Genomic DNA, 72,089 nt, shown 5'->3' on the forward strand with positions numbered 1-72,089 from the left:
AAAAAAAAAAAAAATTTATTGGAGGGGATGAAAGATTGAACTAAAAAGACAATGTTTGAAGAAGATGAACACAGTAAGAATTGTTAAAAAAAAAAAAAAAAAAAAAAAGAAGAAGAAGATGCTAAAAAGATGTAGTGCATGAAGAGCTTTATAAAATTTATTACAAAATTTCTATAATTATATATAGTATAGATATGTATAGACATTGTTTATGGTTGTTGATTATTCATTTATTTCATTATTTAGTTATAAACATCTAAATTAAAGTAGTTGAATATGTAAAGACAAAATTATAAGCAATGCTAAATCTGCCCAAGATGAGTGTATAAAACCAATAATCTATTTATATTTTTAAAAATATGAATAAAAAATAAATAAGATAAATAATAATTATGTGGTCAGTGACGTGGCGATGAGGTGCTGCAACAGGAGCTAGGGATGTCCACGGGTCGGGTCCAATCGGGTTTGAAACTGACCTACACCTGACCCGATTGAATCGGGTGAACAGAAAATGAACTTGCGGCCGACTGAATGTTTGGGTCAAACTCGGTGAAATGGGTCATTAGTTGAACAGGTCGAAATCGTTTAGTGATTTCGGGCCTAAATCACAACAAGATAAAAATCAAAACCCAATGAACAAAGAAATCAAAATCCATATAATACAAACCAAGTCTAAAAACACCAAATCCATTAGACTGAAACGAAAAGAGGGAGATAAGACAAAACCCACACCACCACCACCATTCCTTCCCCACCATCACCATATCCACAAGATCAGTACATTCATAATAAAAAATAAACAAAACAAAACAATTTTTTTTTTTCACTAAACCACAAACTGCATAAGATCAGAGGAGATTTCAAGATCAAAGAGGGATTCATCGAGATGAGTTTCAACTTAGCATCGGTGGCAATATGGAGGCTAGGGTTAGGGGCGACAATAGAGCCCAACTCGTCGACGGGAGACGGTGACAGTAAAGAGGCTAGTGCTTCTAAAATGTCCATGATTTAGTAACTACTTTTTCTAAATAATTAAATTTTCTTTTATTTCAACAAGGCGCATTCACTGTGTCACATTGTTTTTGTTTTTGTCTTCTTCTTTTTTTTTTTTTTGTTTGAAGAAGTCACATTGTTTTTGTTGAATCAAGAAATTAAAGAAAAATCTTATAAATATAAACTTAAAAGAATGAATGTCTTAAAATTTTTCTTTAAATGTAGGCCTAATCCTAAATGCAAAAACACCCCCTTTGATTTGAGTTAATTAGTTGCAAAACCGTCTCTGAGATTTCAATTCTCCCTTATAACTCTCTGAAGTTTCCATATCTGCCAAATTAACCCTTGTAACTAACTTCCAATAGTTGTTTTGGAAGGAAAAATCACATGACTAGTGACACAAATTAATTGGTAAATTTTCTTACGTGATTTGAAAACCTCTAGGTCAATTTGGCAGATTTGAAAACATCTGGAAGTTATAAAGAGAATTGGAATCCCAAAGATGTTTTTGTAACTAACCCAGACTTCATAAGGTGTTTTTGCATTTTGGCCGTAAATGTATAAAGAACATAATTAGTTTCTTATTCCTGTTTTGTTGCTGGGAGGTGCAAGTTGAATTGAGGGGCAAATTTTCTTGAAGGGAATATAAAAAGGAAAGCAATGTTTGAATTGAATGTTGTTTGGGCAAGACAAGTTGGTGTGGAGTCACGCATGCACGCTAAAGGAATCCGTAGCTTTCACGGCCATCTGTTGTATTCGTATGGCAATAATGGCATATACTTTGTTTCTATTGTCTTGCTTTCACAATATAATAACCCATCCCCAAAGTCTCAAACTCTTTTTTTTTTTTTTTTTTTTAATACAGATTATTGATAAGTTATAATTATATAATGTCTTGATTCTTCCTATGCACATTACCCACGTAAAGGATATGACTAGTTCCAAATTTCCAATATAAGAGGGAGAAAGAACTCAAAGAACACAAATTATTATGATTATAATGAAAGGACTTCGATCACCAAAAGACATTATTCCTTTCTGTAGACCAAAAAGTGCACCATTAGTCATTGATATTCTTTAGGTCGATGTTGAATTCCAAACTTAATTCTTGGAAGGAATCGAGTCTAATAAAACTACCCCTCCAAAAAATATTCAATTAAATAGAAACTCAAATATTAGTAAAAATTAAAGAGCAATAGTCATCATACATACCACACACACCTGATCGTGACTTTGAAATGTTTTGAATTGAAATTATGATTTCACGTCATGATTGAGTTAAGAACAACCTTGTGTAAAAGTTATTTCCTGAAATTGAATGACTGCACAATTTCTCGTCACATATCTTCTTGTAATCATCAATTAGCACACATGTTCCTTGAGTTGCATCAATTTTATAGATACAATTTTACAGAAAGAGAAACTTGTTTGCGTAAATAAACTTGAACTTGATTTGAGTTGGTACTCAGTTTGATAGCTCGACTAATGAAGCAAGTCAAAGCTCAAACTACTATTTATTTGTGGGATTAAACTTTACATTGAGTTGAGCTAGTACTCAATTTGACATCTCGACTAATGAAGCAAGTCAAGTCGAGCTCAGACTACTTCAATTTGTAAGAAGCTTAAACCCGAACATTATATAGCTGAACTCGATTCAATCTTAATCTAGCTTAAACACCTAGTCTTGTCGAATAGAGATTGAATAATATTACATGCACAACAATAGTCAATAATAACCAATTTTTATTTGAGATAGAATGGGAGTAACCCTTCACTTACTATAAACTCCTCCAACTCTTGGTTGAAATAGTTTGATCTTATAAATTCTTCCTATCCATCGTTAAAATTGCGTTGGACTTGGATCCTAGATCGTTTGTCAAATCCATTTGATTTTAAATAAGAGCATGTACCTTATTTAAGTTGGATTGGCCACGGATTAGGTGTAGCAATATACTAATCCGGATAGAACAATATTAGCATTTACCAATAAGACAAGCATTTAGTAGAGGCGTATTAGACAATCAGTGTGTACCAAAGCTCATATCACACGACACAACCAAGATAACATTCTACATAGAAAAATTCCGTAGGTTTATCAAAAGTAATGTGGCAAGGACATGACGCACAAATACAGCCCAAAACATAATGGCGGTTCTCACTGATTTCCATGTTTTCTTTTGTTGAAATATCTTGATGAAAGTTCTAAGGGATCATGTTACTCCTTGGAAATCGATTCCATTGTCTGGGCTGGCGGAGCTGTGACTACAGCCAACTTCAGATCAGGAGATCCAGAATTACCAGATCGTTCACGGATCTCTCGGTATTCTTGACAAATGGCACACAAATGGCAGAAAAAATGAGTAACAAAGTCCCCGCATGGTGCTTCCTTCATAAGACATCAAACAGAAATGGTAAGCCATAACAAGGTCTTAGCAACAACAATTTTATCAGACCATTCAATGGAATAGAACAATTGTCCATTAAGAGCAACCTAATCTACTCAGTTAAGGAATAAATTGCTACAGGTTCTTATAGTAATTTGATTTATATAGTACTGTAAAGGTTTAATTTTGTCACAAATGTTCATTTTCCTATCTAAAGAAGAATATCAGCTATAATTTTCAGGTAGCCAAGTAACTACTATGCAAGTAATTATGTTTACGATGGCCAAGTAGCTTGAAAGCATGAAAATGGGGCAAAAATCAAAATTTTTAACAAATAAAAAGACTATATCTGCTACACAGATGTAAATGTCATACCTGCAAATTGTACTTTGACCGTAGGGCCTGACGATAGCCACATGCATAACATGCAACAAAGCATCCAGGAAAACCGAAAAAAATGCCTTCAGTTAACAGGCAACAGAGAGAATTGAAAAGCGCCCACAAAACAAAATGGGTTGCGCATGATCCCATCAGAGTTCCAGAACCAAGAAATTCTGCATTCTTTCCAAACAGAAAGCAAGGACAAAATAGACCTATACAACCTGTACCATGATAACAAATTGCAGTTAGCTGATATTCTCAATTTTTAACAAACATAGAGGCTTAAAAGTTAAAATATAAAACTGCAATATCCTCCTTTAAATAATATTGAAATGATTGTTCACTTGCAGACTGTTGATTAATTATGGGCAAATACACTTTTCCAACCCAGAGTATGGAGTTATAGTCTGGTTTCCCCAACTGAAGTCTCTTGTACTTTGTCATTAAAATTTAACATGCTATCAACAATCATAATTACAGCATCATAATTACCAAATGCAGATAAAGTGTCATTTTTCTAAATCATTGATGAGTAAAGTGCTAGCTGTAGGTAAATACATTTTCTCAAAGCACATGATTTGCATGTGCATAAATTAATGGCATTTGATAGAATGTTAACAGGATGAACCTTAGGTTGGTAAAGTGTAACTTTCTAAACAACAGGAACTTGTCCCATATCACAAGTGGGCAATGTGTAGTTTCCCCTTAAAAATTCTACATTCTAGAACTTACCCCAGTATGCCTACATCCATTGGGAGAAATCATATCACAGACCCTCCACCCCAATCCCCAAAGACCATTTTTGTCATTTCAAAAGTGAGAAGAACAAAAAAACGTCATATACCAATGAACAAGCTTTTCCCTCCCTCCATTTATCTTCCTAAAATTACATTTCTTGTTTAGAAAAAGCCAAATGCTTTATTACTGCATTTTACATTTCTTCTATCCCCCTTCCCCCACCACTGCCCCGGCCCACCATCTTTCTCTCTAATTTTTCTGAAAAAAAATGTATATAAAAGTGCACTATAAAGATATGTACATGATAAGATTTGATTTAATTGACCAAAGATGAGAAGGATGTGGGTCTGTTGGAGAATAGACCAACAAAAGCTATATTTGACATTTGACAGAGATGAACAGCATTTACAATAGGAAACCTCACTAGTGGTCAGATCATAAAGACTGGGCTATTACATCAAAAAATCTCAACCCTTCATCCATCCTTAAAGATGACTGGCATGGTTCCAATGCAGTTTGTATAAGACCTGGGTTGCATAGGAGAATCAAGAAGAATGGAAGAATCAACATACTCCTTTTTTTGTAAGAAAATTTTCTCCAAGGAATATCAGTAGAAACAGACTACCAGCATACTCCTTTTTCTAGAAACATACCATCTACAATATGCATAAGACAATGATTGCATAGGAATTTTTGTGTAGAAGATCAAGTCCTTTTTCTGTAAGACTAAGATTGCCAAGGAATGTCAGTGGAAACAGAGTCTGCCAGAACACTCCTTTTCCTCTCTCTCTCTCTCTCAAACACTCACACACACACACACCCTTTCCTTCTACTTCTTTCAGCAGACAAGGGGTTTCTACGCTCTGTTTCAAAGGTCAATATCCCAGTCTCCAGTGCACATGATGTCAAATAGCAACCACTGCCATGATCTGAATGCCACTATTTTCTCTTTAATCCATTGGCTATAATTGAACATAAGACCTGAACCTCATCCCAATGTGGAAGATCTTCAGATTCACAACACAGGATCTCAAGTTTCTACCAAGTGCCAACTATGAAAAGTAATGCTCAAAATTTAAGAAAAAATATTACTAAAACCCAAATTAGTGTTTTCAGGATCCAAAATAATCACACAAAAAAGGGGATGTGGCACATTTACATGCTTATATCCTACGAAAATATAAAAATTAAAAAAAAAATGACTGCATAGGTATAGCAAGTGTCCTCAACAAACACCTCCCCCCGCGCCCCTGTACAGGGTCTCTTCCAAATCAGAACTAAAAAATGTTGACGTTGGGTGAGAAATTTCAAGTATTACTGGGTGAGCCTCATAATTCCAGGATTAAGCACCCAGTATACCTGGCCAATCAACATCCTTTGACAATACACGGTAGCAAGACAGTTGACTTAAGGAGCCAACTGTCCTGCTACAGAAACAGATAAGTAAACCTCAAGCGAAAGTTTCATTTAGACAAAGATAAATTTTAAAATATGTATGCCACTTTGCAAACAACAAACAAGAACACCACATGACGTAATAACTAGAGTGCCACTAGGACCATCTTCTGTCAAGACAAAGCAAATGCCAATTTCTGATCAACACAATGTGCTGATAATAACTAGAGTGCAGCTAGGATATATTGACCATGGTCTGCTATGAATGATGTTCTAACAAATGTTGATACCACAACTCTTGCAGGGCAAGAGAAAATATTTCCTCTTTAAAAGCTTAAGATAAAAAAGTAGGTGTCCCTGGTAGTTAATCTGGTTATTACTTATTTTAAGTTTTAACTGGATTTTTCTAGATTCAAGGATATTTCTGTAATTTTGTAACAGTTGATTGTGGGTCATAGTTGTGGGCCTTGGGTTTTTTTATTTATTTATTAATAGATAAGTCCTTCTTTATTTATAAGCTTTTATGTGTGTTTTGGAATTTAATTAGGATCTGGTTTACCAGTCAAAAGAGTTCTGGTTTTATATTGTTACCGTTAAGATTTTTAGTCTATATATGTATGTTTATAGTTTTCAAATAAGATGAAGTGGATTAATAAAAATAAAAAGCGATTTGAGTGTTGAGGCATGTTGCCTTATTGTGTTCTTCCCTCCTTTTCTTTTCTCCCTTTCTCCTCTCTTTGATATTCTATCATCGTTCATGCTACTGTCACATGCACTGTGCAGACTATTATTCACATGAATCGTTCACATATTTGTGGAATATTCAATTTCAATTTCTTTTCACATCTTTTGCGAATCCAAACCAAATCTTTTCCCTTCTCTATTGTAACCCTAGTCATTAACCCTTCTTTCTAAATGTTCTAAACCCTAAATCCTCAAACAGTCCTTACCTTAAACCCACCATAAGAACACATAGATAGATTTCCCTCCACACAAGCTTAGTATATATCTTACAAAATCCTACTAGAGTTTGGCGCTTGTTTTTTTTATCATGGATTTTAGTGAAGCAAGAATTGCACAGTTCAAGGTCATCACACATTATCAACTTGGTAAGAAATTGTTGTATTATAATCCATTTAGGTTTTTTCATAATTCCTAATGCATAAATAGCATTAATCTCATCAGGTTTGCCTATTTCCTAGCAGATCTTACATGATATCAAACTAAGGACACTCCTAGTCCTAGCCAACTTGAACAATTAAAGTATGACATTGAAAGGGTAGTGTTCACCATTGAACACACCTGAAATCTATGACACCATTATCAAATTAGTATTTTTTTTTCAACAAAAGCTATAAATGATATTTTATCCACCTTCAAAGGAAATAAATTTAACTTCATAAAGATGAGTAACAAATCCAAGTGGGTGCTATATATTCTTAATACATTATATCTCAATCACCCACAAAAGATATGAACATTTCTAAGCAACTTAAATCTACAATTTGATGAAGTATGTCATATACAGGCTTTGGCTCTCAGATATACATTTATTGAGCTTTTATGTACCCAAGTCTAGATAGCATGTTGGTCTCTCTTTCAGACACCCCCCCCCCCCCCCCATCCTCTTCTTGATCAATAAGTTACACAAACACCTAATAAGTCTTGAACTCATGACCACACTCTTCACTCTATTCTTATAAGAGGAGGAGATATAGCATTTCATTTTAGAGGTAAAACCATGATAAAATAAATAGATAAATGGTAGTAATAGAACATAAACCTGAAACCAAGCAATAAATAAAACAATTTTTTATTTTTTTTTATCAATTGCCATATTCAAGAGGCACCTTCATAATTTTTTATCTTCTGATAAATCAAGGTCACAAGGCAAAAAGTAGCGTACAGCTCTGCATGTCATCAAAACAAGCACAGATTCCAGAAGACCATTGTGTTGGCCCATTGCTAACGTGACCATGCGTGGCAGCACCTTCATCGCGTGGAACGATCTCTGCTTCAGCATCTGATTGTTCCAATGGAACATAAGAGGGAGGTACATAACTGCTCTGGTTTTTCATCTATCTAATGCACACACTGCCTGCATTCAATGAAGAGTGTAACAAGGCAATGATTAAGAAAACACAAACATGGGACCCTGAAATCCATAAGTACAGTTTTCAGAAAATAGATGTATCACATTTATAAATAAACAAAAAAGGTGGTTTCAAATTAAACCCTAGTTACTGGTTGTTGCAACTAAAAAGCCATAATTTCAAAAAAGTCAGCATTTCCCACTTTCCTTTAATCTTAGTTAATTTAGACTCATAAAAAGTGTGTGATGCTCTAACCATTAAAAAAGTACTAGGACCCTCTCCATTTGAAATGAATCAATCTCATGGTTCAAATTAAATATTTTACAAATCTAAAGGTGTATTCAGTGTCACTGTCACGTCATTTAAAATTTGAAATGACATGGCACTTTGTACACCGTTAAACCCAAGAAATAAAATCTAAACCCTGAAATAAAATATTTCCATTTCATCTTGTTCCCCAAAAAGGGCTTTAGGCCTCCCTATACCTATCACATAAGGCATTAGGATCCTCTCCATTTGAAATAGATCTATTTCACAATTCAAATTAAATATCAAAAACCTAAATGTGTATTTAGTGCCAAATCATCCACAAAAAATCAACTTGTACTTCATTAATATGGTGTATGTCAGGTAGGCTAGGCTAGGGTTCCTGAACCCATACTGGCTGTCAGCCTTGACAATTCTTTTCTATTCTTTTCTTTTTTCTGTTGTTGATTTATTAGTTTTATGTAATTTTTGTAACTGATTGTTTACCCTAGTATATTTCCTGTTTACTTGGGTGACTCCTTTTTCTTATTTTTATATATATTTTTATTACTTATTTATAAATTTAAAAAAAAAAAAATAGAGTTCCTGAATCCATACTCTAAAAGTCCAACATAATCCATAAAAGCTCAAAGAACCCAACTTTAAAAGTTAACAATTCAACTTGAAAATTATATAATAAAACCATCAAATACATAAAGATCAACCAAACCCCAAACTTGAAGCCATATTCAAACAGCCAGAAAAGTGGCATATAAACCCCAAAACAATCACACCCTCTTAAGAAAAACGAAACCCAGTATGGGAAAAACGAAATTTTAGCAAAAACTTCACATGGGTGTCATCAATTTCCATCCTATTAGATTAGTACTTTACACACTTATGTATTAAACATAAATCAAACATTTAGACTGAGTAAAGTTAGAAATTACCTTTGATTTTATATAATACTAATGGGTGCCGAGCTTAGAGGGCCTAGCGTGTACAGTCGCAGCTGGTGGTGAGTGATCCAAGAGTATGTCAATTATTAAGGCGTTAGATAGAAACAGGACACAGAATATAAAAAAGAACAGTATTATATAGGGGCTTTCAGTTTTCTTTTTCTTTTCTTTTTTTTAACCTCCTTCTTGGCTTAGTATTCACACTATCATTATAAAATTATAACTGATCGTCAGATGAGGAGATAAAGTTTGGGATTCAAGTTTTTACTAGGGAGTTTTACATATGTATACATTTAGATTAAGATAGAGTAGAATTTTTATCTTATATCAATAAAAAAAAGAAAACCGTATTAAATAAAAAAGTTTATACATATAGGTTTTTTTTCTAAAGAATTTTAATGTGGGTATAATTAATCACTACTTTCTAAAAGATGAGGGAAAAATGGGTTTCAGTTAGTTCAGCTGGTAAAATTTTTTATGGTTATATAATAAAGAGTAATTATCAAGAGTGAATGCCATAGGTTGAAACTTTCTCAAAAAAAAATGGGGTAAAAAAATATTTTCATCTCTATGTTTTCTTTAAGAGAAATGATATGTTCACAATATTTTCACAACGTTTTTACAATAAATCATAAGTGACAGGTTATTACTAGTTGTTATTGTTGGAGTAAAAAAATAATCTTAGTATTAAGTTCAAATTTGAACCAATAACAACTAACCACCTGTGATTTGTTGTAAAAATATTGTGAACGTAGCATTCTTTTTTTTTTAAAAGGTAGTTCACAACTTTCTCTCTTTAAAACCAACAAATTTCTCTCTATATATTTAAAAAATGAGCAATTACTTTCAAAACAATAATGCAATTCTCAACATTTTCTTTTCCTTGTGATGTACGCGACTAATAACTTCTTCAAAATATTTACTAAGAAAGTAACTGATTAAGAATATTTGCTCATTTCTCAAACCAAACTTAAATGGTGGAAAGTGCATTTATCCCTTCTAAAAAACTTTTGTAAGGACACAATTTGAGCCCAAACCCACAGTCAGAAGGGGCGGTGGCAACAGCTTTATCTTAGATATTCCACCTCCCTTCTTCTTATCCTCTACATTTACCTATGTGTTACCCTTTCCATAGGATTTTCTAGCATATTGTCCGTGGATGTTTAACTAGCCCTTCTCCTACCTCCGCTTTACATAGCCGAGGACATAATCCTCCTCGGACTATATTCTTAGACATACTTGTTCGGGTATCACTTTTTTACTTATTTGTATTGCTTTATAAGTCGACATTTTTACATCCTCAGACCATTCAGTGTCTTCAAATTGGGTCTTTAGCCCAAAAAAGAAAAAGAAATACTCTTGGGCCAATCCCACACACATTCCTGGACCCAATGACCCTACAACTTTGAAATGGTAAAGATGAGATTCATATATTAAAATTACTAAAATATATATTTAATTATAATTTTATATATTATTAAGCATTTATTTTTGGCGTATTGTTAAGTATATATCAATGTAAGAGTAATAATATATAATAAAATGAATCCATAATCATTTAATAATGTTTAGAATACAACCCAAGATCTTAAAGATTAAGGATATGTTTGAAACAAGGGAAGAGGAGAGGAAAGATGGTTGAAATATTCCCTCCATCCAAACATAAAATTAATCAAATATAACTAGATTGACATGTCATTTTAGTGCATGAATGCATACTAGTCATATTAAAACTTGATTAAGTTATGGACACTTGACATATAATTAGAAAAAAATTGAAAACTAATTTGGATTCTAATTGTGTTTTGGAGTCATTAGACATAAGATACAATTTGAGTATTTTTACTTAAGCAAAATCTCCAAATATCGAATCATCACGGGTAGTTAAATTTATATTAAGTATTTATACTAGCAATTGAACTTCAAATTTTTTTGATTTTAAATCCTCAAATCCAAACACATCCTACTATTCATAAAATTATGACAGTACAAGATATCTGTGGAGTGTAACGGTTCATCCCTAGTATATACATCTATATATAACCAAATATATGAAGACGAGGCATTGATCACATATAAACCTGTTGAAATCTCCATGTGACCCTGCTGAAATGTGATTCTCCGTAGTCCCAAAACAACTCCATACTTTGTGCTAAAGAAGCCATTAGATACCATTACAAGGCATATGTTGTTGTTAATCTTAAATGAAACAGCATTTGAACACATCTAAACATTTGCAAGGAAAAAAGAAATGCATAGCAAGAATGGCCTTAAGTCGCAAGAGAACAGAAAATTACAGACTAGGCAACCAAATATTGATGACAGACGATGTCAATTTAGAATTTAAGAAAATATACGGTACTGCATAAATTCCAAATTGAAACTATAAAATGTACATACAATGAAAAGACTAATGAACTACAGCACTAGCAAGAAGACAGTGTTTGAAGGGAACAACAAGCATAGTCTTCTAATTGTTGAGGAGACGAGAGAACTAAGGTCAGCTGATGAAAATTAGAACTACATAAACCAGAAGGTATCAACGTAATGGTTATATATGACATGTAGATGTCAAATGGGGGCCGAACTTGTCCTGCGGAGCTGATACTTGGGCTCAGGAGGTGGTGCAGTGGGCAAGACCTTCTCCTCCTCCTACAAGGAAAATTCAGAGAGAGATATTCACTTCCCAAAAAAAAACCTATAAGAATTAAGTACAATGTTGCTTCTTTAAGCAACAAGAAAGAAGGAAAAGAACAGTATTCTTCCACAGTCCCATTATCAGAGTCAATTTCATTCAATGACAGCAAAACTAAATTCAAACACAAATATATACAGGGCAGTCAATCCTGCAGCAGAAAAGTAAACAGCAACACACTTGACTAAGCCAACAAGTCACAGTCCCATTATCAGAGTCAATTTCATTCAATGACAGAAAAACTAAATTCAAACACAAATATATACAGGGCAGTCATCCTGCAGCAGAAAAGTAAACCGCAACACAAACATAACACTTGACTAAGCCAACAAGTCATAATCGATTGTACACTGTAAGTAATCGAGATACAAAACATAACACATTCCAACTATTCCAACTCAGAAGATAGCTGACAACACAAAACTAAGATTACAGGTATAATCTTTACTGGGAATGCAGAAATGTCCAGTTTCTCATGTGAATTATAATAGCATGTTGAGATCAGGTAATTTGAACACAATGGTAACCAAATAGGCCATCCAATCACAAAAACACTATTCATAATTCTAGGAGACTTGAGAAGAATTCAAAGAAGATAGCTAAAATGAATGGCTGGGTTGGATGTCTATAATGGAATCCTAATGAACAAAGCACACGAGGAAAAGTGGCAGTGGGAGGCTTTTCCAGTGGAATGTTGCCCTGTCAATATGTCAATATCAAATTCATCAAAATTTTGGCTCATGATCACATTGCGTTTTTTGCCCTGTGATGTTACACAGTTCCAAAATTCAAAACTTCCAAGTAGCCTTCAGCATATGACATTAAAAAACAAGAACTAAGGCCTCAACAAGTCCACATCATTATTCTCTTGCTAAGAAAAAATGGTCTAATGCAAAATGCCCAAAAGGAAAAGTCTCCATTCTTCTCTATCTTATTTACTAAGATGGTTATAAACAGGAAAGAAGGTGGAATAACTCATATGATTCATATGACTTATAAAATTAATGTTAACATTCCCAGCATCATTGATCTGTTTTTATGTTATTTGACACAGCATGAAGTAATAATCTAACATATTTCCACAGTAAATGTTTGAAATAACTAGCCCGTACAGTGCTATAATGCAATGCAATAGAACACCTAGTGCTTGTTTTAGCCAAAAGCATAGCCTAACCTAGAGTCTGGAGAGGCTTAGGTTATCAAAGAGGATGCAAACCTAAACAGGGATGACACTCTGTTCTAGATATCCCTATATAATTGTCACATGACTCCCTAGAACTAGATAAAAGGCTACCAGTCTGACGTAGGACGGGTTGCAAGAATAAGGAAAGAGGGCAAAAACATAACACTAGCTTCACCACCTAAATTTGATTGAACATAGAGAGAGAGAGAGAGAGAGAGAGAGAGAGAGAGAGAGAGAGAGAGAGAGAGAGAATATCTTTATTCATCAAATTCAACATAACAATTATGTTTATTACTGGGGCCTATAAAAAGGATACCATATTACATCAAATCAGGGAAATCCAAACATAAATAGTAATCAAATCCCATAATTTCAAATCTCATAATTACCAATTAGCTCTAGCTCAACTGGCAACTCCCTCCGCCAATTCCCTCCCCTTGTAAGTCGTGAGTTCACGACCCATTGGGTGCATGTAACTTACCAATCAAATAACATTTTGAAATCTCATGATCTGTATCAATGGCATCAATCAACATTAATCTATGAAGCATGGACATGGATATGGGCACACTATGGGTACGACACATTGACACAGCAATCTTTGAAAAATTAGGACATGGAGAGGATACATATATTAATTCATTATTAAATATGTTTTTATATTTATTTTTAAATATTGTTAAGCATTTATTTTTTCATATAAAGTTAAACATATATCATTTTAAGAGCAATTAAGGATAATGAAGTGAATTCATAACTAATATATGATATTTAGAAATTTGAATAAAAATCAAATAATAAGATCTAAAAGAGTAAATAAAAGATAACTAGATAACTATTCAAGATTAAAACTAAAAAGAAATAAAAGATAAGTGTCCCAGTCGAAACCTGCAATTTTTCAAAAACACAAAAAGGACACAGCTGGGACATGGGTGCAAAAGTGTCCTAGGTGTGTCCTGTGTCCAACACAAGTATGGCACCTCCAATGAAGTGTCTGTGCTTTCTAGACATTAGTCTAGCGTATACATCAACTGTCTTGGGGTGAGAGAAACTCGACCCCATCGTGTACAGCTCATGACGACACTAGATGGGTCATAGACCTTGGAAAGGGTGGGGCTTAAAGATAGTTTAAGTTTTGGTTCTTAATTGGGACGAAATGGGTACTTTTTTTTTTTTTTTTGGGGTTATTGGGTTTGTTTGTTTTGGGTTGGATTGCGATGTTTGAACTTTAATTAATGGGATAACCTGCGCTTGCAGTCATGTTCATGTTTTGATTTTCTGTTTTTTTTTTTTTTTCTTGGTCTACACAATCAAAGTTAACCAACAAAGGGGTTGTGAATCTTGCAGAAAACTTGGTCGAGCAACTCAATTTGGTGGTGGCAATGAGTGAGGTGGATTTCCAAAAGACTCCCAGGCTACACAATCGATTTGCTGGGTGCTGATAGCAACTTAGGTGCTGATTCCTAAGTTTTTCTTTAAAGAGGATGTGAATCATAGGATAAGAGCAGGGTGGAGGGTGGACGAAGTGGAGAAGTGCATCAAAAGTGTTGTGTAATCATAGAATACCTATTAAGTTAAAGAGAAAATTTTATAAGACTGTCATGGAATCAGCTATGCTCTATGGTACCAAATGTTGGACTGTTAAGAAGTAATATATTCATAGAGTGAGTGTAGCTGAAAGGAGAACTTTAAGATAGATAAGTGGAAATACATGGAAAGATAGGAAAAAATTCGAAATGAGAAAATTTGCTTAAAGATACGAGCACGGGTACGGTCGTGTTCAAAGGAGAGCAACTAAGGCACAAGTAAGAGAGAGTGAGTTGATCCAATTTGAGGAAACGTAAAAAGGTAGAGAAAGACCAAAAATCAAATTAGTAGAAGTAACAAAAAAAGACATTTCAATTAACAGAGTAACAAAGAGTATAAATTTAGATAGAGTAGAATGAAGGAAAAGATTACGTATGCCCAATTCTAGACAAAGCCCTAGGTGCTGATTCCTAGGGGTTATCATTTTCCTTTTAATCAATTTTACCCTTTATCCCCGTTTGATATTGTCCAGCATCAATACCTTTTCAGTAACATGGCAGCAGATAACTACTAAACTTGAGAAAAAATACTGCCTGAAATTTTCAAAGTTATATTTGTTTGGAAGAAGTCCTCTATAATAGAGCTGCTCTCCAAAACAGGAAAATGTTTTCCGTAACAAAAGCATAAAGCCTTCTCCCTGAGCTCCTATCCCAGCTATTCCTCCATGGATTTATGTATCTTAAATGACCATGTGTAGTATGCAAGACAAGCACCAAGAAGCTATGTATCTTAAATTCAACCAAACTTAGTTTCTCAAACTCTATCAAACAAAGGTGCTACCAGAAGTTCCTTTATATTTTGTATCTGGCTTGGTTAACTTGTAATATACTTTTCAATAGGATATACATGTGTCTGGTTATTTGACTTTTATCTTATCTATCATGCAATGACATTACAAAGTATAAACCCATGAAATTATCTATGCTTCCTGACAGCATTGTTATTTGTTCCACTAAAAAATCGCAAAGAAGGAAAGAGAAATTTGGAAAGTTCAGGATTGAAAAAATTAGTGTTTGCAACAAAGCTGTTCCACATGTCACATCAGAAATACATGATGGCGAATCGCTAAGGCAGTAACCTACTTTGCTAACTCTGCTTTGCTATACATAAAGTTCATACAGAGAAATCACCATGACAAGTTAAATAAGGTATCCATACTATCAAAGTGGGGGGATTGAAAAGGGAGGTTGTTGAAGCAAATGAAAGCAGATGTAAAAGATGAAGGATACCAAAGTACAAATCATCTCAGAACTTTTTTCCCAAAGTGTCATCTCATTTTACCAAATCTTATTGGAGAAAAATATACTGATCAAAAACATTCATTGGAGTAAATTATATTGCTATACTAATTTGGGACCAAGGTTATAATTGAAGTATATAGATACAAAATGCAATCTAGAGCAGAAGAAAAATTTCCCAGCCTCATACTATACAGATCAATCCCCCAAATCATCTCAAGACCAAAATTCATATAAAAGCTAATATAATTGATAAATAATAATAATAATAATAAAATCCTAGACAAACCATTTTTATCACTTAAATTTGATAAGGTTTCCCATTGGTTCAATTTGCCCCTTCATGATTAGCTACACATTGAACTACTAATCTGACAGAATACTTCCTCTTATTCAACCTCAGAACTTAAAAATCTAGTGCAAAAATCAATCTATGTTACTAGAATCATTTGAATTGGATGTTATCACACATAAAAGACATCATTAATCCAAAATGTAACACAACCGATAGAGACTCCAGCTAATGTGATGAACAAGAGATGGAGTGGATGACGAACTGTTAGCTTTACAACAACCAAGATGCAGGAAAATCAACTAAACAAGAATGAACAGCCAAATTGTTCCTACCTTCTGTCTTCTAAGCCTTTCATTCTCCTCTTCCAGACGTGAGACTTTGTTCTCCAGCTCATGTGTATAAGCCTGTCCATCAACATAATTATCTTCTAAGATCACAGGGAAAACATATAAAACAAACAGAAGGGATTTTTTTTTTTTGGGTGGGGGATTTAGTATTTAAAACTTGACCTGCTTTCTTGCTCTAGACCGAGCTGCAGATTCCCTATTCTTAATCATTCTCTTCTGCCTCCTTTCAACAGTCCTCTCAACCACTTCCCCAGTAGCCCCCCTTTTCCGCCCCGGCGTCTGAGTATCCGATAATGTGCCAATCAAAGAAGTGGGAGACATTGTCATGTGGGTATCCGAGTATGGTGCATCCATAACAGGAAGAGGCTGCTGCTGAACCTGAACCGGAACTGGATGATGCATAAGAACCATCATATTCTGCTGCTGTTGCTGCACTGAAGGGAGCTGAAATTGCATTTGCATCCAATGACTATGTTGGGGTGCAGCAATTGAATCAACCCCTAAAACACCAGCAGCAGCATTGCCTTTCTCACAATTATTATTGTTATTATTATTATAAGATTCAGTGACTACCCCAGCTTTCACCAAAAAATCCTCAAGGGTTATTTCACCAAGAGTAGGATTTTTCTCCTGAACCTTATTCCTCTCTTGATCACTGTACTTGATGTTCTTATGCTGAATATCTTTCCACACCTCATCAACAGTCTTCTTGCTCAGATCCCTTGAAAATGTTAAGCTTCCCTGCTTATGCAGACCCGAAGCTGAACCAGAAATGACATTATTACTATTATCAGGGACCTGAGTAGCTTCTGCAGTCCACACAGTCTTGAGAAGCTCATCCAGATTCATGCTGCCTAATGGCTTCCCCAAATCACCAAGCTGGGTATGAACCTCATCAAGGGTGAGGCTGTACAAGGAGCCTTGGCGAGCCAGTGACTGTGACTTGTGCATTTGGACAGTACTAACACCACCACCTTGAGATCCCACTGACTGAGCCCCCATTCACCTATATAGTTTCTATCATTCCAGAAATCAATCTCACATACCCTTTTATCAAGAAGAAGAAAAAAATTTATGATCCTAATGTAAAGATGGTAACTTGAATTTCAATAAAACCATAAACCCATATCATAAATCAACAAATAATTTAAAAACAAAGCAGTTTTGGGGTATGAATTAAAAGACCCAGATAAAAAAAAAAAAAAAAAATTTTAAAAAAAGGTGAAGAAAATGTAGCTATTGACACTTCCAAAGCAAGAAAAAAGGCCCAGAAATGAAACAGAAGTACCTACATTCTATACAAGAGAAGGAGGAGTTTTTAGTTTATTTGTTTGATTTGAGTAAAGAAAAACGAATTAAAAAGAAAGCGAACTCAGGAACCAAACACAAAAGAAGAAGAAAAGAGAATCTGCACTTGTTCTGACTTAATTAATAAAAAAAGAAAAGAAAAGTGTGTGTGTGTGTGTGTGTGTGTGTTCAGGTGGCAGGACTTTCTCTTTTCTTTCACTTACACTCGCCGCAGGATCCGATCTGATGAATCTATAAAAGTGACATTTTTTCTGGGTAGTGGGGACAATGGCACACTTGTATCAATTCTTCTTCATACTAAAAACCAATTTTCACTTCAAAAACAAATAAAGACACTACTACTTAGATAAAAACACTACTACTTAGATAAAAACATACATTCCCAATTATTTCCCATTCCCCAACTGCATTCCATAACCATTCCCACCTTCTCACACTTTTCTTTTCTTTTTTATAATTGAGACATCCTAGGTTCCTCTTTTTCTTTTTTCCTATTCAACTGCCACTTGTTTTTTTTTTTTTTCCATTTTTTTTTGGTCTCAACTGCCTGTTAATTGCAGTTTAAGTAAACATTTTAAATTTTATAATTTAACTTTTTAAAGACTGCCTGCTTTTTAGTTTCTACTTTGTACTAATATATTTCTCAGTGGATGACCGCGTGTACTATGTTTCGCACACGTGAGACCGGTTGATAAGAAGAATAAGAAATCGATTATAGGACTATCAAATAGGTCAGGTAAAGCTGAGTAGATACTGTACATTTGCTAGCCCAATCACACCGAAAAATATATCTTGTACCCGGCATATATGCCGGGTGTCTCACACAGGGTCGGGCCCCACAGTGTGTGGGACCCGCCCCTGTATGAGTGACCCGGCATATATGCCGGGTACACCATATAGCGCCTCCAATCACACATTAAAGTTATGCATGAGACACCCATGACCCGTTCGAACCTGAATGTTTTGATCCCAAAGTAAAAATGAGTTGATTCATAGACCAATTTTTTTTTGTGGGATCTAACCCATTTTTAAAAATAAAATTCAAACATATGATCTATAGTGCACAACTAAAGCTTACGTTTCGTTTAGTCTATCTTAAAGTAAAATGTTTTCAAATGTAAAATAATTTTAAATATTTTGTTTGACATGTAAAATTCTTCAAACAAACCACAAAAACTGGTGGCTGATTAGTGTCAAAATTTCAATAACCAAATTGTCAAAATTAGCAACCAAAATGGTGGCTCGAATGACCGGACCACACCACTAGTGACTATTGTTGAAACGGTGTCTCCAATAACCAAAATGCCAAAACCGGTCACTAGAACATCAGCTCCAACAACCAGCAAATGCTATCGGAGTGGCATCTCCGTTGACCAGTAGCACCAATCATCCGAATAGCTACTCTGGTCACTAGACCACTGGTTACTGCCACTGGAACAAGGGCTCCAATGATCAAACATGTAGTATCGATTGCCAGAATGCCGACTTCAGCTACCAAAAGAAAAACGCCAACATCGATCATCCAGCCACCAAATCAATGGACCTAGCCAACAAATGGGGGGGGGGGGGGGGAGGGGGAGACACTATATGTTTTTTGAAAATGTTTTACCAAATTTTTTTAAGTAAAACATTTTATAACATTTTATAAAGAATTTTATAGTTAATGGAAAAAAATTTATAAGTTTGATTACATTTATATGCAAAAAAAAAACAAACATCTTAAATAAGAAACCATTTTTTGAAAAATATTTTACTTTATAAAACAAATAAATTATTAATTTTCAAATTGACAATTACATGCGCTAGTGCATGCCAACTGCCCAGCCACAATTTGAAAAAAAAAATTAAAAACCTAATGGCTACACGTTTCATGTAATCCTCACAAGGTTCTTTTTATGGTCCACTCAGTGCATCAAGTTCCGATGCTCCACGTTTCATGTACTTCCTTGCCTTTCTTTTTTTGGCTGAATTTCCTTGCCAATTGCACTCACGATAGCTTTATTTGCAATGAAGAAATTACCGCAGCATGACACATTCTAGCGGCTAGAGACACATAAACACACCTTTTCCAATGGAAGGTAAATATACTTTATCTACATTAATCATGCAGTGGCAGCAATAAACTTATATGTCATGTAATTGGTCCATCAACATCGGTAAATAATCTGGATTGAAAGCTGATCAGATTGCAATTTTTTTGTCATTACAGGGTGCACATTAGCAATCTATTTCCTATGAACCTAAAATCTTACAACCTAAACATTGCTAATTCCGAATAACTTTTAAAATAAAATAAAATAAATTCAAAGCAACATTTTGAAACCAATCTCAGAAATCACAATCAACTAAAATAGAACCTTCTTTCTTTCTTTTGTTTTTCAGTTAATTTAAAAGCAAACTTTTGTGTTTGTACTATTTTGTTTTTGGTTAGCAGTGTTGAGATTTGTGTAATTTTATTATAACTAAACAGTACCAATTTGTTGATCTAAGCTCTTTTTTTTTACATGCATGGATTATTCTAAATTAATGCATTTTACCCCAAGTAATACTTATTATTTACCAAATGACAAATACATGTTTTATATAATATTATATATATATATATATATATATATATGTGTGTGTGTGTGTGTGTGAAAATAAGGGTAATGGGGTTCGTCATTTATTTGGATTTTTCGGAATTTATCTTTCTTATAATTGGAAGAAAAAAAATTGAAATGAATGTTCCAAATTTCACCTATACCTTTGAGATTAAAAATAAATAAAAAAAGGTTTTTTTTTCTATGTAATTTGGGGGGTTTTAATAGTTTCATGGTACTTTAATAATTTTCATGTAGTTCAAGCTTAATTTTATGATTTTTATGGTCTTAGATTATTTTGGATATTTTCATGTAATTTAGGGTTGCTTTGGTGATTTTAGTGTCTTAAGGGTATTTTGTTCACATGTGAAAGAATCATGGTTAAATTGATAATTAAGGGATTTGGTACTCTTTGTAAAGTCCAAAGCAATTTTGTAATTTCTTAAAGTCGTAAGGTCAATTTGGTAATATCAATGAGGCTTGACAGCAATCTTGCAATTTTCTATAGGTTCAGGAATGTTTGTGTAATTTTTGGAAGTTATGGGGGCATTTTGGTTGTATTTAGAAATTGTGGAGTATCATGTTAATTCTTGGAAAATTTAGGGGTAATTATGTGATTTCTTGGAGATTTGGGAGAAGTTATGTAATTTTTGGAAGCTATTGGGCTAATCTATTACTTTATAAAGTGTAAGGGTACTTGCGTAATTTCAATAAGGTTCATGGTTGGTGGGCCTTCAAGATTAATTGGGCTTGGTATGAGTTTTGGTTTTGGATGCTAAATACCTGTTTGGATAGCATTTTTTCTCCTGCGTTTTGGTGATTCCCTTTTTTTTTTTTTTTTTTGAGAACGAGCCCTGGCTTTTTTTATTGTTCAGTGGGTCCCGTGCACTATTTACGAGACCCACAAATCTCTTTTTTTAACTTTCATTAAAAATGGGTCTCACGGTACTATTCACACATTTAAAAATTATTTTACTACAGTGTTTTCAGTTTTTAGTAAAATAAGTGGTATCCAAACGGACTCTAAGAGTTGGACTATTGGATTATTGGGCCAAGCATAGTGTGTTAGAGTTGGGCTTGGATCATGTGGCTTAGTGTAGGTTTTGAGCTTTAGTTTGTAGCTGGGCCAAGGGGAGTTTGGGCTAACCCATACTGGCCTATGTCGTGTGGCTTAGTGCTTGGAGTGTTGTGCATGCAAGTAAGTGTAGACATTGCATTTTGTAACCCTTACAATTCGTGCCCCCTACCCAATGATATTGAAATTCTAAGGCCCAAGGTTGGTTTAGGGCTCAATTAGATTCTAAATTGACTTGAGAGATGTTAAAATGGGAAAAATAATTTTCTATGAGCAAATAAATCTATTTTTGAAAAATAAAAACTACAAAAACCCTCGGCCTACGTATGTATACACGCGTATGCGTACACAGGTTTGATGCACACGTATGTAGCCACAAACTTGCATACACAGCTAGGGTTCTAGAGAGCTATGAAAAGCAAGTTTTCTGCATTAAAGCTGAGATTTGGAATGAATCCCACATCGTCTATGAGTCATTCCATACCTTCATTTTTCAACTATATAAAGCCTTACATGGTCTATTTCAAAACAGAACAAAAAATTCTAAAGGAAAACACAAGATTCACTAAGAAATAGTGAATCAAAAATGGAGTTTTTTCACAAAACATCCTCAAGTCAATATTTCTGATGGGGGCCTTTTCTGCCCTTGATATTTGAGTTTTAAGATTACTAATCACTTCCTTGTTTGATTTTAAACAGATTTGACTAAGGAGAACGGTCAAAATCAAGCTTAGGAGCTGTTGTTTTGTGGTATTGAGTTCTAAACTCTTTTCTTTCATTTCTGCTTTAATCTTGTTTTTAATCTTGTTTCATTACTCTATTTGTGTTTATATATGTTTGTTTAGCCTAGGGTTTAGTAGTTTTTATGTTTAAAAGCATGTTAAGTTGCTAGATTTATTATTTTAAATCCTACTCTGTTTTATGTGTTTCTGAGTTTTTGGGTTAGGGTTCATCAAGCATGTCTGTGTACACATGATTTTGTATGCGCATGTAGACTCATAGTATGCATACGTAGGCCTATGTATGCGAACGCACACTCATACCAAGAAACCCTGGTTTGGGTTTTTTCTATTTCTATTTCTTCATTTCTCTTATATAATATGCCTCTATTTGATTCCTTTTTATGCCTTTTAGTCTATTTTCCTCTATTTAATTACTTGTTTGCCTTTAGCATGTTAGATTAGGGTTTCTTTTTATTTCTTGTTTTCATGCCATGAGCATGGATTCACATGGCCATCAATTGATGCATAGGTTTTGAGATGCAGCCAAGTAAGTGGGGGTAAGTCATGCATTTACATAAACATACATTGGGCATATGTTTGATGATGAGTATGAACATAATGATGAGTACGAACATGTTTGCTTGGGTGATTTGTTCTTGATGCAATCATATGTTTATTTGGATCTTGCCATTTATACTTACTGCCATGATTTGTTTGCTGCCTTGGATGTAATGAGATAGGAACATGCTAGTGTAGACACCGAATTTTGTACACCTTATGACTCAGGCCCCCGTTCCTCAATGATACTGAATTCTAAAACCCAAGGTTGGTTTAAGGCCCAATTAGATGTTAAATTGATTTGAGAAATGTTAAAATGAAAAATGTAACTTTTAATGAGTAAATAAATTTATTTTTGGAAAATTAAAGCCAAAGAAACCATCGCTATGCGCACGCAACTTTTTGCATGTGCACTGAGGCATGATCTTACGCACACATAGCGGATCTCAGAAACATAAATAAGGTAAGTTTTCTGCATTAATGCTGAGATTTGGAACGAATCTCACATCGTCTGAGAGTCATTTCAAACCCCTGTTTTCACACTATAAGTATCCTTACATGATATATTTTCAGAATAGACAGAAATCGCACGAGAAAACACTAAGATTCTCTAGAAATAGTAAATCAAAGATGGAATTTTTCACAAAATATCTTCAAGTCAATTTTCTTTTGATTAGGGCCTTTTCTAGCCTTGATCTTTAAGTTTAAGATTACTAATCACTTTTTTATTGAATTATGAATGAAGGGAATGGTTAAAAATTAAGCTTAAAGAACTTTTGTTTGAGGTATCTAGTCTAAACCTTTCTTTTTCTTTTCTTTTTCTTTCTGCACTTTAATCTTTCTGTTTGTTTTAGTTGTTTGTTATTTTATGCTTTAACATGTTTATATATCTTAGGTTTATGTAGTTGTATGTTTTACAAGCATGTTAGGTTGTTGGAATTCATGTTTTGAAGCCTTACCCTGTTTGCTGTATTTCTAGGGTTTTTGGGCAGAAACCCACGAGCACATAATCTTGCTTGTGCATGCAGGCTTGATTATGCGCACGCAAGGTTGTTCATGTGTGCGCATGAACCAACCTAGAAACCCTAATTTTATTTCTTCTATTTTTGTTTCTGTTTTCACCTATAATACTTTTGTTTAGACTCTTTTCCATGTTTTCATGCTTCTAAGCTTCTATTTCATATGTTTAATTGCTTGCTTGCTTTCACATGTTAGAATTAGAGTTCACTTAGCGTTTTATTGTTTGAATGCCATGAACATGCATTCACATGTTCATGCATAATGCCATAGGTGCTGAGTTACTACAAGGTAAGTGAGGTAAGTCATGCATTAGTATGAACATGCATTTTTGTGTTGTTTGATGCTTGATTTCATGTTTAAGAGTTGGAATACATGTTATGACCCATGTTTTATTGCCATGCTTATCTTCCTGCCTTGTTTGAGATGATATGTTATGCCATGATTAGATGAATGCTAGGATGAGGTGACATGTATGCTAAATGTATGTTAGGGGATGCCATGCTATGCTAGACAAATGTTAGGGTCTATGATGTGATGTTATGCATGATAGATGTATGAGTAGGTCTTTTGAGATGATTGATGTCATGTTGTGTGTTTAGATGTATGCTAGTATGTGTGTGTGTGTGAGTATAGATGCAATATTGAGTGTGCCTTTAATAAGGTTAAGACATAAGACACAATGAGAGGAAGTTAACCTTAGGGTTGGATGGTTTTGGGTGCCTAACACCTTCCTAAAACCATACTTTAACTCCAAACCCATATTTTTGGTAGTAAGATCAAAAAGATCCTTCCTCGAAATGACGCTATGTATATGGTTCTTAGACCATTGCTAAAACTAGGTGGCGACTCCCATCCCATGTGTCCACAACTAGGGTTTACGATGATATGATGCCATGATAGATGTATGTTAGGGTTTTGGGATGATTAATGTCATGTTGTATGTTTAGATGTATGCTAGTGTGTGTGTGAGTATAGAATGCAATTTTGAATGTGCCTCTAATAGGATTAAGACGTAAAACACAATGAATGGAAGCTTACCCAAGGGTTAGGCAATTTTAGGTGCCTAACACCTTCGTAAAACTGTACCTAAATTCTGAACCCATACTCTGGTAGTAAGACTTAGTCCTTCCACATAAAAGCGCTATTAAATGGTTCCTATGCCTAATCTAGGTGGCAACTTCAATCTTTTTTTCACTCGGTCCATCCGGCCGAGGCGTACTCCCCTCTCCCCCCCTCCCCCCCCCCCCCCCCCTCTTTTCCTTTAAGAAGGAAGGCCCACTGCCGCCCACAATAAGGTTTCTAAACCTCCTCTTTACTTTTATGCTCTAGCTTTTAAATCTAAGCATGTTTAGTTTCTAGGTTTTTTCACATGCTCTTAGATTAGGGTTTATTTCAATTTCAATAACATGTTCACATGCTCTTAGATTAGTGTTTTTCAATTCAATGGCATGTTCATATGCTTTTAGATTAGGGTTTGTCACACATCACACACATATTCACCATCTCTCTTTCAATATCCAATATATGCATGTCTAGAATAGGGTTTCATCATGTTCTTGGATGTTTTACTTTGCAATCACTTATTTTGGATTATATAAACTCTTAAATGACATGACATAATCATTGACCATCACAGTCTAAAAGACTAGTTTCACCAGGCAGGTTGGGTGTCTAACACATTCTCAATCCTATAATATAGCCTTTGAACTTAGATCAAGAGTTAGCAAATTAGGCTTATTATTGTAATCTTCTCTTGTCTAGATTGTAACTGAAAAATAGCTATATATATACTAGCAAGTATTTAGAACCCTTGACATCAAATTTTACAGCTAAGTTGGTTTTAACACTAAACTAATCAAAAGTTAAAGTGTAAGTGACTTAGCAAAATTTTCAAAACACAAATTACACTACACAAGCATGGCAATATAGAAAGCTAAAGGAAATAGAGAGAGGAAGACAAGCAAACCACACATAACGCCACAAGTGTTATGGAAGAGGAAAACTCGATCCCCGGGCATAAAAGCCTTTCTCCTGACCACCCGTCAGAAATCTCCACTAGGCAAGATAATTGCAGTACATAAAGAATACAATAAACCCTCCAAGCCAAAGCTCCTAAATGTACTTGAGCCCTCAAGCTCCAGCTAGCAACTAACTTCACTGAGCCCTTTCTCTTCCTAGCTTACCGGAGATCCTCTATTAAAGCTCCAATGGAATCACCACCAATGAAGATTAGATTTAGGTTGTGGCTTCTCAAGTTTCCTCACCCATTCACTCACTCATAGGTATGTGTGTTGTGGATGAGGAATATGTGGAGATGAAGAATTTGGTTTTTTTCTAAGGAAAAAGCTCTCTCTTTTTACACAAAGGAATGGCTTCACTCTCTTGGCACCCCTTAGGGTTTCTAGGTTTGGTCAATACGTATCTGAAGCCCTTTGCCATGTCTCACAACTGTGTGTGTGTGTATGTTGGCAGAAAAATAGTGGTTAGTGCAATTTGCATAGTACAAAGATCGTGCAACTCGCGACCTATTCGATCCTTAAGGTCGTGAGATGGTCATGAGGTGCACGTCTGCACTCTCAGACAAACACCTGCCACATTGACTTCACAGATAGCTTAGGTCACGAGCAAGTTGTCTCCAGGCCGCAAAATCTCAGGTTGATGCAGCTTCCAGTCTTCAAGGAGACGCTTAAGTACATTACCCCAACTTACATGAAAACCCAAAAAACAATACATCACCAATAAAATGTATTACATTTTTGTCACTAAATAAAGCCAACATAAAACATGACTTCTCAATAACTAGGAATTAAAGTGTTATATTTTGTTTTAGATTGTATATAGAACTAAGCAATGTAATTTTTGGTTGTTATCAAAGAGATGTACATTTTCAATTCATCAATAAGAATGATGCTCTTTTCAATTTGGTTTTCTTATTTTTCTAATTAAATAAGTGGCGACTCAATTGTACAAATTTTGACCTAAGAGGGATGATAACAATAGTAGAACCTCCTCATTGTCTCTTGAGAGACAACCAACACAACTCCACCCTATTTGCATGGGACAAGTGCCAAAAACTTAATCGGAAGGTTTGGGTCAGGATCATTGTCTCTCACAAGTTTACAAACTTGGTTGAGATTCATTATACTATTGGGTTAGATAGGGTTAGTTTTGGTTGGGTTGGGTTTTAAATGAAATGGGCTTCAAAATGTTAATTTAGTTAAACTCGACCTCCAAATCTAAATATAATAGGGTTCACCTAATCAAATGACATGCACTTTTATATCCTTGAGCCCCTTTATTTTTCTATTTCTTTCTCTCAACTTGGTTAAACTTAATAGGGGAAGGATTTGCTGCAAACTCTATTGCAGGACTTGCTGCAAACTCTATTGCAGGACTTGCTGCAAACCTAGGTGGTAAGCCATAAGAGTGACAGGTGTCCTTAGGTCATGTGCATTGCACATGACCATTGTAGCACATGATCACTTGTTGTCACTCTTATGGCCTACCACCTAATAGAGTTTGCAGCAAGTCCTACAATAGAGTATGCAGCAAATTCTTTCCCAACTTAATATATTATCTTTTTCTTTAACTCTCTCTTTCTCTTGAGCTTTTGCCACGGTCGAAGCTCCCTCTAATTATTCTCCATACCTTTTCTTTAGCTTTCTCTCTCATTACTTCAAGTCTTCACTTTCTCAATTATTCTTTCAAATTCATGGATCTTGGTGTGGGATTGGGTAGTGAAAAACAAAATATAGTAATAACATAGACAAGATAAATAAATAAATAATGAAACATCTATAACGTAACCTTAGAATAAAATTCATATCTACAATATCCCTAGTGCTCTAAGAAACCAAAATTAATTCCCATTTTCTAAGTCTACAAAATCATAACTTAAAAGCTCTGAATGGATGCTCAATTAAGAATTATGAACTCCTCAAATCTCTGTCATTAGTCGATGTGGAATTTGTTGATTTAGTTCAATAGTTTATGACTATGAAATGCATTTTCCCTTTTACTCATTAAATTGTAAATGATTATAATTAAGAAGCTAAAGAAGTTTCTGAGTTTAACATCTGTGGGTGAGCACATTTACTGAGGCCATGAAGAGAGGACAATTTCTCTTGAAGAAGACTATAGAATCAATTCTGATTTTGGTGTGAATAGGAAGAAAGCAAAGGTATTTTTCGTTCATATATATATGTACTTGAAGATGTAATCTTTGTTTTCTTTCCAAAACCTTATAAACAAATGTATGAATTGAGGCAATGCTAACATCGTGCTTTGCTCTGTGTGTGTGTGGGGGTAGCTCCGAGGTGGGAATCTCAGCTGCATGTGGGGATTAAAGGCGAAGCGATTGGACAAACTCATTCAAAAGCACATGTAATGCATGCATAAGAATCCGAGTGTGCGTTCCACCGAGGAGAGAATGCACGTGAAACTGTTTATCATGTTCCTAAGCTATGCCTCTAAAGAGTGTAATGTCATCTACTTGTGTTAGAAACATTACAAATCTTATTACATCATTTTTATAAAGTAATATGACATTAATTATATTAAAAAAAAGGTAATCTACACATTCGTTTATTGTGTTTTTTTGAAATCCATTAATCACTTTTGTTATTCTATTACATTGTAGATGTTATCATACGCGGTAAATTCTGTATTATTTTAACATTTTTCTTGTATTCTATCAAGAGCTTCCATTTCAATATGATATCTATTACCTTAAAAAAGCTGTTTACTTTTAGAATATATAACCGACAACCATTGGCTCAAGTGTGGGCTATCAGTTTTTTTCTTAGCTTCATTTCTATAATCTATGAAAGTCTAGAATATACATTATATATCAATATAAGAGCCATTGAGCCAATACAATGAGGTCAGAAGTCTCTCTCTCTCTCTCTCTCTCTCTTCTCTTTCACTGAGATAGAACCACATGCAAGAACAATAATCAGCAAAGTGCCATAATTAGCTTTATATATTAAAAACAATACGCAAGCATTAAATATATTTCTCAAAATTATCTTAATAAAATTGCCAACGACTAGCTAGTTTGACAAATATATTACTCATTTAAAACCCTTATCACTGCCTTAAGTAGTCAGTGCCATATTCTTTTGGAGTAGTTTTTAATGGCCAAATCATTTGGGAATTGTCTCTCTTGTCTACTTCTTTCTCTTCTTTAACAAAGTCTTTTCGATGAAGCCAATATCCTGTGTCAGAAAGAAGGGGTTGTCCAAGACCAATATATATGTCATGTATGTATGTTTCTCTAAAATAGCAGTCTTAAAAAGGGCTTTTCTTTTTCCAACAGGTGGATTGGCATTGTCACATTTGGTTGGGTGGAGTGGACCAAGCATTTGCACGCCACACCTCACTACGCACTGATAAAAGTATTAAAAAAAATTATGGATTTCTATATTATATTTCTGAGGCTTGCTTTCATCTCACAGTACCTCATCTATGCCATGAACTCTTGGTCTCTAATAGATTAATTAAATTAAATTATTTCAAGTTAAAAGGGCAGCCATATGAGGATGAGGTCATGAATCTCACTGAAGTGAAGTGCTACGTTTACACTGTGTTTGGTAAATGTGTTGGGGGGGGGGGGGGGGGGGGGGGTGACATTGTGAGGAAAACTATATAGGATGGATATTGTTTGACAAAATCAAATCAAAAAACCCAAAAGAAGATGAGAGAAGAGGGAAAGGAAACCTCATCTCGACCATTTCCGTTCATGAGGAAAGGGAAGGGAATCATCAATCATCACACATTATGTTCGTTTATGACAACAAGGGATTTGGAAGATAGGATAGATTAAAAGATCTTTATAAGCTTACTAAGACTAATTACATTAGTGTTTGATAAGTACATCATCCTGTTGGTGATGTTATCAAAATCGAACTAGGCCTTAATATTGATCTTCTTTTTAAGACAAAAATTGAAAAAATTTCAACCCAAATATTTTCTTTTTGAATTTTTTTTCTTATATTAATACTATCATCTTTGATGGGATAATTATGAATAAAGATACCTTTCATCCTATTAAATAATTTGCATTTAGGCCTATTGTAATTATAAGAAATTACTACTCACAATCAAAGCTGTGTAAACATATTTTTTTCAAAATGAAGTATAGAATTAATTATTAAGAGAGATTTAGCACACAAGTCTAATTTCGAACCTATTAAAATAGTGTGCAATTAAAAAGATTGTGATTTACTAATGTTATCAATTTTGTTCTGTTCCAACTAGAACGGCCATACATTTTATGATTATTTTTCATTAGTAATGTGATTTTTTTAGCTTATTAATTTAGCAAAAAAAAATATATATATATATATATATATAATTAGCTTATTGAGAATAAGGAATTCTTCCCTCTTTCAACTCTTATAAAAGTATCTCGGTAGATTGCTTATAGAGTGTTAAGTATTTCTATTTTTTATTTGTATCCCTTATGGATGGATTCTCTTTGATGAGCTTATTTATCCATTAAGATGTACGTTTATATATCCTCTTTACCTCCAAAACAATCTTGTATATTATAGTGCCATACCATCACATATATATATATATATATATATATATATATATATATATATATATATATATATATATATATATAGAATTTATCAAAACACATACTCGTCGTCTCTCATATCATCCTTCTTTCAATCCACGCACCTTAGAAATTAGAATAGAATGAAAATGACAGGCCTAAAAGGCCTAGTAGCTCTCTTAATTTCTACCCTTTTTTTATGTGAACCTTGCTATAGGTTTTGAAATTGAGTAATGCTACCGATGGATAAATTTTTTTACAAATTATTAGTGTGAAAATTTATTATTGATTTTTATTTGGATTACCATTAAAGTATTAGTATTGGTGATGTTAAAAATCTATATTACTATTTTTAATACCACCAAAGATATTTAAAAAAAAAAAAAAATGCATGGTGGAGGGAAAGCCAAATTTTTTTGGCTTTCTCGCTACAGTGCCTAGCCAAAAATGGTTGTGCACTTTAGCTAAAAAGGTTAAAAAATAATAATAGTTTATTAAAAAGTTATATTTATAACACCACCAAAGATTAAAAAAATAAAATAAAACATGCTACAATGGTGGAGTTTTTTTGGCTTTCCCGCTACAGTGCCCAACCAAAGATGGTTGTGCACCATAACTAAGAAGGTAAAAAATAATAATAATAGTTTATTAAAAAGATATATTATTTTATTGTATTGAAAATGGTGGTTGTTGTATATTAATTGTAGTAGATATATTATTTTATTGTGTTATTTATATTATTTTATTATGTTGAAAGTTAAAATAAAAACACTGATATTTAGTGTTTTGTAAAGTGAAATGGTAAAATTGATAAAATAATTTTTTATGGTGCTAAATTGCTAAATTTATAGTTCTATCAATGTGAATGTTCACCTCATCAGCGGTTTATAAAAATTTTCATAAATTTAGTATTTTTCATTGAAATTTTATTGAAAAATTCACACCCACACTCAGGACCACCAAAACACAAAAAGAGAAGGGGTGTAAACTTCTCGGTAAAAAGCTTTATTGCGTCTAAACTTATTGCTTCTATATAATATAGATTAGGCATGCCGCCTACCTACAATTGTTTAGGTATGGGACTTCAGGGTTTATAGCTAGCTAGCTAGGGTGATTGCAATAGCTAAGTGTTACTCGTGATACTTGTCATGTTGTGGTACTTTACACTTATGCTAGAATTGGGTTGTGCTGCCTCTTTATTGTTGGTATACATGCTTTGATGACTACTTGGTTGAATTATCGACGAGTTATTGGCCTTGTAAATATGATGGACCCATCGATGGTTGCAAGCCATGCATGTGTGGTGATGAGCCATGGTAGCTAGCTAGCTAGGCTCGTGAGGGTTGGACATGGGCATATATATATAATAGTGATGAGTAATGGATGGACTACTTTTGTTGTGTGCAAGGCATGACAGGATAACCTAAATGCATATATTGGCATATTATTGGTTCATGTGGGAAAGAGCTATGTGGCAAATTAAGCACATGGCATGCAAGACTGCCTATGGGTGGTGATGTATTGTGGGGTTGCGTGGCTAGATTTGGAAGGTGACATTGACAATGGCCAAACCCTATACTTAGTGTGCATATATAGGCTATGGCTGTATTGTTTAGCATGTGTATGTTTGGGTTGCCAGATGTGCTTGCATGGCCTGTGGTAATCTTGCCTAATTATAGGCAATAATACACATATATAGGGAGGGCAAGTGGCAGAAGCAAGGTCTGCTTGTCACAAAGTTATAATGTCGAAATGGCCTTGAACAGCTAGCTCTAGAAAAACAGGAGCAGTTTATCCCAAAGGCAGTTCCCTAGCTAGCTAGAATGTGGTATATAGCAAATTTAGGATCTGTTCTTTTCTTTTTTTAGTATAAAAATTAAGACGTTAAAATTCTCAATTTTGTATGACAATTTCTTATCAGACTTTATACAATCTTATATAATGATACCAAAACCTCATACTTTTAATAAGTTTTATATATATATATATATATATATATATATATATATATATATATATATATATATATAAAGACGTTCAAAAGAGATTGAATCAAGAATCTTCATATGGTATTAGTTTACTTCCTTTTTTTTATTAAAGCAAGATATTTTCTCCTCACACTTACTAATTGGCATGTTGATGACCTTAATTTGCAGCCGGGGGTTTGGGAATATAGGATGATCATAATCTATGATGATGCTAATAATGCGTTCCTTCCATAAACTTTCCCAAGTTTATATATACACGGGTCATTAATTGACACTGGCCTGCTACCAAATCTGAGATTTTGGTTCAAAAATATTATTAGAGTCATAGTTTGGTTTTCTTTCTAATACAACATGCTGTTATTTTTTATACAAGCTCGACTACTACGAATAGATGTTAAATTATTGATTGTTCTAGCAATTTAAACTTTTGAAATATAGCAAATTTAATTATTTAACCACAAAATTCTAACAATAGACTTGCTAGATGGGTTTTATAGCAGAGAGATGTGATTTGCTTAGTGTTTTCTTCTGCAGTGGTATTTAATCTAGGGATGGACCGACTTTTGTTTAATTAATTTGCTTGTCCTTTCTCAATGGGAATATGTTCTTAGAATGAATTTGATTCCTTTTTCTTGTGGTCAATGGTCATGTAATAGTATTACTCCTTTGATATAAAATTCTATCCACTTACTCTTATTATTTACTCTCTCTCTCTCTCTCTCTCTCTCTGCACACCCACAATCACAACAGACCCACATCACATTTGTCATAAAATTTTTTGAAATAATATGTTATCTTTTTTTGCTAAACTGAAATAATATGTTATCTCTTATGCCGTCTTTGAAGTATTTTAATTGTCTTCAAGTAAAATAATACTTTTACTTTAACAGAAGTTGCTCATTCAAACAAACAGTACATTAATTATATAACCTTATTAAATTAGTGATCAGTTATTAATTTATTGCGTGACAGTTTGATAGGGCCAAATGATTTTGGAATTGTGTCTGTTAGTAAAGCTAGTTAATTCCCTTCAACAAAGTTCCATCTGGATGAAAGCCTGACAAAGGAGTACTCCTTTGTCAGACTTATTTTTTGAAAGAGTTTCAGATGGGGTGTTCGAGACCACTATTATTGGTCCCTATATGAAACTCCACCAACAACTCAAAGGACCTCTAAAAATATACATAAATAATAATAACAACTTTTATAAAGGAAATAATGGATTTCAAATAAAGAAAATCATAGAGTCGAATAAGGAACTAATTTTGGTATGAATTTTTTTTTTTTTGATAATTCTGTACTTACAACATAACGAGAGATTTGAAGTATAAATATCTATATTAGAAACACCAAAAGAATGTTAGACAATTGAGCTAGAAGAGTTTTAACTCTAGTATCAAACTTTAGTTGTTGTGATTTGATCCTTTGCTTAGGTATAATGGGCTTATTTAAAGTTACATGAGCATTTATAGCAAAACATCTATAAAATTCAGCTTTTAACATTCCACTTTATAAAATTTTGAAATAATACATCCAGCATATATCAAAGGTTTTATTTTAACATTCAACACATTAAAATACTATTAAAAACACAATAAAATAATATATATTTAATACAATAAACAACAACCACAATCCTCAACACATTAAAATACTACTCTTTTTTTAACAAAATATATATATATATATATATATATATATATATATACTTTTTTTTTTTTTTTGAGTTTAAACTACATGGAGCTGCTATCTCTAGCAGCTACTCAAAGTTAAATTGTTTTTAGTGTAGATGATTTGCTGTAACCACAATTTTAGAGAATGGGTTCTTAAATTGACTTTTTTGTTATGCGGATTACCATCCCACTTTGTATGACCACATTGAATGAATATATATATTTGTTAGTGACTTTAATCACGTCTTCTAATAGTGGGAAAAAAAAAAAAAAAAAAAAAAAAGAAGGAACAAGAAGACCTACAGAGACTATCCAATCTTTTTCTCTGCCCACTTCTTGTAGATTCCAACCACACTTGTAGGAAATGTGTAGTAGTACTCATGAATGATGATCGATGTTATCCTCGGATTGGATTGGACTGTATTGGATGTGTTTGTTTCAATTGGGTGGACCACTAGCTAGTAAAATGCACTAGCTCTCTGATCGATTCACATGCATGCTTTGGAAACATTGACGTTCGATGGGGACTTTGTTGGATATCATCTTAAAGCGAGGAATTTGTGCTATATTTGTAGCTCTTTCATTCAGCAATATCACTTTCACTTTAGTACTAAATTCAACCCCATTGGCATTTGGAACTATTTTTAGCCCTATACAGGATTGAAGCTAGCGATGGGATTGATGAGTGTGTGATTTTCTTTTTTTTTGAAAACGCTAAATAATACTCAAATTAATTCCACAAAAAGAGAGATACATCAAGCTTTGTGCCTAAGACCATCTCTAGCTAAGGCTCCTTAAATTTGCACCACAGTGAACAAATTGTAGACAAAACGAAATTAATTGGGTCTGCTAAAAATTAATTAATTGGGTTAGGAATTAATATGTGAGGTTAGGAAATTTTGGGTTTACAAATTGTAACCTTGTATATATATATATAAAGCTTTCAATTTAACTTTTGGTTAAAAACCATACGGTAATAAAACTAATTGGGTTTTTAAAAAAAAAAAAGACATATGGTAATCTTTTTCTCTATCCAAATGAATGACAAAAGTCAAAAGTAATTGAACATGTATATCATTCCACTTTCAGGACCGCGCCCAAGGCATTTGAGCCCGAATGGTATCTCTTGGGCCTTCATTGGGTGGCCATGATTGGAGCCCAAAAGACGTCTCTAAAATGGTTTGAAGAGATCATAGGCACACCCCATTGATGGGCTTGGACTGAGAATGAAAAATGTATCCAAAACATTCGCCCCTTTTTTTTTTATCTATACCAATTAGTTTTTGGATTTGCCTAAGATTTTGCCCAACACACTGCTAAAATCTAAATGCTCTAAGTCTAAGCATAAAAGCCAGCTGCAAGCCAACACAGTAACAGTCAGCTTAGGACCACAAAGATTGCAACGAATCTGATTTCATATGATCTTACTTATCTAGCTTTAAAATGTAAATGAGAAATAAAATTAGCTAATTGTTTTTTTGCTAAAAGTACTTCAAAAAATTAATAAAATAAAAGGCTATATATGCAATTGCAATTATATTTTAATACTTCAAAATAAAATATAGCTTAAAATGGGAAAATCAAATGTTGAACATAATAACTTATTAAGACTAATAATAATAACAACAAATTGTTTTGAATATAATTTTTTATCAAAGAAGATAATATTTCAACATGATCATCAACTAGATTTATTGAGAAAAAAAAAACTATGTATTACTAGTAACTACAACAATTATCAAACTGAGTCCAAATATGTATCAATCTCACATATTAGACCCAAACCGTTCTAAGAAGCAGTAAAGGAGATTCAAGATTTTTTAGGTTAGAGTAGAATTCAACCGAGATGAAACCCCGATGATATCATAATTAATTTAGTAATTAATTAAAACACAAATAAATATATTAAATTTATAAATATTAACAAAATTGACTAAAAAATATTAAAAAATTAAAACAATTTTAAGACGAATTTTTCAATATTTATAAGGTTAATAGAAAATAATAAAAACATAAACAAGAATTTTTAAAAAAAAATTGTTTAGTAATCCTTCAAGTAGAAAGCATTTTAATCTAAAATAACTGATCATTTTTATATAAATTCATAAATACCACTTTCACCTTCAACTTCAAAAGTACAATTCTTATTCACAAATAAATTTAGTAAATAAAATTTAAAGATGTGTTTAACGAGAGAGATGAGAGAGGGTTGACATAATAAAAATGAAACAAATATTAATCATTTAGAAAGTAATACACACACACACAGATATATATATATATATATATATATATATATATATATATATATATAAAGTAGTTCAATACCAGTCACAAGAAAAATGATTGGTGTATTGGTTAGCTTCTGTACTTAAAAAATCAGCTTAATAGCCGGTTCACCCATGCCTTCTTTCTTTGACTTTTATCAAAATAAAAAACTTCCTTCTCGGTGCTAGTGGTTCATTGTTCGACTTTCGTTTTAACTTTTAAGGGGTCCATTGAATTTATTAGAATGCACGATTTCTGCACTTAAAAAACCAGCTTAATGGCCGGTTCATGGTAACTTGATTGGAACGAATGATTCTATTCGAATCTAAAAGCCATGGTACCACATCATTATAATAACCTTCCTCATTACTCTTGCACAAATCATTGTGTCATATCTACAAAACTCTTTTCTCGTATCCTTATCGTCATACATTTTAACAAAATTATGAAAAACATTTATAGCTACGGTAATGAATTTTTGTGTGCGTTTCTAAACACTAAAATTTTCTTGTTGACAGCAAAATGGATGAACGAACATAATTAAATTTTTCCTCTAGCTTTATTGGTCTCGAACCATGTTGAAAATCAGGAAGGTAGTACCTCGCCCCCTAAATGGTACAAGGACTTCTTTCTTCATAAGGTCCCCCGAATCAACGAAACAAAATTTCCTACAAACAAACACGTCTTAAATATGCATTGGGTCGGTTACAAATATCATTATAGTACCTAAGATTAATTAAACATATTGTATTTATCAATAGGATAAGAAGTAATGTATTATTCTCCCTTGTACATAGGAATCAATAGGAAACTCGTGCGGTGTAATCTTGAAGGTCATGCAAATGAGCACTACATTATTAACAAGAAAAAATATCATTCCATAAAAAAAGAAGAGAGAGGATTCAAAAAAAATGTATGTCATGTACGATGATTATTGGCAAATTTTCACTACCTATTTGTGCTAGTAAACACTAGTTGTTCTTGCAAGCCCACATAATGGGGCTATAAAAATGGAGAATAGTTGAAATGTGAAATGCAAAATCAAATAAGTTACTATTCTTATAGGACTCATATGAGACCTGCAAATAGTAGTAACATTTATTAAAAAAAGTCAACTAAATGTTAATGCCAAACGCATGCTTAAAGCATTCATAATGGCTTCTGCACAATTTTCTTAACCTACATTTTGTACTGATTATCTATTTTTATTTTTATATATATATTCTCCCAAATTAACTCATTCTCCCTCAAGCTCTAACACTCTATTTTAAAAGAAGCATTGTAGCTAAATGACATTTGGCCCAATTGATTGATTATCTAATGTGAGTTTTATTTATTTATTTATTTATAAAGGTCTATTAAGCATATTGGAGATGAAATGTTATCGTTCTTCCTATATATATTCCCCTTAGCCTCCCCTATCCTCTCCCAATCAAGTAGGTCAAATTTTACCTGATACATTAGGTTTTGTTAGGCAAGCTTATGTTAAAAATCATGACTTTAGGAGAAATGGGTTAACCAATAGACCATGTAATAATATTTTTCAAAATCATAACTCGATTAATGATATTGTCCCTCCTAGATTGAAAGTTTTAAATTGGAGTTGCCTTTTATTCTATTAAAGGGAAAGTACGAAAATTAAACAAATGAAATGATATACAATTTTTGTTAATTAAAATGTTTGAATTAACATTGATAACGTAGGATAGAATTACAACGCCTTGCTCCCTAGTTACAATATAAGAAAATAGGGTTTTGATTCCTAATTACATTTTTAAAAATATAAAAATTACATGAATAGTTACCAGCCTGGAACCAACAATCTAAGTTTAGAGACTACATTAAGGAACTGAGAATGGATTATTATTATTAGTTAATCCACTCCACCCAACCCAAAGTCGGTCTTATGGCCATGGATACAATTTACGCAAATACACAATCCTAGTAAAGCATTCAAACGTGTCATAAAACAAGAAATTACATGTATGATTTTGAAAGAAAAAAAATCAACATGTTAGGGTTCACAAAAACAGATTTTCATGTAGGCATATTCAAATAACATGTTTGAGACCTTAATCCATGGTTCACATGTTCATGCGTTGATCATCCCAAGATTAAATGTGCAAAATTAAACAGTTTAGGAAATTAATTCAATTTAGAGTTTATACTTGCATTCACGATTTTCTTAAATGTTTCTTCAAAAAATAAAATAAAATAAAGTAATCTTTCTAAAAAATAAAATAACCATCAAAACAAACAGAGCAATATTATAAATATAAAGGAAAATTAATATATGAAATTATTAAAAAATAAACCAATATATTTTTTTTTTTCAAGTTTTGGTTTTTCTTTTTTTTAACAATTTTTAAATTAAGTTGAATTATTTTTATACAAATATAATACTAAAAAGAATTTAGAGCTCGTTGTCTACTAATTAGAAAAAACAAATATTTTTTGGAGTGCTTGTGTCATTAGGAATAGGGTTTAATGAGAAAGTGGGACCTTGAATATTACAATGCGGGATTAGGGCATCTTGGAATTGTGAATGTGAGTTAGAGTTGAATGAGAAATTGTGAACGTGAGTAATTGATAGTTTGAAAAGCTTGAACGAGGGATATAGATTACGGAGGATCAGCCAAGGCCAGGGAAACAAATGTGAAGGGGAGTTTGGATTGGTTCTCAAAGGGAAATGGTTTAGGGATTTATCATAATGTACTAGGGTTTTGGAATGGGAATAGGAAATGGAAGATTGATAATTGGAGCTTATGGATGCAAGAGAGAGAGAGAGAGAGAGAGAGAGAGATAACCAAGTCTAAACAACACAAATTGTAAATTCATTCATTCAATAAATTGGAAGCCGCAATTATTTCTATTGGCTCACATGGCCCCAGCTTGTGTTTGTATTATTAACACTACGCACATATTAAATTTGATGAGCATGTGGGTTTGTAACTAACCATCATATGGTACAACTATTTGGACAAGTTGTCTTAATTACATTACCCCAAACTAACCCTAACTTAAATCCATGTGTGTTCGAATATTGAAGCAAGGGAAGGAGAATAAAGCCGTTCGGCAAATATGGTCAATGAAGAAAACGCTTGGGATCAGAAACCTCATCATCTTTGTGTTGCGCCTTCGTTCCTTGAAATTGAATCAACTTGTGTTCCTATCAAAGTTCACGTTTTTTTTTTTTAAATACAAATATAATAGAAAGAAAAAAAAAACACATATAATAGAAGTAAAAAAAATGTTTATCAAGTGTTCTATCGATTAAAGAAAAAATATATATTTTTAGGGTGCTTATTTCGTAAGGTAGATAGGAGCTTTCAAAATAAAAATAGATAAATACGTATAACATGTAATAGCCGGATTGAGATCTAGGTATTGCACCTGAAGCAATGGCATTAGGTGGTTGACATTGGGAGCTGAAAAAAACAACTTTCAATCTCAACCATTGAATAAAATAAAGTAATAAATAGTTTTTTTTTTTTTTTAAAGTAGTTGGGGTGAAAATTTTTGTGAGAGGAGGGGGGCAAAACATCTCATTTAAGCATTAGAAATATTTGTTGTGAGGAATATATTAAAATTTAATTGAAAAACTTAATGTACTAGTACTACACATATGGGTACTGTACACAATATTAATATACATACTACAACCCAGTATGCAGCACATCTTTCTTCATCCCAATAAGACAATAGGTAGAGTGAAAATTTACAACATCTCTCACCAAAAGACGTGTCAAACTGGCAAACCAACAAACTTGAAAAGCAAATTCCACAAAAATTGATATTTTAAAGCAAACTAGAGACCACAGCATTTTTTAAATCATTCATAATGTGAAAGTTCATATAATAAATTTTATTGTTCAAATCTTGATGGCAACCAGATACATACGATAAATATTGCAACTTTAAAATTCCAATGACCATATACTTCATAGATTGTCTCAAGCATTCATCACATATTGCAAAGCATATAAATAGATGATTACCTACACCATTTTCCCCCCTCTGCCAATAGGCTATCAATTATCACACACAGCTTGAATGTGACAGAGACACAGTAGCCTTCAAAAACCCCTCATAAATTAATACATGGAGCAAATAAGATTGTAAAGTCTTATTACATTTACGTAAAAACAAATTTTCAATTGGCCAGTCTAATATGAACAAGAAATCAATCATCAAACTGTAAGTCTAATGTATTACCTTCTACTTGATGAAGTCACACGGTTCTCTTAGGGAAATCAGCAACCTGACAAATCTGTTGCAGCAATCACGGAGCAGGCCTCCAAAAATAATTTTTTGGTAAATGGGCCTCTGATATTATTTGGTTGAGAGAAGCATGAAAGTAGGGTCAACAAAACACTTAAAACACCCAATTCATCATATTATGATAGAGTTGTATTTTAGGCTTATTCCTTTCCTATATATATATATATATATATATATATAGAGAGAGAGAGAGAGAGAGAGAGAGAGCTACCCAAAACATATACATTTGAAACCTCTAAGACTGAAAATGGCAGTTGCTGGAGCAACACAAATCTATCCTAGTAAACCACAAAATCCACACCCCTTCTTTAAAAAAATTGAATCACCTAAGTACTTTACATCCTCTTTACCAAAATAACGGACAAATAACCAAATACTTATAGTGATCAGGCCCAAGTAAGGGGAAAAATCCATGAATATGCCTATTAGTACCACAAATAAAAACATCATTTCAAATCTCCATAAAATTTTTGCAGACACAGAAATTTCCAACCAACCCATTTGATAGCCTATTTGCTAAAGGTGAGACAAAAAGATAGAAGTTAGCTTATTTTCAAAAAAAGCTAGTTTTGGGGTTTTATTTAAAAATAAAAAGGGTGAGATAAAAAGTAAAAAATCTGGATGCATACATTTTAGCCTATTCCCTAGTGTACTCCACCCCCCAAGAGCATGTGTTTTGGGTAAGTAATTGCTATAGTGTAACACACTATCGCAAGGTAGTAAAAACCATGGCTTGTAAACCTGCATGAAAGCCTTACCTGCAGTAGAAGTAGTGGTAAGCAAACTGAACAGATAAGAAGTTAGATATACCTTTGTGCATAATTTTTTTGTAATTTTTTTAGGCTATGTCGTTTTCATTATTGTGTGCAATAAAATACCATTACTTTACAATAATAATAATAATAATAAACAGTCAAGATATAATCATGAACAATGTGGTGGCCTTCAAATTTCAATAGAATACAGTAATACATAACCTTTTAACTTATGGAGCACCATTCAGTTACATAAAATCTTTTTTGATACATACCATTCAGTTCCATAATTAAGCATACCATATTTACAAAATCAGACAAAACAGATTCGAGAGTGTAAATGTAGGACACAAATAAACCAAAGCAACTATATCAAAACCAAGTAAAATACATAGCATCAATTAACCAACTCAAGGGCTCATAGAATACAACCATTATTTGATAAATAACACGGAAAATTTCAAAAGGCATGTTTGTTTAAAACTCCCAAACTCCTTGAAGTACAATTGATGTTCACTTGAAAATAATAAAACAGTTCCAAGGCGTTTAAACGATATATGGGAAGTCAAAATACTACAATATTTTGAAAGGAAAGCAAAGAGAAACGGGGATTAAAACAGGTAGGGAAAACCAAAACTCCAAATGACAATTTTAAGATTCTGGTCTTGTAGTTTCCAAACAGTAACATTTCATCATATAATATAAAGACGCCATTTGCATCAGCTCCTTAAACTTCAGAAGAATCACCAGGCCAGTACTAAAAGACTGATGCACCTAAGTAGGATCTGCAAAATGAATAAGAAAGCATGAAAAAAGATTTCATGAAAACAAATGAAGGTTTTTAAGACCAGATCCTTTACAGAAAGGGTTGAGCGGATAAAATAGTAAAATATATGAGTAAAGTTTAAAAAAATGTTATGTGGTTCATTATGTAATCAAGATTGTGGAAAAATTTATTCAATAACATCGTTAAACCTATGAACTCCAAAGAGAAACCATCCTTGATAAAATATGAAGATGTAATGGTGGCACAGAACAGAAAACAATTTGAAGAATTTGCTAAAGATGTAGTTTAATTTGTAATGTATCACTTACCTTTGTAGAGAAAAATAAACATGAAATCCATGCAATAAGAAAATTAATAGACATGAAATCCATGTGATAAGAAAATTAGTATTGAAATTAGGGAGAAAAAGGACAGAAACATTGAAGTTGTATTTTTTTTTTTTTTTTTTGATAAATAACATTGAAGTTGTATTAAACCGGGTGAATAAAGGCAGAAGATGATTGCAATTCAAAATAGAGAAAAACAAACTGGTTGTTGATGCTAATGCAGGACCATAAAGAGGTCCCCCCCCCCTCTCCCACCTATCCCTCCCTCCCCCACAAAAAAAAAAGGGGTCACTATTAGCTCTTCCTGTTAGCATGACAACAGATACAGCATAAGGCGAAACTACTACTTATCCACATGAGACAGGTTTAAAAAGCAGACAAAAATCAAAAAAAATTTCAAGTGGCAGTGAGAATTACTACATAATGGTATGCAATACACAAGCTGCAGACATGCACAAATAAATGCGTACATACATGTATGGGTACTTAATGCATACATGCATATCTTCGTGGATACAACAGTGATGTAATAAATAAATGAAGTACAAACCAGGCCTTTAAGCATGAAGAAAAGGAAATGCCTCTAGAGCTCTCTTATATTGCAAATCATCAACAGAAAATTCAGAAATAAAGCGGTCCATCCAACTCTAATTGTCAAGAATGGGAAGATCAAGAAATACATTAAGTGACCAATGACATTGAATCAATCCAACACTTGGGTTATTTCATTGTCCACATCCTTTAACATAAGTATCTTACTCATGAATGACAGGTTCCAGCTAATAGAATCATTCCTTTACCAAAAGTAGAGCACCGCCAACATCGGAAAAGGATATTACAGGAAGAACAAATGGTGTAAACAATTTGTTAAATACCATATAATGTAACAGCACAGCATCATGTTAGCCATTGGAACAATGATAAATAACAACCAATTTTTTTATCCCTTGCATAATTTCCATACTTCTCTACAAGTTACAATCAATTAGTATATTACCTAAGGCACAAAACTATAAAGGAAAGAGTGTGAACCTGCAATACCCGAGGGACAATCTAGTGCCCCATGTAAGGAGCCATGTTACCATACTGCCCAGCTCCATGCTGGCCTCTTCCAGAACTGCCTTGACCCATCTGCTGACTCGGGTAACCACCCTGCAATCCTCCTTGATTTCCATACCCTCCAATCACTCCGGGACTAATATTAGTCTGGCTCGGATAAGCACCCTGCATCCCATGCCCTGCTGCAGCAGTCACACCCGGGTTTACAGCAGCCGCAGCCGAACCAAGCGTCCCCAACAAATTAGTCAGCCCCAATCCAGCACCCTGACTAGCCAGCAACGCGGTTATGGCCTGTCCAAGTGCAGGATTCAAAGCCTGAGCTGCTGCAGCACCCTGATTATACCCCATTCCCGCTCCGGCTGCAGCAGGAGCCATCAAATGACCCGGCCCAGTACCAGGCGCACCGGCAACATATCCAGCGTTATCAGTCCTTTGGAATGGCACAGTATGTGGGTTCGGGTTCTGGTGATGCTGCTGTTGCTGATGTTGATGCTGCTGAGACTTGTTTGGCTTGGGACCATCAATAGCCCTCTGGCAATGCAATATATGGCCCTCAAAATTCTTGTGAGGCTCGTCTAGAGCCTTCTTAGCACTCTCAACTGACTTATAAACAAACAAACAAAACCCTTTTGGCTTCCCAGTAAGCTTATCAAGTCCCAGCGGTCCTTCTTCGATTTCTCCATACCTAGCAAAGAAAGCAAGCAATTTCCTTGGATCCAACTCCGCCCCAACATTACTAACATATATCTTCTTCTGCGTATACTCCGATAACGGCGCCGCGGGGGCCGCAACCGAAGACGTAGCCACCGCCACCGCAGAATTACCCATCGGAACAGGCCCAATCGACGCCAGCTGGCACGCCGTCATCCGATTTCCGATCTTTTTCTGAGGCTGCTTAAGAGCATTCCGGGCGCCGCGGCGGCTCTTGAAGAGGATGAAGCCGTAACCCTTGGATTTACCCGAGATCTTATCGCAAACCGCCTTGCAATCTTCGATCTCGCCGAACTGCTTGAACACGGAGGTTAGGGTTTCGGCGGTGGTGTCCCAGCCGAGACCGTGGACGAAAATCTTGCGGTGGGCCGGGTCCTCATCCGCCACCTTTCGGATCCGATCCGCCACGTCACGGTGCTTATCCGCCGCTTCGCGGAGTAGGTTTATAATCTGGTCCTTACTGAAAGGTTCCAGAAGGTTCTGTATCGGCTCGTCGTCGTCGTCGTCGTCTTCGCCATCGGCGCCGGCTGAGGCGGATGTGGAGGTGGAATTAGCCGTCTGATTGGCCGCATTTTGTAGTTGTTGTTGTTGTTCTTCGTCATCGTCATCGTCTTCGTCTTCTTCTTCTTCCTCTTCTTCTTCTACTTCTTCTTCAACTTCTTCTTCGACTTCTTCGTATTCGACGTTTTCTTGTTGCTGCAGCTGCTGCTGCTGTTGTTGTTGTTGTTGTTGTTGTTTCTGTGGAGGTTCGGTTGTTGGTTCGCCGGATTGGGTTTGGGAATCGAGCTTTCGCTTCCTCGCCATTGGTAGAGGGTATAGAGAACACGAAAGCTCAAGTGTGGCTGAGAGACAAATCTAGGGTTTAGGTACTTTGGAAATTTTGGATTGCCTTTACTTTCAGTTCAGCTGAGGCTGAGCTCGGTTTACAATTGCACTACCAAAAAAAATAAAAAAAATAAAAGACAAAGTTTACATTATCTAACTGCGTATTATTAATAAATTACTCTCATCACATGCAGGTAATGAAAATAATATTTTTTTAATAGGAACTTGAGGTAGTTTTGATTGTGTAGACAGGGTAGTAGGAAGTTTTACAAAACAGCTTTCAAATAAAAAAAATTTACAAGACATGGTTTAGCTTTTTTAAACATTGGTAGGTTTTTTGTTTTTAATTTTTTGTTAATTTAAAGTTTTAATCTCATTTTTATGTTTTAGGAATAAAGATAAGTTAATTAAATTAAGGGTATTAAATCATTTTTCTCTTAATAGTTTTACTACTATTAGTTTAAAATTTTGAAATTTATATTTTAAAATATTTTATAAATAAAATAATTATCAATTGCTTTTAAATTTTGTAAGCTCTCCGTCTTAAAAAGTAAAATGCTAATAATATTACAAATTTTATTATATAAATCTTACAAACTAATCATATAACAATTAATATGAGATTGGTACTTTTTATTTCATTATTTTGGAGATCTAATAAGTGAGTTTCAACTACTAATAAATAAGGACAAATCTTAGGTACAATATTTTAAGTGTTGTTTTTTAGTTTTTCCTCTTAAGATTCAGCCATGTAGCTATTTAATTAAAAAATACACTTCTATCACATAAGAAAAAATCTATACGGTAAAATCTTAAGAGTGGAATTTAAAAAATAGTACCTAAGTACTGTACTTAAGGTTTGCTCAATAAATAAATACTTGAATTATATATGGTGCTTGAGACAAGTTAGTTGGTAAAATTTGTAATATCTCTAACATCACTCTTTTAGAAAATGTCTATTTTATATTGTCCTTTCCTTTTAAAATTCTAAAATCTAATTTCAACCATGAAAATAGACAAAAATTGAAATGGAGAGGAGTTAGAGTTACAAATAGAAGACAATTTCAAAGTGTACCAATATTGTTATTTGTTATATAAAAATTAAATAAATAAAAAAAGTGACATAAGTAGCCCAATTAAAAATTATTATGTGCCTCTTAAAATTAAAATACTTTATATATATGTGTGTATATGTGTGTATTAGAAAGCTCTGTGTCCACGAAACATCTCAACTTCATAAATCAATAATGATGGATAGAATTTAGAATCTTTGTGTTTAGAGTACGTTCTTCCAGTCCAGCTCACCACCCAAATGTCTTTGTCTCTTTGAAGGAGTGAATTTTTAAAAAAAGAATTAGGTGAATCAAATAATAAAATACGTCCCTCGTGAGAACAAAACCTAATGTTCCTCTAATGAATTTATGACATTTGTCACCAATAAAATTAACCATGTATAATTCAACTTCCTCAAGGCTCTTATAAAATAGAAGCAACCATTAATCTTATGGAGGGTTAGATATTATCAAAAGTAAGAATTTTTTTTTTTTTTTTATCATAAACTAACTCAACAATTTTAAATAAGTGAGAGTATTTTAGTAGAATGATAGACAAGTGATGTAGTCTACCATGAGAATTATATAATTTCTTCAAAAGTAAAGGTGTTTACGGTGCAGTTTTGGTCCATTTTTATTACTGTAGTGCAAGGTGTGGTTTGACCAAAACCATCATTACACCGCACCTTAGTTTTGCGGTCACATGTGCATTTTTATACTATGTATTATGGTGTAGTTTGGTTGGTTTTGGGATGCAACATTTTTCAAAATTTTGGGTTGGTTTGGCCTAGCCCAAAGCTAGTTTCTCCTTTGTTTTGGCCAATTTGTAAAATGTTGTGCTAGTTTTTCTTTGTTTTTGGGTAATCAAAAGTAGTCCAACAAGTTTTTAGATGTGAAATGCCTCATCTTTTATATTTAAAGGATCAAGTGATCAACACCTAGTTCATATAATATATATAAGTACAGTACGGTACAATTTTGTGCAGTTTTCTTAACACAATTGCAAACCACACCATACCCTGCGGTGTGGTTACTCTATTTTGCAAACAGTTTTGGCCGGTTTAGGTGCAGTTCAAGTATTTTTGTGTACACCCCTAGTTAAAAGTTTTGAAAGTTTTTAAGAACTTCAAGAACTCCATACATTGAAACTCTATTGGATTCAAGTCTAAATCTAGAAAAACTTCCACATCTAAACCTTCACATACTAAGAGCCTCCACCACACATATTGTTGTTCAGATTGTTATTCCAAACCTCAAAGTTATATTATAATCAAACTTCAAGAACTCTAATCTATCAAAGCTCTGCAACCCTAAAGAGCCTCCACCGCACACCTTCAAATACAAAAAGCATGAAGAAAAAGAGTCCCTAACAAGGACTAACCCAATGATTCATTGTAACTCCATGTACAGACGGTTCAATCAATATTATTCCAATCAAAACAAAAGAATCTTGTGTTTGAATTGAGATTATATTGGCATGGTTCTTGAATTGAAGCATTTTCTAGGAAATTGAATCATATGATTATAATAACGGATAATTGTATCTAATCATTCATCATTACAAATTTACATTTGAGAATCAATTTCAGTTTTTTGATTTCCAAACCTAAAATTTTAAGGGGGTTTTCAAAAAATAAAAAAAATAAAAGAATGAGAAGAAAAACTAGGTCAACCCATATGACTCGCATATCAACTCTACTCATCATTTTGGTGGGTTTGGTACAAGTTGACTTGTATTCCACATACACCAAAATTCCTCTGCTTTTACCCGTTTTTATTCATTGGATTTGAGCACAGGTCCAATTTTGTCAAATCAAAATAATAGCCCTAATGAGAACTTATGATAAAGTTCGTAACCTTTGCCACCTTTTTTGTTTTTTCCTATCATAAATCCTCTATATGCGTGTGTGCGCGCACATGCTTGGACACACAAATGTTACCTTTCAAATTTTGATTTGTTTGAAATAAGTATATTTTCAAAGCCCACTCCATGTGGCGAGCTCACAAGATTGCGTCTCATAAAATATCCCCTCTAGCAACCCTCCCTCCAGAAATTGAGGTGGTATTACAAATATTTGATATATGTATCCATCATCCAACTGGAGTGGAACTCACATGATGTCTAAGGACTCATGATACTCCGCTCCCGCAGTAGTATGTAGAATCTACATAGCATAGCATGCTATGACTATGGTCTATGAGAGAGACATCTAACGACTCTGTCATAATATACTTACTATTTCTAGATAGTGGACTAAATTACTTATTTAATTGTTGTACTTGTACTGACTACTGAGGATCAACTTTCATTACACACCAACAAACAATAACGCGCACATTAAGCATATTGAAAAGAGGAGGAGCATATTTGATCCAGCTCAGCTCACAACGTATCTGATACGTTCCACAGCTGAATTCAAGGCATTTACACCAACGTGAGAATAACTAGAGATTTTGTATCTAATTACATTTACAAATGGACCCATGTATTAATTTACACAGAACGTGGTTTATAATTTCTGCCACAAGCATTACAAAGGACTACATTTAATTTAACAACATAGATTACTATTTTGAACCATCATCTTCTCTCCCCTTGAACTCAGTTTCCAAGTCTAATCCAAACCCAGCATCACTTCCATACAAGTTCCGATCCCACTGACCAACAAAATCGTTCTTCTGGTCACTTTTTGACGGCATTGAGGAGATTGTGAAGCCATCTGTTGGTCCATCATCCACTTTCTGTTTCTTTCGGGGCGAAGAGGGCCCGGCAGATCCATCACCAGTTGGTTCTGACTCGGATGGATTTTGCTTAGCCTCATCCGATGGTGAGGTCTCGGATGCTTTCAATGCACCACCTAGTTTCTGCTGTTCCTCAATGATCTTCTGCAAGTATTTACCCTGTGCTTCGATTCTCATTTGTAACTGTCTTTGAACCTGCGATGTGTTTTCCAAATAAATCAGTAAAAAATACAAATAACAAACCTTGCTATGTTTAAAATAAACATGCAACAAACAGATAAAGAGCCACATGAAATATCTGACCTAATGCTAGACAAATTCACTACCAAACACAATAACTAAGAAGTATATCTGAGAACCATAAGCAATGCTACTACTCCATTCTCTAATTCCATCCATGCAAATGACAATCATCATGGCATGCAGAAAATGTAAAGGAACAGAAGGGAGACCTAACGGTGAAGGTAAATAACATATGATGTATACAACAATTTCTGATTACTTCAGTTTTCTTTTCCCTTTCGGGCTAATAAAAATGAGACTTGATAGAAGTTGTTAAAGAAAGATGGCCTAAACAACCTTTCAGTTAGCTGAAGGTTGCAAATGTATAGACAGTCATTGTGCTTCATGAGTACAGAACAAGCCACAGACTTCTTGGCAGAAAAAGGCATGTACATTGTTGCATTCCAGAGGACAGTTATATCCTCCTTGATGGACTCAAGCTGCAGTGAGATTATGCATTCAGGATTTCTTTTCTATTTAGTAGTGTATATTCTTTATAATGTATTATTCTTTTTATTTTTTTAGAAAGATATCCTATTCTTATGCTGTCTCCTTTCCCTTCAATATACTGACATTTCCTAAAATAGCTCCCTTTCTCGCAAAGGAAACTGTAAAACTAGTCGACTAAAATTACAAGTTAAAGAGTTGCAGACAAAATTATAAACCTCTTTCGGCAATTATAAAAGCAAAATGAAAGCATGAGACCAAACCTCAAGCTGTTCATGAAGACGCTTCTGAACCTCCATTTGCATCCTCAGTGCCTCATTAATTTGCATTCCCCTGAAGAACAGGAAGACTTTGTACATTATTAGAAGTAAAGAGAACATGACCCAAAGAACTGTGCATGTAACATGGTATATTGTTTTGAAAGGGGTCCAAGACTCACGGGGAGGAATCTGAGCCAGAAAGGCTGTCTCCAGAACTTTTCTTCTCATCTTTAGAACCTAAAGGTCAAAAGTGGAATTCTCCAGATTTAGATTCATGTACCCAAAATGTAGAAACAAAATTCTATTGGTGAAATACAGAGAGAGAAAGGAAAATGGGGCACCTTTGCCATCACCAGGAGATTCTGGAAGGTACTTTGCAAGGCGGTACTTCTATGAAAAAAAAAAAAAGAGACAACTTCCACTTAATTTCAGATACTCAGATATATCAACATTCGAATCTCTGTGTCTGTGTATATAAACAAAAAGATCTGCACCTGTAAATGGCTTTTCACATGATAAATGGTAAGTCCAGGTACGCCCATTACTCTTAGAACACCTTTTGGTGTTGCCCCTGAAGCCAAAGAAATAGAAATTATAAGTATATATTTAATCCATCGATATCTGCTGAATAAGCTTGCATATTAAGGGCAACGGTTGCTATCTGCAAATCTATGTCACAATAAAAGCAAGCCACTAAAAAAATCCAACAACCCATAAGTGACTTCATCATTCAAACCAGCATTTAATACAAAATGTAGATGAAGTACAAAATTTGAACAACTCAGAAATGAGAATTTCAAACTTCTTGCGAGCTACAAGAAATGTCCGCAAAATCAATCCACTTCAATTTTCTTTTTGGATAAGTAAAGAGAAGAGAATAACACAGACCGTAGATGCATATCCATTTGTATAAAAGATGTCATTGGTGTATATGTGCATGAAGCTTCTTCTTGGAAACTTGAATCTTGGCCGTTGCCCCCACAAGCAACTTGTGGATTGACAATCACGCCAAGGATGCGCGGTAATCCACTTCATAATTTTAAACCCTTTTTTTCCTAAATGGGGAATCTGATAGTATTTTCACATATGGGCAAGAAAGGATTTGTTCTACGACCACTACAGACATAAGGGCTTGAAGCAGGGCAGAATTTTGATAGCGTGGAATTAATTTTGTTTTTTATGTAACAAAAATCCATGAAAAGAAAAGTGCAAAAGGGGCACAACCCTAGTACATGGGGAGTATACAAAGGAAAAGCCCAATACAATAGGTAATTAGACTAAATTACACTTTTGACCCTTAAAGTTTGGGGGTTGTTTTTATTTTAGTCCCTTAAGTCCAAGATTTTTTATTTTGGTCCACAAAGCTTGATTCCATTTTCAAAATGGTCATTCTGTCCAATCTCTGTGATTAATCTAGCTGTTTAGTTTCAACAAAACAAAGTCTTTTCATCTCTCTCTCTCTCTAATGGCCAGATTAGTCACGGACATGGACGGAAGGACTATTTTGGAAAGGGAAACAAACTTGCTGGACCAAACTGAAAACTTGCAAACTTGGACTAAACAGAAAATTCTCAAACTTGCAAGTGCTCTAAGAGGAAAGAGCTGTACACAATGAAGTTGAAGTTTTTGTTTTTGAGGACTTTATATGACTAGACTTTGACTTCTCATACTTTTTTTTGACTGTGGACTTCCTTGAGTTTCCGTTAACCTTTATTTAGTTTTGACTAAATTGCTACAGTAACCGTGTATATTTACACGGTTACTGTAGCTTTCTATTTTATTTTTAAATGTTTTTTCTCTCTCCTTTCTCACCCACATCAGACCCTCTCTCTCTTCCCTGAGTCTCCTCAATGTTCAGTAGAATAAGGAGGAGGAAGAAGCAAGAAGGAAGAAGGAGAAGGAAGACCACCGTATCCCAACACCACTGCAACTCACCACCACCACCACCCTTTACAACATCATCATAATCCAAACACAATCAACCCAAAATCAATGAAATTCAAACCAAAATCAACTTAAGCCCATGCCAAACCCAACTCAAAATCAACCCAAAACAAAATCAACCCAAAACAAAATCAACTCAAAACAAAACCTCTAAATCAACCCAAACCCAAGCTGCTGCCACTGCTATTGCCTCTGGCATGAAGACTCGGGTGTATTGCTTGCCTCTGCCATGCCACTGGCATGCTGCTGCCATGAGAGAGAAAGGGCCCCGTCCAAGGTGGCTACAGTGGAGAGATATATCAGATCAGATTTGAGCCATGGAGGCGTGTTCAGATTTGGGTAGAGAGAAAAAAATTTCAGATGTGAAGAAGACTAAGGGGTGTGAGTGCTCAGATTCCAAAGAGAGGAAGATAGTGTTTTGATGGGTAGGTGCCGTGTAGGTGAAATTAAAAAAAAAAATGATTATTTAAAGAAGATAGGATGTATAATAGATAAACTGATGTGGATGTTTTTACAAAATGAATGTATAAAATAGAAAAAGTAGGTTGTTAGGCTAACATAGAAGGAAAATTTTAGAAAGACTGATGCTAATGCTCTTAAAGAATCGAGCATTTCTTCCTCTCCAAAGGCACCGCATTAAACACGAAGAAACAATTTTCCAAATCTACCCATTGCTTCTTTTGCCTAAATGTCCCTTCCAACAAGATAATATTCCAACACAGAAGAAAGCATCACCTAGGAAATACCAAACAAACAGAATATCAAAGACCACAATTCCTGAGCCACTGCACAATGTAGGAAAAGATGAGTCATGCGCTCTCCATGACTCTTGCACAATTTGATAACATTGAGTTTACTAATGGCTCTAACTTGCTCTCGCATTAATGGTTTCCTAATTGGAATTTCTAGCCCGCTTCAAAGACGAGTTTGCACCACTTTAAATTTAATATAACCCAACCACCTAAAAATATACCGCCCTCATAAAAATTTGGCATGAAAACTTACAAATCTTTCTCCAAATGCTCAAGGAGTGTTAGTAGATCTAATAAAGTATCCGCATTGAGGATCCTATCAGTTAAACATCACAGCGTCAATAAGCAGTTTGCTAATCATGCCACCCCTTGTGATGTCTTGCTCATGAAATAAATCGTAACACAAACAGAACCATAACAATGTTGAACCAAATTTATGCATGCTCACGGCATTAGCTAGTGTGATTTACTCTTTGTTATGAAAAGTTTACATAATGTTATCTAGTACATATTTTCAGAGGTGGGGCAAAGAGGCAGAGCATGTCATGGCCCCACAACAAGTTTACAGTCTTTCAATATTATTTCGGATCTGAGGGTCCTTCTTGAAAAATTATGCTCTTAGTCATACAAATTTGTTTCCAAATGCTGTAATCTCTTTGTAGTTAGTAGACAAGAAATTTTGAACACTCAGCACTGGTGTCTTAAAAATTTGCTTAGCTGACAAATAAACAGTGCATGGCAGGCTCAGTCAACTAGCAACAATTTTCACAGTGAAATCAGATAGACGTTTTCTTGACACCATGAAAAATTACTTAATTTAGGGCATATTATATATATTGGATACTATGATATATATAACCAAAAAGCCATATGTTTTTCTAAAAAACAAATTTTCCATGCAAGCAGTTCAAAAGGAAAAATATATCATACTAAAAAAGTTGCGATTAGAACACACACACACAGAGAAGATCATCAACACAAACATAAAAATCATAATTGTACAATATTAGATTAAATCAGAAAACTGAATAAGCTATAATTCCCATCTTTTATCATCACTCAATCTTTTTTTTTTCTTTTTTTTTTAAAATTATAAAAATCACTTTTAATCTCTATGATAGCTACCATTTCCAGCATAAAGTTTCTTTTATCTAAAAACAAAACCTTTTTTCTTTTTTCTTTTTTTTTTGCAAATTAAAAAGAAATATCAGTATCCTACTAGATCTCAATATTCAAGAAGTTGATAGGATTTGGATCCATGACAGGCAAAACACCAACTGTATAAACCCACAAATCATGTACTCACTTTTCAAATGATCTGGTATCAGTACTATTATCAAATCCAGGTGTTGATCAACAAAGGCCAGGCAATAACAATGAAGGAATTTGAGTGCCGATGAAGGTAACAGCCACCTTCATAGTCAATACATTAGGCTCATCACCTTCTATGAAACTAGTGGTGTACTCGTTCTTGTGTCACCAAGAATCCCCTTAGTCACTTTGTTTCATTTCATTAATTGTCTCCTTCCTTTTCATGCTGTACCCCCAGCAAGCAATGTAATATTTCCATTCATAAGACAGTTCATACAGACTGCGCTGCATTTGATGGTACTTCTCAAGTACTTTATCACCAAAAACAGCTTTTCATTCTAACTCAGATTTTTTTTTTCTCTAAAAAATTGTGCAAGCACATAAAATTAAGGATGAAGACATGCCTATTAGCACCAAAAAAAAGAGGATGAAGACATGACTTGATCAAAATTAAGGGACCAAAAAGCTACACTAAATCACAAAAGTAATTAACAGCTTGTTTGGAAGGGGAAAATGGAATGGATTAAAAGGGATTTTAAAGGAATGATGCATCTATTCCTCTGTTTGGGAGTTTAGTGAGAAGGAATGAATTGGTTCCATTAATAATCCCTCCTAAGCATTCCTCCCATAAGCAGGAAGAACACTCATTTCTGTAATGTTACATCTCAACCAGGTCAAAATGCACTGTTGTAACAAGTTAGCCCTAATCATCAAGATCGATCACAACCTGTATCAGACATCTTGGTTTTAAATCACAGGATACAACTAGATGTGCAATTCTATGGATAATGCAGCTAGATAAGGATATTATTGGTTATGCAATTTCATCCTCATGCAGGTACGTATAAATGAATGAGTTTGACGGACACGATACATCTCCTTCCCCAGTTACAATCTGACAAAATTGGATTATCCATGTAGCCTGACTGTTCAGTAGTTGTCAACATATCCATAATTTCTCCAGACATCATTTTCTTAAAACGCTTTGCTCTAATATATTGTAAAAAGGGATCAAGTGGAATTAACTACCAACTGTAATTGCAAAAAGCCACTAGAGAATCAGATGATTCCCAGTAAGAGCAGTAGAAAGAAAAGGACACAAGGACAAAGTGCCCTAAGGTACTCAACTTCAAAGCATAAAAGTACCAAATCAAAATATACATGCCCATTCCATCACAGCAGGATTCCAACGCCCCCCCCCCCCTCTCTCTCTCTCTCTCTCTCTCTCTCTCACATGCACACACTAGTTCAAATAAAATTGGTTGTACAAGATAAGTAAAGTTGTTAGTTACTGACAAAGTAGAAAATATAGTGAAATTAAGTTGAATTAATCAAATTGACTCATATTGTGAACAAGCAAAACCAATAATTAGGATCTGTTTGGATATCGCTTATTGCTGAAAATTGAAAATTGAAAACACTGTAGCAAAATAATTTTTAAATGTATAAATAGTGCCGTGAGACCCATTTTTAATGAAAGTTTTGCTGAAAAAAGAGGTTTGTGAGTCCCGTGAACAATGCATAGGACCCCCCCACAAAACGCTGGACGCTTGCCGTTATCCAAACATTCACTTAGTTTGCCAAATTCGCCACCTCTAATTGGGGGTTTAATTAAAAATATATATACTAATACACTATGCATAGCTCAAACAATTGTTCAAAGTTTAAACCAGAAGTACAACACTGAAAAGTCTTCCCCCAGAAAATAAAAACATAACTAAGAAAGAGAAGATAATTGGAGACTACATAGAAAGGATCATAAATTATCCCCAACAATACAAATAACAACAGAGATATCACCTGCTCATGTAAGCTTGTCAACAAAATGATAAATCTAACTATCATCTTCTTATTTGCATAACCTCTATCTCTGTCCAACACAATCTTACCACAAATGAAGCTAAATAAAGATCCAAAGGCTAAAAACTTAACCTTCCAAACATAAATAAATAAAAGAAAGACACGTCATCTAAATGCAATGCATCAATGAAACAGATCACCCATTCTGATGCCAGACCTTAACACAACATACACTAAAAGTAAAAAACATCTTTCTAATCCAAATCATCATAAGTTAACACTAGCATACAAACTTACTACAATCACAAATAGAGTCTGCTCTAATTAATATACTACAAAAAGTCTTTTTTTTTGTTTTTTTTTCTTGTTATTCAATTTATAAAGAGAATCACTCACATATAAAAATCTGGGGAAATTACAGAAAAAGGCCCAAAGCTTGCATCATTTTTTAGAGTAGGTCCTAGGTTTATAATTTTGTCATTTAAAGCCCCCAATTATGAAATCGTTTCAATTTGAAGCCAATATCCATCTCCATTATTCTAGGCAATAATTGGGAGGAAAAATAAGGAAAAAAAATCATTGATTAAACTCTGTGATTCACTAATAATTGTTCATAAATTAATTTGGCAACAATTGAACAGAGATGGTAGGGAGAAAGAAGACTTCATTTAGAGGGAAAAATTTTACTTAGAGTTAATTGCCAGAAAATCAAAATTGATTACCTAGGTGGAATACAAAATTTTGTTACAATAATTCTAGCGACACTCGCAATTCCACAATTTCACTAACTTGATAAAGTGGTTGATTGTGAGTGGTTAAAAAAAAAGTGGCGGGTCCATGTAACAAGTGGTGGGTAGAAAGTGTCCATCACTCACACTCGACAACTCCAACATGTTTGTAAACATTTTTTTTAATAAACAAAAAAAAAGGAGCTCAAAAGTGCGGTCCAGTTAAACCCTACTCATAAATCGCGTGAGACCACCCGCACAATAGTAGGGCTTACCGCTATTCAAACTCACAAGGTGATGAGCCATGAGAGCTTCCTACCACTGGACCACCTCTACGAGGTGGTACATGTTTGTGAAATTGGGTGTGAAACTAGATTTATTCTCGTTGACCAATACTACAGATAAACCCAATTGAAATAGTTTCATAAATTTATGAACAATATTAAATGAAAACTTAATAAGTATAAACTTTGGACTTTCTAATGTAATTCCCCCCCCCCCCCTTTTTTTTTGTTTTGAACAAAAAGTAGAATACAAAACAATACAGTACAATACAATAAAAAAGAAAATACCCACTATCTGGTCCGCCAAGCTGGGTGATAGCATCAACAAAACGGTCATGAAGGTCAGAAGTCCATCGCAAACGTTGCTTCCCAGCTCCAGCGGAGGCAGAGCCAGAGCCAGAAGGAGCAGCAGCAGAAGCAGAAGCAGAAGAAGCAGGGTTTTTCACAGTAGGAACAACTGCAAGCTCAACACCTTGTGTTTTGTGAGGCACTAAGTTCGTCATAGAGAATTTCTTTGCGTGATACATCTTTTTCAACCTTCAACCTTCAACCTTCAACCCTCAACGAACTAACTAACTTACTAAATAATCACACCCACCTGCACATCATAACTAAATTCCAAAGACATAATCAAAAAAAAAAAAAATTTTGAGATAAAATTTTACATATATAATAAAAGTAAGAAATGGAACAGTAATTGTAATAAATATACCCGAAATTTCATGAATAAAAAACAATCATTGGTTCTGAGAAGAAGGATCGATGATGGGTATGGAGAAAACGGTGGCGTTGAAATTGTTGGGTTAGGTTGGGGGAAAACTAAATTGACAAGGAGAGAGACAGAGAAAATCGGGATGGAAAGACAAATAAAATATAAAAATAGAAACCTGGGATTCGTTGGTGTGTGATTGTTTGTGATCTGATGAGAACAGATTTGAGGAATCTAATGTGTGTGTGAGAGGTTGCGTGGAAAGGCCGGCGGCGTTTATAAGGACGTTTTAGGTAGATTGCACGAGTGGGTCCCACCCCTTCTTTTTTTTTTTTTTTTTGTATTTGTGTATGAGAAATGTATGCGGTGATATTTATCGATTATTATTTATTACTACTGTCTGGACTGGCCTTACATGGCTTGCCCTTTTTTTTCTGAGCACCTAATGAATCAATGAAACCCCCCACTCATATTCTGCCATTTTTCACTATTCTTGTCTTCTTCAAAGTTAACCCGACAAAATCTAGGGACACCTCTTTTTTACCAGATTTATTAGGTACTCTACCTAGTGGCAGATTTAATTGGGGGAAATTTATCATTAATATAAAATTATAGAACACCATCCCATCTATTTTGAGAGGATAATTATTGAATATTTTGAAAATATTATAAATATGTATTTATATATATATATATATATATATATATATATTTGTGAGTCTTACTAATTAAATTTAGAATGAAATTTATTATTTATATGAGAGAGAGAGTACGTATTTATGGTATTCAATAATTTCCTATTTTGAGAGATAATTAATTATAATATGTTTAGTTAGAGGTGTGACAAAAATTATAACACAAATTATAATCTTAGGCAAAATCAAGTTACCATGCGTACTATTATAAGCAACTAATGCAAGCGCACTAGTATAGGCTATAGACATGCAAATTATTATGACATGCATTAATGAAAGTAACCTAACCCCTTTTGGCCTTTGGCACTTTCTCTCCACTTGTGTGGAAGATTTTTTTTAAGTTTATATATGCATACATTCAAATTTCATAATTTGTTTGTTTTAAGGCTTCTTTATGGGTAAATAAATGCATTATGTACCATAATAATATAATGTTTTAAGGTTTCCTTTTTGAGATAAAGGTAAATTAATATAATGTTTCATTTTTGGTAGAATATAAGTATAATGTTACTTTTCATATGAAACAAGTTATGACATTACTTTTATTAAACATAATTTACAACTTACTCCATTAGTTTTGAAAAAGATTGTTAAATTTTTTGAATATAGACTGATCGTAAGTAGTAAAGAAAATATAGTGGGCATATATAAAAATTATAAGTATTGAATTACAATCTATCACGTCAGACACGTGGCAAAACGGGTGGGTTGGGTCAGTTCGGGTCGGGTTGAGCCGTATTTTTCATACAAGCTTTTTTTTTTCAATTAAAAAAACAAATTAATGATAACTTGTTTAGAGAAAATGAATAAAATCAATTAAAGAAATGAATTGCACTTAATGCCACTTGTTAATATCCTTTCAATTATAACAGTTTTGAGCATGACAAAAATTATTTATAGTCATAAATTCATGATGGAAAATTCTTCAATGTTAATAGTTCACTGTCAAAATGCATATAATTAAAATGTTACAATTTCAAAAAGAGATAGATCTTAAAACAAACAAAATAACTAAGCCAGCAAAACATCTTAAGCAACTTTACTAATGATACAAAAGTCAATAAAGCTAGCTAATCTAAATATCGGTTGTACCATTCATTGTCCTGTACCAATATATAGAGAAGCCACCTAGTAGTAGCTAGCAAAATCAGCTTAATCAGCTTTAAAGACCACCAAAACAGAATGGGTGTTAGAAGGAATCCTGCTAGTAAGCCAAAGTTTGCTTCTACCCATAATATCTAAATTGCAGCCTTTGTTATAGACATTCTCGTTCAATTTCAACCACCCAAATATATGAGAAGTGACCTTTTCAAAAAAAAAAAAAGTATACCAATTTGAATCTTGAGGCAAAAAATATTTCTATATAAGAAACATAGAATGTCTAATTAGAATAAATTTCATGCACAGTGTTAAGATCATAATGCTTTCTAAATCATCTTGATACCCGTCCTCTAGATTTATTACATCTCCACGCTAATGCATGCAAGCTCACAGGTACACTTTCATTACCAACTAAATTGTGATGCAACGAAGGTAGACCATAAATTGATGATTAATTCAAATTTTGAGGAGCATCACCAGAAAAATAAACCAGATAAACTTCAATATTTGACACATAACTGTTGCTTTTCCAGATTAGAATCCGGAGAAGACCTGAACTTTGGCACTAACATGACACAACATGCACTTGAATTCTTGCTCTGTAAAAGTGAAAAAATGTGAAACGTGTGAAAGTGTGAAAACCGAAAAGAGGGGCAGAGGCGCAAGACTCAAGTGTGAAAAGATTAAAAGAAGGACTAAGTCAGTTTGTCAAACTCAAATTGAATGATATCTATTTTTTTAATGGCGTTCTTGTGTTGTCTTGTCCCATTTTCTTATAGTCTCACGTTTGGGAAGTTTTATTAGTCCATTGGGTGTGAAGCTTAAATAGTCAAATTAGATGTGAAGCTATTGTTTTGTCTTGTCGTTGCCTATTTATTAACTATTGGTTATGGTATTTTGTGCTTATGCATCTAGCATCAGGAAGTACTCTAAATATTTTTTTAGCAATTTTTTTAAAATGGGTCGGGTCGAGTCACGAGTCAACCCGTTTTTGCTTCGAGTCAAAAAAATTGAGTTCGAGTTAAATATTTTTGGGGTTGGATCAGAAAACTCTGCCCCATTTTGCCATGTCTGCAAAAAAAAAATTGTAGTTATAAAAAAAAATCAAGGTACCACCCCGCCTACTAGTCTGGACATGCAAGAAAAATTATGCCAAAAATATTTTTATGGTCCCTATATTTTGGCTAATTTGGTCCTTAAGTTTATATAACTTTATTTTGGTTCTTATATTTTTAAACTTGCAATTAATTTGGTCCATGTTGTCATCTCACTTAATAGAAAACGCAATTTTAGCTAGTAGTGCAGTCTATTAATCATATAGGCGTTCTTTGTAAGTGAGATAATAAAAGGGACCAAAATGAGAAAAAGTCTAAAAATATAATGACTAAAATAAAGTTATCAAAACTAAAGAGTCAAAATTGAAAATATGACCAAAATATAGGGATATTTGCCTATTATGACATATATTATTGAAATTGGTCTAACCCCTCTTGGCTTTTGGCATTTGCTCCACACGTGTTTAGAAGATATTTTGGGATTGCACAGGCGCATAATAAATTTCATAATTTGTTTGTTCTAAGGTTTTTTTTTTATAGGTAAATAAAATGCATTAGGTAACATACTCATAAAAATGTTTTAAGGGTCTTTTTTTTAAAGATAAAAGTAAATTAATATAATGTTCCTTTTTGGTAGATTGATAAGTATAAGGTTACTTTTCATATTAGACAAGCTATAAAAACTAAAGGACCAAATTAAAAATATGACTAAAATATAGGGATCATAAGAGTATATTTGCCTATTGTAGTATTGTGGCGTGCATTATTGGAAGTGGCCTAACGGCCTAAGTGCCTAACCCCTTTTGCCTTTTGTTATTTTCTCCACACATGTTTGGAAGATTTTTTAGGAATGTATACGCATATAATGAATTTTATAATTTGTTTGGTATTAGATTGCATATAATGTAAGTTTTTTTTTTTTTAAGATAAAGGTAAATTAATATAATGTTCCTTTTTGGTGGATTGATAAGTATAATGTTACTTTTCATATGAGAGAAGCTGTGACATTACTTTTATTCAGCATAATTTACAACCTACCTTAATAGTTTTGAAAAAAAATTGTTAAATCTGTTGTATAGATAGATTGACTATGAGTGGTGGAGAAAAAATAATAGGTCTATGTGAAAGTGATAGGTAGTCAATTACAATCTATCACGTCAAAGTTGTGACAAAAATTGAGGTCACAAAAAAAAAATCAAGTTACCATCTGCCTACTAGTAAAGACGCGTAAGACAACATATAGCATTCGCTCTTAATAATTGCTCAGAGTTTTTAACCTATGACATTCACTCCTGATGATAGCTCTTTATCATAAAAAACCAATCAATTTTTGGTATGGGCAGAAATTGAACCCTAAATCTCTTATTCAACCATTAAAGACTTTATTAATTGAGTTAACTGAAACTCACTTATAATTTCATTTTGATTCTTATATTTTTAAACCTATCATTTTGACCCCTAACATCATCTCACTTTAAAAAAACATAATTTTATGCTAAAAGTACCGTCATTAATCACGCAAGCATTCTTTGTAAAAGAGATGACGATATGGACTAGAATGATAAAAAGTTTAAAAATTAAAAGACCGACATGAAGTTGTAAAAACCCCGAATTGAAAATATGACTAGCATATAGAGATGAAAAGGCTACAGTTGCATATTATGACATGCATTAATGGAAGTGCCTAACCCCTTTTAGCTTTTGGCATTGACTCCACACGTGTTTGGAAGACTTTATTTTTTATTTTATTTTTTTAGAAACAAAGGAAAATATTTGGAAGATTTTATAAGAATGCATACACATACAATAAATTTCAAAATTTGTTTGTTTTTAGGTTTATTGTTATTATTATTTTATTTTATAGGTAAATAAAATGTATTAGGTAACATATTAATATAATGTTTTAAAGTAACATATTATGATTAATATAATGTTTCTTTTTGGTAGATTGATAAGCATAATGTTACTTTTTATATGAGACAAACTACCACATTACTTTTTGTAGATGCTCATTTTATGACAAGCCCAGAAGAGAGGAAGGCCCAAAGTCATGGGCTATAGAAAGTATAGTGAAAATACCACTAAGTGAGTGGCAGGAACAACGAATAGTGGGTCTAACAGACAAATAAATAGATCCTGAGGAAGTAAGTGGGCCTAAAAAGGCCCGGAAGAAAGTAACCACGAACCTATGGGCTGTATAGAGGTGGAAAAGTGAGAATGGGCCATGGCTGCTACAGCAGGCCCAAAGTAGTGCAAGTAAAGAAAGTAGAGGACTGTGGAAAACCCATAAATCCCAAAGGAAAAGTGAGAAATGCTTGGGCCGAGGAAGCTCAAGAAGTTAGTAAAAACCTATGGGAGACGTAGAATTGAAAAAGAGCCAAGGACGCCCGAGAGAGTAAGTGGGCCAAGGATGCCCAAATGGAAGTAGGTGGGATAATGGGAGCCTGCGAGTAGCAAAATGGCCTAGAGGGATCATTGGGCCTTCGGAGAAAGAATGAACAGAAAAGGTCCAAAGTGGCCCAGCAAGCTTGGGGTCAAGAAGGCCTTATGGCAGGCACGACAGAATTGTGTGGCAGGAAGCAAGTAACAGGGGCCGGGAGTAAAAGGCTTGGAACGGCCCATGAACAAGCATGGCCCAGTCCTCAGAAGATGCAAGCCATAAAAGAAAGGTCGAGCGAAATAACCTACGCCAAAAGAAGCCAAAAATGAGCAGCAGGCTGAGCAGTTTGACGTTCAGACTGCGGTAGGCAGGATTTGAACAAGCACGGAGGTAAGGTACGCACAAAGCCCAGGCACCACCAGTCTATACTCAGCCAATACAGGAAATAGTGAGGTCATTGGTCAGAGGTAAGGGAGTATGGTCTGGCGGTGGGGAGGGGGAAAAATTCATTTTTGTGTTTCCTGCTCAAGTTCTTTTGGAAGCAATGTCCTGCTGGGGAGGCATGCGAACCAAAAGAGGCAAGGATGAGTGGGAACCACCAGGTGCATGCCGTAAGGGGTAAAAGGAAGGAGAGTATTCATCCCGTGGTAGGTAGGAATGCCGCAAGGAGTAAGCAAAACAAGAAAGTCTTCTATGACTGAGGCAGGGTAGCACTGGTTGGGTGACTGACCAGTCAATGACAGTCGGCAAAGGAGCCCAGGCCAGACAAAAACGGTTAAGGGCTAAAAGGGTAAAAAAACCAAGCATGGCTGATCTTATATAAGGAGTCCCACAATGAACGGCGAGGGAGAGGAGAAAAAACGGGAGAAAGGAAACCTCTGTAAAAAAATAGCCAAAAAAAAATTATAGAAAACAGGGGATTAGAGGGCACAGGAAAGAAAGGAGAGAAAGGATAAAAGAAAGGAAGAAAGAAAAGTAAAAGAAAAAGAAAACAGAAGCAAGAAAGAAACAGAGTGAATGGAGTGATTGGCATGCACTGACTGGATTGATCTCCCTCTCCCCTTCTAACTCATGCTCTCTGTTAACCAAACAAAGAACCCCGATCAGCCAAAGTCACTTAGGCCCGTTCCTTCATAGCAGCTAATTTCCCCTTAGAGAAATTAGTCGCGTTGAGGGAGTGGTTCCCTTTCCTGACATGAGCTCTATGAAACAGCCCATCGCGACAGGCTAACGTTAATTTACTTAATACGCTCTTGACTCTCATCTGACATTTATTATTCTGGTGTTATATTGTAAAACAGCCACCCTTCATTAAGGCCCACTGACTATGTTACTTAAAATCTCTATTATTTCTTGTCCTCTTTTATTATGTCTGCCTGCTGTAGTTAACGTGACAGTTCTGCCTGCCGTAAAGATCTGATTACCAAAAGGCATTGTTTGTGCACAAGTCGGACCAGGAAGGTTTGTTCTTGGACCGGTCCCAACTCTCCAACTCAGAAGAAAATCTTGGGCCCAGTACAGCAGCAGGCGCCCCAGCCTGACATTGCAAAAAAGGCCCACACATTTAAATTGGAGACTCTGCTGGGGAGTTGGGAAGCAGGCGGATACAGAGATCCTCGCAATATGAGCGCTATCCCCTCGTAGGCTGAGTCAAGGCCATCAACGCCTCATCAGCCCAACCAGGCAGAAAACATCAATGATCCGGGGGCTGAGCCCCAACCGTAGGCAAGGAATCCCGCTGATAGGATCACTGCTTTTGTAGAGGTGCTGCAAGCACTACAACACTCACAGCAGCAGATGATGGAGGAAATACTCCAGTTAAAGACAGAAAAGACTAAGGAAAAAGGAAGCGAGCATGACCCCGAGCATGTGGCTGAGGAGACGCCAGTCAAAGGCGTCCCACAGATAGAAGGACAACGCTATATCACCATGGCCAAGGTGGCAACCTTCTTAGAACAGGAGAGGGCCAGAGCACCTAAAGAAAGGTTCTACGCACGCAGACCCCCTATCTGTTAAGGGTGCTTAGCAAGCCATATCCAAAAAGATACGAGCCACGCACCTGTGCACAATATGACGGCAGAAAGGGGAGCGTTGTCGAGCACGTGAGCAAATTTATCGATACTCTAGGCCCGTATGCAACAGACGAGGACTTGTGCTTGCGTGAGTTCTCGAAATCACTATGCGACCGTGCCTACACTTGGTACATCGGTCTGAAGCCAGGATCTATCCCAACATGGGATGATATGGTGGATGTGTTTTGTACTAAGTACTTCCATGGAGAGGAAACAGTAACACTTGCCACCTTGCAAGCTACTAAGCAGAGAAACGGAGAAGACTTGATTGAGTACATCAAAAGATTTAGGGACATAGCGCTGGATTGATATGACCATTGTGAGGAGAAGACATTGGTGGAAATGTGTATGACGAATATGATCAGAGAATACGGAGCTGTTCTGGAAAATTTGGAAATTTCCTAGTTTGCACAGCTATTATAAAAGGCCAGGAAGACCGCCCAATCAGTAAAACCAAGTTCCGACAAAAGGAGCGCCCCGCAGGCCATGGCGGCATCCACCAATGAAAGGAAGAGAAAGACAGACGGGAGGGAATACGATACCCCTCTGCCAATACCATGCACTCCTAAAGAACTGGATGTTCTTTTAGATAAGTGGATAGCAGATGGGATTTTTAAGCCCAATCAAGTTGCCAGGGAGCCCACAGAAGAAGAACAAAGGGACCCATGCTTCTGCCGCCTGCACAACTATGTGCAACATCCTACGGCAGAATGTTGGGCACTCCGCAGACTAGTGCATCGAAGGATCAAAGAAGGGACCCTGGAGCTGACGCAGCAAGAAGTTCAGAGGAACCCACTCCCGAACCACAAAGGGAAAGGCGTAGCAGTGGTGGTAATCTGTGCGGACCCCGGGGAAGACGAGGAGGAAAACCTAACCTTGCCTGCCACGGCTATCACCACTTTACAGAGAAGCTCTAAGTTCAAAAATCTGTTCGACCAGCTAGGTCTCACAGTGAAGGAATGAAAGACGGCCACAGAGGCTCTAGTAAGCATTGCTTCTGGGGCAGGAATAGAATGCTTGTCAGCAGAAGGTACAGAAGATAGGGCTCTCCTTCAGGAGTTAACCGAAATCATCTTCAGTGATGGAGATATGGAAGTGGGCTATCCTGACCACAAGAGACCCCTTTACTTGGCTACGTCTATAAACCAGATCCCCATCAAGAGAGCCTTGGTGGATACTGGTGCCTTGGTGAACCTGGTACCTTTGAGCACCCTGCAGGCGGCAGGAATCTCAGAGAGAAAGATACAAGGGTGCCCAATGGAGGTAACGGGGTTCGGTGGGAGCGAAGAATACACTGCTGGTCATAACTTACCTATTAATTTATTTTAAAAAAACAATACCTTTCTTTCAAAAGAGTTTTAATCAATGAGTTTTGTTTTGAAAACTTGAAAATTTTTAACTAAGTGTACGTTTGGGTAGAAATTATTTCTACCTACGTCTGCGTTTCTAGTGTTTTGTGGTTTTAGCCCCCCCTTTTTTTTCTTTTCTGGGATGTGCACCATTCACTGTTCATTGGCCATGAACAGTGATTTTAGGCCAATGAACAGTGATTTTAGGCATGAACAGTGTTTTTTACGCATTAAAAAATTATTTTGTTCAGTTTTCAGCTGTATTAAAACGGGCCCTAAAAGACAACATATTGTGCCTTCCTAGAAAGTATATTTTCTAAACAGATTCAACAATATGAGATAAAGTTAGTTGGTTTTAAAAGTGTATATCTTGCTCCTTCTTAAAGTGCTTTAGGAACAAATGGTTCTTTAAACAATAAATCTAGGAGCATCTCCAACAAGCTCTTTAAAACCATTTTCCTCTCCAGAATGGAGAGAAAACCCACAAAAATCAACTCAAACAATCTCTCCAAAATGTGGAAAAATATATAAATTTGGAGTTGGTTTAGTTACTCTTTTAGTGCAAAGAGTATTGTAAATTCTCTAAACAAATTTAATAGAATAAAATATTCAATCTCATAATTTTTTATTCAGTTTCTTTTTTTTTCAGTCTCACATATGGACCCAATCTCCCTCTCTCTTCTTCACCGTCTCTCCTAGTCTCACCCTCAACGTCTCTCCCTATCTCTTCTTCACTATTTCTACCAGTCTTACTCTCAACGTCTTTCTCCTCTTCTCGTTCAACCATCGTCCAATCGACATCAGCATCGTCTACCACCTGATGAAAGCCACCACAAAACCCAGCACCATCCGATTAAATCCAACACAAAACCCAGCCATTAACAAGTCTAATGGTGGATAGTACGAGCAAAGTTGAGATCAGTAGGGAAGAGAATGATCGGTGTTGGGTGTTTGATTTGGGTATTGTTGAATGATAAATTATGTGTTTTAAGATTTGGGAGTTGTTGGATGATAAAATTTGAGTTTTAAGATATGGGTGTTGTTGAATACAAGAGAGTTTTTGGTGTTGCTGATTTGGGTGAGGAGTGTAGCCATGTAGTTGTATCAGAAATTTTTTGGAAAAATAATAATAAAAAAGTGAAGAGATAAAATTTAAATAATGATAGATAGACATATTTAAATTTGTCATATCCACCCCTAAATCCTTTATCACAATTCATAAACATGTTTGCCAACAACATGATTGCAGAGACAGACAATCTAGATTTGATCTTTGATCATCAAAGATGAAAGGCCATTCCAGTTGTTGATTAGTGCGTCGAAGACCATGGGCCCACACTTCTTGAGGTCGCTCTGGTAGTCGTGGAGCTCTGGTTTCGTCAACTTGTTTGATTTCTAACAATAGGTCGAGGAAAGTCTTGAGGAGGAGGTGTGTGGGATTTCCCGCTTGAACATGCCTGAGATTTTGATGATGATAAGAGCTTTTGAAAAGAAGAGAGCAAATTAACTTCGAAGGGGGAATGTGCAGATTAGCAGTGTGGATGGCATGAATATAGTAAGTTAGGCATGGTTTGAAACAATAAAGGAAAATAACAACTCGAGTTTTTGAAACTCGAGATTCATCTAATAAATCGAGTCTCAAAAACTCGCTTTATGGTCGCTTTGGGCTTGCTGAGGTGGACAAAATGCCACATGGATCTCGAGTTTCTAAAACTCGTTTTACTTCCGATAGAACTCGAGTTTTATAAACTCGAGTTTTACTATATCTTATTTTTAAATTAAGTTTTTATACGCATGGAACTCGAGTCTTAGAGACTCGAGTTTTATGATAGTAACTCGAGTCTTATAGACTCGATTTCCTCTGGGCATGTTATATAAACCTCAGCCCGTGGCATTAACTCTCATAGAAACTCACACCCTCAGTAACACACAGAGAAAACCTAAAACAGAGCTCTCAGCCTCACTAACTCTCACTCACTCACCCTCACTAACTCTCACTCACCCATAACTCTCTCACACCATAACTCTCTCACACCACTCACTCTCACAAAACCACATTGTCCACTCTCACTGCTCTTCCCTCTCAGCAAATTCATATCTAAGGTAAGGGTTTGCATAATTTGATTGTCATTGTAGTTGGGTATGTTGTCTATGGGTGTGGGTTAAAGAGTTTTACCATTTATTTTGTAGATAGTTAACATAACTTAGTTAATTTATCAATATTGTGAATTATAGAACTTTGTTTTGTTAATGTTAATTTTTTGAGTATTTATTTGTATAGTTTTTGTTATCAAAATTTTATTCATCATTTCTAGGTTTTTATTTTTATCATGATCTTACAAATTTCTTTGACTTTATTTATCATTGGTTTGGGTATGAAATGGGTAGTGAATGAATGTAATGAATGGGAATGAGTATGTAATTATCAAAATTTTATTCATCATTTCTAGGCTTTTATTTTTATCATGATCTTTCAAGTTTTTTTGACTTTATTTACCATTGGTTTGGGTATGAAATAGGTAGTGAATGAATGTAGTGAATGGGTATGTAATCATGCTCCTCTACCCACCTAGTTCTTTCAGAACCCTTTTAGGCATTATAGGTCACCACACAATGGAGTAATAGATAATTCCATCTCTCCATCCACTAGGATTAGAAGGTTTACGTCTTGGCGTTTAGATATTAATGGGCACTCTATAACCTGGCTTGAATATGTTCATTGGTAAGATTGCATTACTTTTTTCCCTCACTTTACGACTATGTGATTTAACTAACATAGGACTTGACTTGAACAGGTTCACAATGCCTGATATTGTTATAATCATATACCATGGTGGTCCGCTTAAGAATCCCAATGCGAACAAGGGATTGCCATTTGAGGGGCCGGGTATGAAAACCTATTATGCCGAAGTTGATCGCAGGTTGAAAACCCTTGATGAATTGAAGATATTTGTCATGGAAGAGTTGTGTAAGAATCTTGATGCGTACAACATGCAAATTACTTATCGTATGCCAAATGAAATCATGAAGCACCGGATTAATTACAAGTATATGCTGATAGAAAAAGACAAACATGTGAAGATCATGTTTGACAAGTTGGAGAGTATAGCTGAAGTAAGTAACATTGAGTTGTACATACAGTTGGAGCCGCGTGCCACAAGCTTACAAGTTGCGCTTCCGGATGCTCAATATGAGTATTCTACACATGTAGAGGATGATGTTGTTCATGCCGATGGAGATGATGATGATGATGATGACGACAACTATGTTGATGAGACTACTGCCGTTAACAATGATGATGACGACAATGATGACGACGACGACTATGTTGATGAGACTACTGTCGTTAACAATGATGATGACAATGATGATGATGACGATGATGATGACGACTATGTTGATGAGAATCTTGCCATTAACGGTGAAGATTTTGCCGATAAAGATGACTATGAAGACATGATTGAGAGAGGGGACTTTCGGGACTTTGGGGACTTTGAGAGGGACATTGATGACGATGAGACATTGGACGGTGGTGAACCTGATGCAGACAATGTTATTAGTGTCCAAAACATTACAAACACAATCCCTCCCTACGCACCTCCTGCGTTGTCATTCTCTGCAAATACTTGGGAAAATATGGTTGATCCTTCGCATATTGAGATGTCATTTGTGTCTACTTGGAGAGAGGGGATGAATTTGTGCAAAGGGTTGACTTTTGCTAGTAAAGTGGAGGTGAAGCGCGTATTAACAATTTGTGCCCTCAAGGAAAACAAACAGTTTAAGATCACTAGGTCGACGAGGAAAAATTTTTGTGCGAAATGCGTGCATGAGTCATGCAAGTGGTATGTCTACGCAGTTATGAAGCCCGAGCTCCAAAATCTATGGATGGTCACCGTGTATGTGGGTCCTCACACGTGTATACCGACTGGGGTGCGAAATGATGGTAGAATGATGAGTTGTAATTTTATTGCAGCAGAAATCCATAACAAGTTACTTGAGGATCACACCACTCAAATTAAGCATCTCAGATCTCTGATAGAGGCGAAATATAATGGCCATAAGCCTTCTTACTACAAGGTATGGGATGCGAAACAAAAGGCGATTGCGCTTATGTTTGGAGATTGGGAAGAATCTTACCAAAGGCTGCAAAAGTTGCTAATGGCGTATATTGATCAGGACCCGACTACCCAGTTTTGCTATCGTGTCACACCCACCGATGAAGATCACACCGTATTGTTGCATTATGTGTTTTGGTCTTTCGGTCCATGCATATCGTGATTCAAATACCGCAAGCCGGTTATCGTATTGATGGGACCCATCTGTATGGTAAATATCGGGGAAAGTTGTTGGTCGCAATGGCAACCGATGCTAACAACAAGGTATTCCCTCTCGCCTTTGCTGTTGTGGATTGTGAGTCGGGGTCCGGTTGGAGGTGGTTTTTACGATGCCTCGGAGAAACGATTGGCCACCTGATACCCGACGACGGCATTTGCATAATTTCTGACCGACATCTCGGTATCAAAAACGCCATTGCAAACTGGCCTAGAAGGGATGATGGAAAAGCAGGGGTATTTCATAGATATTGTCTTCGACATGTTGCTAGCAACTTCAACACCCATTTTCAGAACTTGACTCTAAAGTCAGCGGCGTTGAAAGCGGGATATGCTAGTCAGGTAGTTAAATTTGCTACCATAATGGACTCCATTAAGCAGGTGGAAATTGAGGCCATTAGGAAGAAGAAGAAGGTGACGGGGAGGGATGGTAAGGAAAAGAATCAAGATTATCTTCCATACACATACCTAATGAGCGAGGATGTGGACATGTGGACCCAGTCATACGATGGTGGGAGACGTTTTGGAGCAATGACAACCAATATATCAGAGTGTTTCAATGGTGTGCTGAAAGGTGCACGGGGCCTTCCTATTGCCGCGTTGGTTGAGTTCACTTGGAGCAAACTTGTTCAATATTTCCACGACCGGCACAAAGAATACCATTATGAGTTGTCAGATGGTAAGAAATGGAGTGAATATGCCTTATCCACGTGGGATGGAAATAAGCGTAAATCTGAGAAACACTATCTCAAGCCATTTAGCAATGAAGAGCTGATATTTCAAGTAGTTACCCAACTCAAGTGTGTAGCGCAGGAGGGGGAAACCACAGTTACGAAGTTCGGTTACGGGAAAAAACATGCAGTTGTGGGAAATGGCAAAATATAGGGATCCCGTGTTCACATGCAATTAGAGTATGTGACTATTTACATATTGATTCGACCACGTATATTCACCCATGTTATGGTTTGAACCATGCCCTTAACACTTATGAGCATGCATTTGTGGTTCCTAAGTCACAGTCATTATGGAGGGATCCCATGGGGCCAAAGTGGTTGCCTAATCCGGCATTGTTGCGGGCCAAAGGTCGACCGGTGAAGTCACGAATAAGGAATGAGATGGATGGAGTGAGGAATAAGGATCAAGAACCGGGATGGCGGAGGGAGGACGCAGATTTGATAGAGAGTCAACCCAAGCAGACATGTGGACTGTGTCATGCTTCCGGGCATAACCGCAGAAAATGTCCGCAGTCCCGTGGTGCTTCCACAAGCGGCCATGTTCCACACTAGGTAGGTTGGCAAAAAGTTATGCATCGGTTAAATAATTGTTGTTCATTCGATGTTTACCTAATGTTTACTATCTTGTCTCCTAACGTAAATACTCTACGTTTTTCAGGCATCCTTCCATGGACGACGTTTTTGTCATGCGGACCGCTGATCTTAGGAAAAGTGACTACATTGTATTGGCTCTATGTGAACTTTTTCATTGTTGTTGAATGTACTTGTAATTCTCTATCCAATGTACCTCTATGAAGATTGTGATTTGAGTAGTATGGTTAGAATTGCAAATTAAGCGTGGTTGGACATGTTTAGAATGGTGATACATTGAGAATGACTTTTGTTGTGATTTGAGTGCATTTACATTGTAAAACAATGCCTGAAACAGAGCATTTTCTGCTGGGAAAAAAAAATTTGCCCAGTGAAAATCGAGTTTTAGAGACTCGAGTTCCACTGGGCAAATTTTTTTGAAACAGGGCATGCCTCT

At 35.0% G+C, this 72,089-nt stretch overlaps 4 protein-coding genes and 1 long non-coding RNA gene across 8 annotated transcripts; 1 reads left to right on the forward strand and 4 right to left on the reverse strand.

The window, feature by feature from the left end:
• Window positions 1-2,972: 2,972 nt before the first annotated feature.
• On the reverse strand, window positions 2,973-9,319 carry LOC142611217 (protein PLANT CADMIUM RESISTANCE 10). The gene is made up of 4 exons (XM_075783264.1): window positions 9,181-9,319; window positions 7,798-7,989; window positions 3,753-3,979; window positions 2,973-3,379 (listed from the first exon to the last, which is right to left on the reverse strand). Exons 2-4 carry the CDS (start codon window positions 7,967-7,969, stop codon window positions 3,209-3,211), a joined length of 570 nt encoding a protein of 189 aa, XP_075639379.1. The 5' UTR covers window positions 7,970-7,989; window positions 9,181-9,319; the 3' UTR covers window positions 2,973-3,208.
• Window positions 9,320-11,422: 2,103 nt separating this feature from the next.
• LOC142610771 (ABSCISIC ACID-INSENSITIVE 5-like protein 2) lies at window positions 11,423-18,330 on the reverse strand. Of its 3 annotated transcripts, none has more exons than XM_075782703.1 (4): window positions 18,046-18,330; window positions 16,697-17,540; window positions 16,520-16,591; window positions 11,423-11,841 (listed from the first exon to the last, which is right to left on the reverse strand). In XM_075782703.1, exons 2-4 carry the CDS (start codon window positions 17,534-17,536, stop codon window positions 11,761-11,763), a joined length of 993 nt encoding a protein of 330 aa, XP_075638818.1. In that variant the 5' UTR covers window positions 17,537-17,540; window positions 18,046-18,330; the 3' UTR covers window positions 11,423-11,760. The 3 variants fall into 3 exon arrangements, with proteins under 3 accessions (XP_075638818.1, XP_075638817.1, XP_075638816.1); XM_075782702.1 differs by having other exon boundaries at window positions 16,697-17,551; XM_075782701.1 differs by having other exon boundaries at window positions 16,697-17,581.
• A 23,414-nt stretch (window positions 18,331-41,744) lies between these two features.
• LOC142609678 (UBP1-associated protein 2B-like) lies at window positions 41,745-45,180 on the reverse strand. The gene is made up of 2 exons (XM_075781332.1): window positions 43,472-45,180; window positions 41,745-42,111 (listed from the first exon to the last, which is right to left on the reverse strand). The coding sequence occupies exon 1, from the start codon at window positions 45,011-45,013 to the stop codon at window positions 43,493-43,495; it is 1,521 nt and encodes a 506-aa protein (XP_075637447.1). The 5' UTR covers window positions 45,014-45,180; the 3' UTR covers window positions 41,745-42,111; window positions 43,472-43,492.
• Window positions 45,181-48,408: 3,228 nt separating this feature from the next.
• On the reverse strand, window positions 48,409-57,604 carry LOC142610318 (myb family transcription factor PHL7-like). Of its 2 annotated transcripts, none has more exons than XM_075782121.1 (7): window positions 57,349-57,604; window positions 56,929-57,247; window positions 50,312-50,388; window positions 50,159-50,207; window positions 49,997-50,054; window positions 49,821-49,890; window positions 48,409-49,023 (listed from the first exon to the last, which is right to left on the reverse strand). In XM_075782121.1, exons 2-7 carry the CDS (start codon window positions 57,161-57,163, stop codon window positions 48,655-48,657), a joined length of 858 nt encoding a protein of 285 aa, XP_075638236.1. In that variant the 5' UTR covers window positions 57,164-57,247; window positions 57,349-57,604; the 3' UTR covers window positions 48,409-48,654. The 2 variants fall into 2 exon arrangements, with proteins under 2 accessions (XP_075638236.1, XP_075638237.1); XM_075782122.1 differs by having other exon boundaries at window positions 56,925-57,247; window positions 57,349-57,590.
• Window positions 57,605-71,152: 13,548 nt separating this feature from the next.
• LOC142609586 (uncharacterized) lies at window positions 71,153-71,919 on the forward strand. Its single transcript, XR_012839634.1, has 2 exons — window positions 71,153-71,614; window positions 71,721-71,919. It is a non-coding gene; the product is annotated as an uncharacterized LOC142609586 (long non-coding RNA).
• The last annotated feature ends 170 nt before the right edge of the window (window positions 71,920-72,089 follow it).

This window comes from Castanea sativa, chromosome 9, assembly GCF_040712315.1.
Source record: "Castanea sativa cultivar Marrone di Chiusa Pesio chromosome 9, ASM4071231v1".
Lineage (NCBI taxonomy): Eukaryota > Viridiplantae > Streptophyta > Magnoliopsida > Fagales > Fagaceae > Castanea > Castanea sativa.

What these genes read in the sequence shown, in the direction of transcription:
- LOC142609678 (XM_075781332.1), bottom strand. Translation starts at nt 45,013, where the DNA reads ATGGCGAGGAAGCGAAAGCTCGATTCCCAAACCCAATCCGGCGAACCA.
- LOC142610318 (XM_075782121.1), bottom strand. Translation starts at nt 57,163, where the DNA reads ATGTATCACGCAAAGAAATTCTCTATGACGAACTTAGTGCCTCACAAA. An exon ending in ATGTGAAAAGCCATTTACAG is followed by an intron (nt 50,208 to 50,311) that starts GTGCAGATCTTT and finishes TTTTTTTCATAG; the next exon opens with AAGTACCGCCTTGCAAAGTA. An exon ending in ATCTCCTGGTGATGGCAAAG is followed by an intron (nt 50,055 to 50,158) that starts GTGCCCCATTTT and finishes TTTGACCTTTAG; the next exon opens with GTTCTAAAGATGAGAAGAAA.
- LOC142611217 (XM_075783264.1), bottom strand. Translation starts at nt 7,969, where the DNA reads ATGAAAAACCAGAGCAGTTATGTACCTCCCTCTTATGTTCCATTGGAA. An exon ending in TTTTGATGACATGCAGAGCT is followed by an intron (nt 3,980 to 7,797) that starts GTACGCTACTTT and finishes ATCATGGTACAG; the next exon opens with GTTGTATAGGTCTATTTTGT. An exon ending in GGTCAAAGTACAATTTGCAG is followed by an intron (nt 3,380 to 3,752) that starts GTATGACATTTA and finishes TGTCTTATGAAG; the next exon opens with GAAGCACCATGCGGGGACTT.
- LOC142610771 (XM_075782703.1), bottom strand. Translation starts at nt 17,536, where the DNA reads ATGGGGGCTCAGTCAGTGGGATCTCAAGGTGGTGGTGTTAGTACTGTC. An exon ending in GGTCTAGAGCAAGAAAGCAG is followed by an intron (nt 16,592 to 16,696) that starts GTCAAGTTTTAA and finishes GTTGATGGACAG; the next exon opens with GCTTATACACATGAGCTGGA. An exon ending in AAAGGCTTAGAAGACAGAAG is followed by an intron (nt 11,842 to 16,519) that starts GTAGGAACAATT and finishes TTTTCCTTGTAG; the next exon opens with GAGGAGGAGAAGGTCTTGCC.